Below are 72,089 nucleotides of genomic sequence, written 5' to 3'. Positions count from 1 at the left end.
GAAAAATTAAACCTTTTTTTTTTTTAATGGTTTTTTGGTTTTGTTTGTAAAACAAATTACACAGATATATAGCTATTGTTTGACGTAATAGCTGGTGGCAGAGTGGCAGCAGAAGGTAAATCTTTTCAAAATTCGAGTTAGGTCGAATTCGAATAGTAAATTATTCGAGGTCAGTCGAATATTCGAGTCGAATAATTTTTACTATTCGATTCGACCTCGGAATTCGAGCTCACTATTCGAGTCGGTATTGGCAGTGGGAAACACAGACAGACAGCAGAAGGGCAGTACACAGCAGCCCACTGTAGGTGTAAAATGTGTGGCTGCAGGCGACGTAATAGTCAAAGTGAACCAGGCTTTCTTAGTGAGCAGGAGCCAGGAGGTGGGAAAGGGTGGTAAGGCACATTAACGATGGTTCTTAGCCAGTTCATGTCCCCCTCTCGCCGACAACAGGGGCCAGGAACTCGCCTTCCACCCACGCCTGGTTCATCTTAAGAAACGTCAGTCTGTCCACAGACTTGTGAGACAGACGTGAGCGTTTCTCGGTGACCACACCACCAGCTGCACTGAAGCAGCGCTCGGACAGCACGCTGGAAGGGGGGCAGGACAGCACTTCCAGGGCGTACTGCGCCAGCTCGCTCCAGATCTCCAGGCGCTTGACCCAATACTCCATGGGATCAACAGGGGCATCGCTGTCAAGCCCGCTGTAGGACCCCATGTAGTCAGCCACCATGCGGGTCAGGCGCTGGCTGTGACCGGTGGAGGATGCTGCTGCATGCACCTCCTCTCTAGTCACTGCTGCCGGAGCCTCTACAGTCCTGTAGAGCTCATGGCTGAGAGACAGCAGGTCTGTGGGGCGCTTGCTGCTGGATGCAGGCACCTGCTGCTGCCTCTGTGCTGGCTGCTGGACAGTGGGGGTGGAAGGCTGGGGGAAGGCTTCCTCCAAGCGCTCAACAAGAGCCTGCTGCAAGCTCCTTATTTGTTGCGCTGGGTCTCCTCCTGCAGGCGGCAGGAACTGGCTCAACTTCCCCTTGAGGCGTGGGTCCAACATCATGCTGATCCAGATGTCCTCCCTCTGCTTCATCTGGATCACCCTGGGGTCTCTGCGCAGGCACGTCAGCATGTGCGCTGCCATTGGGAAGAGGCGGGCCACGTCTGCTGGCACATCGACGGCAGTGCTGCTGTCCTCATCCTCCTCCTCTGCCTCGTCAGCCTCATCCTCTCTCCACCCCCGCACCAACTCAGCTGCACTGTGCTGCTCCCCCTCATCAGCAGCAAGGTCAGGGACCTCCACCAAGTCCTCCTCTTCCTCCCCCTCAGAGGTGGACTGTGCAGCTGCTTGCCGCTCCTGCTGGTCCAAGGCTGCCGCTCCCTGTTCCAGCAAAGCATCGAGGGCCCTGTTCAGCAGACAAACCAGGGGCACCCACTCGCAGACCATAGCATGGTCCCTGCTCACCATGTTAGTGGCCTGCAGAAAGGGAGCCAGCACTAAGCACACCTGCTGCATGTGCCTCCAGTCATCATCGGGGACGATGGACGGGATGTTGCTGGTCTTGTCCCTTCTCTGAGCGGCGGAAACAGTGGCCAGGGCAAGGTACTGGTTGACAGCGTGCTTCTGTTCAACCAGACGCTCCAACATCGCCAGGGTGGAGTTCCAGCGAGTCGGAACGTCAAGGATCAGCCGATGGCGTGGCAGATCCAGCTCCTTTTGCACGTCTTCCAGGCTCGCACAGGCTGCAGCCGAGCGCCGGAAGTGACGCACAACGTTCCTTGCCGTTTCCAGCAGTTCGCCCATCCCCTGGTAGGTGCGCAAGAACTTCTGCACCACCAGGTTCAGCACGTGGGCAAGACAGGGGATGTGGGTCAGGTTTCCCCTGTCTATTGCGGCAACCAGATTGGCCCCATTGTCGGCCACCACCTCTCCGACTCTGAGGCCTCTGGGGGTCAGCCAAATCCTCTCCTGCTCCTGGAGTTTGGCCAACACATGGGTTGCCGTCAGCTTGGTCTTCCCAAGGCTGACCAAGTGCAGCAGCGCTTGGCAGTGGCGGGCCTTCACGCTGCTGCTGAGGCGGGGGGTTTGGCCAGGTGTGCCGGAGGATGGCAGAGGATCGGAGGAACCTGCTGCAGTTCCCCTGACCCTGCGGGGTGGCACCACCCACTGTGTTGCTGCTGCTGCTGTGCCCGCTGCTGCTCTCCCATCCTAACCCCATTCCACCAAGCTGACCCAGTGGACAGTGAAGGACAGGTAGCGGCCTGTCCCGAAGCGGCTGCTCCAGGAGTCCATGGTGACGTGGACCCTTTCACCAACCGCGTGCTCCAGCCCTCGCTCCACATTGGCCATCACAAAGCGGTGCTGTGCAGGAATGGCCTTGCGGGAGAAAAAGTGTCTGCTGGGGAGCTGCCAGTCTGGGGCTGCGCAAGCAAGCAGCGCACGAATGTCGCTCCCCTCCTGCACGAGCATGTACGGCAGGAGTTGGGAGCACATGGCCCGTGCCAGCAAGCCGTTCAGCTGCCGCACGCGACGGCTGCTGGGAGGCAGAGCCCTAACCACCCCCTGGAAGGACTCGCTCAAAAGGCTCTGGCGTGGCCTTTTGCTGGCACGGGAATCAGCAGACACAGCGGAGGAGGCCACTGAGGACTGGCTGCCAGAACAGGCCTCAGTGTCGGCGGCAGGAGTTGCAGAGGGGGGAGGAGCAGTGCGTTTCCGCACTCCTGCTGGTGCTGCTGGAGGAGCAGGAGGGCGGGTGGCTGCTGTTGCTGCTGCTGCTGAAGGCTGTGCAGTGATGGGTGTGGTGCCACTGCCAGCACCAGATGCCTTCAGCCTCTGGAACTCCTCATGCTGGTGGAAATGTTTCGCAGCAAGGTGGTTGATGAGCGAGCTGGTGCTGAACTTTAAGGGGTCTGCACCTCTGCTCAACTTCCGCTGACAGTGGTTGCAAGTGGCGTACTTGCTGTACACAGTGGGCATGGTGAAATATCGCCAGATTGGTGACAGAAACATCCCCCTACGGCATGGAAGCGCTGCTGCCTGTCTCCCTGTGGTGGTTGGGGGGGGGGGCTTGGGGGGCTTGGGTGCGGCTGGTGGTGGTACTGGCAGATGCTGCTGCTGCTGCTGCTGAGCCTGAGACACCAGCAGGCTGTGGGACCTGCCTACTGCTGCCAATGCTTGCAATGATGCGCCTCCTTGCAAGGCCCACAAGAGCATCCTCCTCCTCCTCCTCAGAGCTGCTGAGGACGACATCCCCTGGAGGTGGTGGCACCCAGTCTCTGTCTGTCACCGGGTCATCATCATCCTCCCCCTCCTGAAACATGTCCTGCTGGGATGATGACCCCCCAACCTCCTCTCCTGATGCATGGATGGGCTGCTTGACTGTCGCCACAGTCTTGCTGTCCAATCCCTCATCCCCCAAAGTGCCCATCAGCATCTCCTCCTCAAAATCGCCAACAACAGCAGACAATACCCTGATGGTGCCTGGGGTAAAAATACTGCTGAGTGACAGGTCGCCAACTTGTGACGGTGAACTGGCCTCCTCCCCAGACCCTGCTGGGCGGCTGCTGCGAACAGGGGTGGTGGTGGTGGTGGTGGTGAGGGTGGAGGCCTCGGATGCAGAGCTGATGGCGGGCTGCTCATCCTCCGTCATGAGTTGCACCACAGTGTCTGCATGCTTTTCCTCAATGGGACGTTTCCGACCCGGCTGGAGGAAAATCGGAGCAGGTGCTACACGCTGCTGCTGCTGTGTCTCTGCAGCGTGAGTTGCAGATGCTCCTGCTGGGCGGCGCCCAAGGCGTCCACGGCCAGTGGCTATGGGAGGAATGTTAGCCACTGAAGCTGCTGCTGCTGCTGCGGAACTGTGCATGGTGGCGCGGCCGCGGCCTGCCACAATGCTGCTCCCTCTCCTCCTGATTCCCTTGCTGCCCTTCCCCTTGCCCAAACCGCGCTGGCTGCCACTTCCAGACATCTTCAATGTTTTGGGCGTATAGACAAAAGTTTTTTAAAAGGGCGGGTGAAAAGTGGGGTACTTTAATGGAGTGGGTTGGTGGGTGAGGTGACTGAGTGAGTGTCCCTAGTACAGTAAGTAAGTAGTAACAGTCAGGAAGTACAACTAGCAGTTACAATAATCAGTAGTAATCACAAGTAAATTTAGTGTGTGTACACTACAGACAGTGAGTGCACGCACGCGCAAACACGCGCAGGAGCTAGCCTATGAACAGTGACTGAGTGAGTGTCCCTAGTACAGTAAGTAAGTAAGTAGTAACAGTCAGTAAGTACAACTAACTAATTACAATAATCAATCAGTTATCAGAAGGAAATAGAGTGTGTGTAGTGTGTGTACACAGACAGTGAGTGCACACACGCAGGAGCTAGTAGCCTATGAACAGTGACTGAGTGTCCTAGACTCCTAGTACAGTAAGAGTAAGTAGTAACAGTAAGTACAACTAACTAATTACAATAATCAATCAGTTATCAGAAGGAAATAGAGTGTGTGTAGTGTGTACACAGACAGTGAGTGCACACACGCAGGAGCTAGTAGCCTATGAACAGTGACTGAGTGTCCTAGACTCCTAGTACAGTAATTAGTAACAGTAAGTACAACTAACTAATTACAATAATCAATTACAATAATCAATCAGTTTTTCAGAAGGAAATAGAGTGTGTGTAGTGTGTACACAGAAAGTGAGTGCACACACGCAGGAGCTAGTAGCCTATGAACAGTGACTGAGTGTCCTAGACTCCTAGTACAGTAAGAGTAAGTAGTAACAGTAAGTACAAACAACTAACTAATTACAATAATGAATCAGTTATCAGAAGGAAATAGAGTGTGTGTAGTGTGTGTACACAGACAGTGAGTGCACACACGCAGGAGCTAGTAGACTATGAACAGTGACTGAGTGTCCTAGACTCCTAGTACAGTAAGAGTAAGTAGTAACAGTAAGTACAACTAACTAATTACAATAATCAATCAGTTATCAGAAGGAAATAGAGTGTGTGTAGTGTGTACACAGACAGTGAGTGCACACACGCAGGAGCTAGTAGCCTATGAACAGTGACTGAGTGTCCTAGACTCCTAGTACAGTAAGTAGTAACAGTAAGTACAACTAACTAATTACAATAATCAATCAGTTATCAGAAGGAAATAGAGTGTGTGTAGTGTGTACACAGACAGTGAGTGCACACACGCAGGAGCTAGTAGCCTATGAACAGTGACTGAGTGTCCTAGACTCCTAGTACAGTAAGAGTAAGTAGTAACAGTAAGTACAAACAACTAACTAATTACAATAATGAATCAGTTATCAGAAGGAAATAGAGTGTGTGTAGTGTGTGTACACAGACAGTGAGTGCACACACGCAGGAGCTAGTAGACTATGAACAGTGACTGAGTGTCCTAGACTCCTAGTACAGTAAGAGTAAGTAGTAACAGTAAGTACAACTAACTAATTACAATAAGCAATCAGTTATCAGAAGGAAATAGAGTGTGTGTAGTGTGTGTACACAGACAGTGAGTGCACACACGCAGGAGCTAGTAGCCTATGAACAGTGACTGAGTGTCCTAGACTCCTAGTACAGTAAGAGTAAGTAGTAACAGTAAGTACAAACAACTAACTAATTACAATAATCAATCAGTTATCAGAAGGAAATAGAGTGTGTGTAGTGTGTACACAGACAGTGAGTGCACACACGCAGGAGCTAGTAGCCTATGAACAGTGACTGAGTGTCCTAGACTCCTAGTACAGTAAGTAGTAACAGTAAGTACAACTAACTAATTACAATAATCAATCAGTTATCAGAAGGAAATAGAGTGTGTGTAGTGTGTACACAGACAGTGAGTGCACACACGCAGGAGCTAGTAGCCTATGAACAGTGACTGAGTGTCCTAGACTCCTAGTACAGTAAGAGTAAGTAGTAACAGTAAGTACAAACAACTAACTAATTACAAAAATTAATCAGTTATCAGAAGGAAATAGAGTGTGTGTAGTGTGTACACAGACAGTGAGTGCACACACGCAGGAGCTAGTAGCCTATGAACAGTGACAGAGTGTTCTAGACTCCTAGTACAGTAAGTAGTAACAGTAAGTACAACTAACTAATTACAATAATCAATTACAATAATCAATCAGTTATCAGAAGGAAATAGAGTGTGTGTAGTGTGTACACAGAAAGTGAGTGCACACACGCAGGAGCAGCTAGTAGCCTATGAACAGTGACAGTGAGTGTCCTAGTACAGTTACAGTATATAACTACAATACTAATACAATCAGTAGTAAAGGACAGCAGAAATACTGGTATAGAATAGAGAGAAATAAACAGAGGACAGGAGGACAGCTGCCCACACAGGCAAGGCCCTGAGGCCTAAAGCTGTAAGCCTGCAGCAGCTGGCCTGTCTCTATGTAACACAAAAGCTACTAACTAAAATACAATGTCTAACTAACTAACTAACTAACAACAATATAGGTGTGTATAGGAGGTGTATGTGAGCAAAAACGCTAGGTAAATGACCACAATAGAGCTCTTGCTAAGCCAAAGCACAAAGGAGCAACTCTCTCTCTGTACAAGTCTCAGGCAAGCACGGAGAAACGGAACATGGCGGCCGCTATTTATAGGGTAGGGGCTGGCCAGGGTCCCCCTCTGTGATTGGCTGCCGTCAGAGGGCCTGGGAGCCCTCTGATTGGCTCTAAGGACATCAATCTGGGCTATGACGCTATTCGAGCTCGGTACCGAGCTCGAATAGCGCCGTTTGCTCGAATAGCTCGAATAGTGAATGGGCTATTCGAGTGTACTCGAATAGCCCATTCGAATAGCTACAGCTATTCGGAGCTCGAATACCGAGCTCGAATAGCTGGAAAAGAGCTCGAATATTCGAGCTACTCGAATATTCGAGCTCTACTGAGCACCACTGGGCGCGGGACCCACCGCGCTGCTTTCCAAGCAAGCGGCCGCCTCCCCGCGTCCAACCACACTGTCATTAACATTGTCATGCGCGCAATCTGCCGCATCCAACGCGGACTCCACCGCTCTGCCCATGCGGCATGCGGCGGTTTCTCCGCGTTGTGCCGCCATGTTGGACGTGGATACAGCCGCCTCACTCTGAGTACTTGCGGCGGCTTTTCTGCGTTTCCTCACAGTACCCCCCCCTGAGGAGTGGACTCCGGACAGCTCCTACCAGGCTTCTCAGGATGCAACGCGTGGAACTCCCTTCTTAATTTGTCCGCATGCATGCGACACTCAGGTACCAATGTTCTCTCCTCAATACCATACCGTTTCCAGTGAACCAGATATTGTACTGAGTTCTGTACTATACGTGAGTCTAAAATCTTCTCTACTTCGTACTCAGGTTGGTCATCTACCATCACGGGAGGAGGGGGAGTGGGCAAACATGGACTGCTGGCTTAAGCAGGGACACATGAAAAGATCTTACGCCACGCATGCTGGCAGGAAGATCAATGGCATAAGTAACATTGTTGATCTTTCTAGTTACTGAAAACGGACCACAAACCTGGGGCCCAACTTGGCTGAGGGCTGTTTCAGGGTCAAATGCCGTGTGGACACCCAGACTAAGTCTCCTGGTTGGAACTTCCACTCTAAGGAACGTCTTTTATCAGCTTGACCTTTTTGACTTTGAAACGCCTTCTCCAAATTATTTTTTACGATCCACCAAATGTCTTTAAACGACCTTTGCCAGGCCTCCAGAGCTGAAAACCGAGTGGAGGCGACTGGCAATGGGGAGAATTTAGGCATTCTCCCAGTCACTACCTGAAACGGAGAAAATACCGAGGAAGAACTTTTCAAATTATTGTGCGCAAATTCTGCGAAGGGCAAGAACTTGACCCAATCATTTTGCGCTTCTGCCACGTAACACCTCAAAAACTGTTCTAAAGATTGATTGACTCTCTCAGTCTGACCATTGGTCTGTGGGTGGTAGCCTGACGAAAATGACAGTTCCATGCCCATTTGGTGACAAAATGCCCTCCAAAATCTCGAGACAAATTGGACTCCCCGATCTGACACTATGTTTTCTGGAATGCCGTGCAATCGGAAAACGTGGGTGATGAACAAATCGGCCAACTCCTGGGCCGAGGGGAGTCCTTTCAAGGGCACAAAATGGGCCATTTTACTGAAGCGGTCGACTACCACCCAAATGACCGACATGCCCTCAGACCTGGGAAGCTCACCCACAAAATCCATGGACAAGTGGGTCCACGGCTCACTCGGGGTGGGCAAGGGCTGCAACGTTCCCACAGGTGCCAGCCGGGAGGGCTTACTTTTCGCACACACCGCACACTCTCTAACATACTCCTTGCAGTCTGTTGCCAGAGACGGCCACCAAGCACACCTGGCAACAAGATCCTGTGTTCTGGAGGCCCCAGGGTGTCCTGCGTTTTTGTGTGAGTGGAACATCTGCAAAATCTGAAGACGGAATGGTAGTGGTATAAACATAACCCCCTCGGGCTTCCCCTCCAGGACGTCCTGCTGAAAGGGACTTAAAGTCTCTGTCCAGTCTTTCCAAGTCTCAGTTGTTGCTAGCACCAATCTCTGTGGGACAATGGTCTCTGGGACAGAGGGCTGTGCTGTCTCCGGCTCAAAGCATCTGGACAGGGCATCTGCCTTAATGTTTTTGCTACCCGGAGTGTACGTAATTATAAATCTGAACCTCGAGAAGAACAATGACCATCGAGCCTGACGGGGGCTTAATCTTTTAGCTCCCTCGATGTATTCCAAATTTTTGTGATCAGTGTAAACTGTAATCGTATGTTCTGCTCCTTCCAACCAATGACGCCATTCTTCAAAGGCCAATTTAATGGCCAGAAGCTCCCTGTTGCCTATATCGTAGTTTCTCTCTGCCGGAGAGAACCTATGAGAAAAATAGGCACATGGGTGCAATATACCCTGCAACCCTTTCCGCTGAGACAGCACAGCCCCTACCCCGACCTCCGAGGCGTCCACCTCAACAATAAAGGGATAGGCGGTGTCAACGTGTCTTAGGATGGGTGCAGAGCAAAACAAATCTTTCAAAGTGGAGAATGCATGCAGAGCTTCTGGAGACCAGTGGGTGGTATCTGCCCCTTTTTTAGTGAGACTGGTAAGGGGTGCAATGACAGTGGAGTACCCCTTTATGAACCTTCTATAGTAATTAGCAAAGCCTAAAAATCTCTGAAGAGATTTCAACCCTACAGGTTGAGGCCATTCCAGAACAGCAGAGACCTTGGCAGGATCCATAGACAGGCCCGAGGTGGAAATTATGTACCCCAAAAAGGTGGCCGATGTTACCTCGAAGATGCACTTCTCCAATTTAGCGTAAAGCATGTTCTGCCTTAGTTTGTCTAACACAAACTTAACATGAGTCCTATGCTCAGAGAGGTTGTTTGAGAAAATAAGTATATCATCCAGATATACTAGGACAAATTTGCCCAACACCTCTCTGAATACCTCATTAATTAGTTCGTGGAAGACGGCCGGGGCGTTACACAGCCCGAAGGGCATCACTAGGTACTCGTAATGCCCGTCGGGCGTGTTAAAGGCCGTCTTCCATTCATCGCCCTTTCTGATTCGCACCAGGTTGTATGCCCCCCCGGCAAATCCAATTTCGAGAAGATCTTAGCGTTGGTGACCTGCGTCAATAAATCGTCTATCAAAGGTAATGGATAGCGATTCTTTACTGTAATCTTATTCAGACCTCGGTAATCAATACACGGCCGTAGGCCTCCGTCTTTCTTCTTAACAAAAAATAAACCTGCACCCGCAGGCGACCGGGAAGGGCGAATGAACCCCTTGGCTAAATTTTCACGAATGTACTCCTGCATGGCCACTTTCTCTGGCCCAGATAAATTGTAGAGATGGCCCCTAGGGGGCATACAACCAGATCGGAGATCAATGGGGCAATCAAAAGGGCAATGTGGAGGTAACTTATCAGCAGCCTTGGGACAAAACACATCAGAGTACTCGGAATATTGTACTGGTACCCCCTCCAAATGAATCCTGGTCTGGCCCAGTGTCACCCTCCCTAAACACTGCTGAAAACAATGCTCTGACCAACTTGTTAGTTGACCAGTCGCCCAATTAATCTGTGGGGAGTGAAGGTGCAGCCATGGCATGCCAAGGATGACTGTGGAGGTTGTCATGTGTAATACAAAAAACTGTAGTTTCTCCCTATGTAGCACCCCTAAAGTGACTTCCACCTCTGGTGTTTGAGACAGAGGATGATTACTTTGCAGGGGGGAATCATCTACTGCTGTAACCTGAATGGGTGGTTTTACCGGGGTGAGCAGAATACCTAATTTCTTAGCAAATTCGGGGGCGTGGCTTGACGCTGACTGAAGATGGCTGCCTGATTCCTCTTCTCTCGCTCCCTGTCCGCTAAAGCAACCAAACGAGAGTTCTCTGGTCGGCCCTCGTAGATATGCCGGGCACCCGAAGGCAACAGAATACTTCAGCTACCCCCAAAACAACTTTGGCTCATCAGGGGAAGACGGTTCCCGAGATATTTAAATCTCAGAAGGCGAGCAACCAGGCCTCCAAGATGGCGACGACGGGCGATGGAAGTAGCACCCCTTCCTCTTCTCCACCCGAAAGTTCCAAGGCAAAAGGAGGACAACAAAGAACCGCCACCCTAGCAGATATGCAGCGCATTGCGGAGGATATTAAAAACTCACTGTTTTCCGCCATCTCGGAGGTCAGAGCAGATGTAGCTGCCATTGGATCCAGACTGCAATCCCTGGAAGCTGTAAACTCCAAGCAAATGACGCAGATAAAATCTCTCCGTAGTACTTCGGACGAACATGATTCAAGACTCCTGGAACATGCTAGACACCTAGAAGACTTAGACAACAGGGGTCGTAGGTGCAATATTCGTGTAAAAGGAGTTCCAGAGACGGTGAGCACTGACGATATTAAAGGTGCGCTAACTAACATTTTTAATAAGCTGCTGAACAGAACCCTGGACACGGAAATAGCATTTGTTCGTGCACACCGGGCACTGCGCCCACGCAACACAGACACGGAAAAGGCGAGAGACATAATATGCTGCTTGGATTCATTTCCACTGAAGGAAGACATAATGCGCGCTGCGCGCTCCCAAGATGAGATCCTTTTCAATGGGGTGCCCATCCAATTGTTCCAGGACTTATCCGCAATTACCCTGGCTAAGCGCCGCATGCTGAAACCCCTCCTGCAAGCTCTAAGAGATAAGGGCCTGACATATCGGTGGCGCTTCCCCTTCTCATTATCGGTAACGGATGGGGGAAAAGTATATACCCTGCGTTCGGCAGCAGGCACGAAGGACTTCTGCAAAGACCTTGGCTTACCCATACTGGATATACCAAACTGGGACCATGCTTCACCGTTCCAAAACCCAAGCTCCTCAGGTCAAATCTACGATCGCAAATCGAAAAGCAATAGAGAGATCGTGCCTCACAGATCCAGGAGCAGAGAATCATCGAGACAGGCTACTCCAGAACGATCGCAACGCGATTCAGAGTCCTCTGCTGAAGACGAATGACTATCTATCCCTTTTTACAGTTTCAGCAACTACTCGCCTCAATAGAGTGGTAAATATTCTGAGGAACTTTTGCTGTTTCTTATTTGACTTTACTTTTCTGGTGTTCTTCTGTTCCTGCATTCAGGCTAGTGCCTGAATCTGATTGCATCACTCTGGAGGTTTATACAATCGCTCCGTGAGCTGATTTTTTCTGGGACTTATACACGTATGTGTGTATGTGTATGTACATGATTATGCTCTCTCATGCCATTTTCTGTTTTTCTAGAAGGAGGAAGCTATTGTTCTCTGGGTTTGGGTGTGCTTGGTGATTGGGGTGGGGGGGGGGGGACTGGGGTCACAGCGATTGGTTGATTTGATGCCTCCCTCAAAATGTGAATATTGGATAAAAGATATATTTTCCGCATTCAATATATCCATAGGTGTATAATTACGATATCATTATATAGAGAGTTAGGAGGGTGCGCTATGTTAACTAGATTGTATGTTTGCTGAGATAGACGCCAGCCAGTACTCCAATACATAACTATGCCTTGGTTGTTCCCCTCTCTCCCCCCTTCTCCTTCCTTATGCATACTTCTACCTTGCTTCTCCTTCTCTAGCTGTCGATTATCCCTTCTTGATACCCTATACTTTTTGCTGTTGCCCCTCTCCCTCCCTTCCAATTCCGCTTACTGGCGACGCCTAATCTTCTGGGTAGTAGGATGGGATTTTATAAGGCTATTATACATTTGCATTATATTCCAGGTAATGCGAGCATGTTAAGTATAAGTCCTTGTATGTATATATGCACAGATATTTAGATTTAGCATCACGGTTGGTTGTAGCGATGCTCAGATCTACCCTAGCACAACGATGAAAATCTAAGATAATGTTCATGCTGAGTAGTATCCCCGCTGAACTTAGTTTAATGTAATAAGGATGGTGAGTACCTTACTATTCTGTTCCTATACCTACTCTTGGATAAATAAACAGTAGGTTGGACAACCGTAGGGGCCCAAGCTCAAATACTAACTCCTCCCTCCTTAGAGGGCCGACCAGAATCACTAGAATTCTATTTAATAGCGGTCATAGCGGTTTCCCCATGTTGTTGGATATTCCTATTATCACTTTACTTAATCACTTGGTAGACTATTTTGGTGGTCTTCGGTCACGTTATCCAACTCCCCCGCACAGTGTGTTGATCCATACACTGAACTTATATTACCCACAAAGGTTGTGTGCACGCCCATCCAAGGCGTGCTCACGTGGGTCAGTCTTAATCCTTTACACCATTAATTATTGTAGCAGGCTATATGATCCGGAGGCACATCTTTCACGCTGGGAATTTTTTCCTTTTTCTTCTTTCTTCTGTACTCCCTATTATTATACTATACAGCCGCTCTCTCCCATTTGACTTCCTCCCTTTGCATAATTGTCTCGTTATCCTGGTCAGCATGAATTCAGGGGCTCACAATTACTCTGATCGAAGTGCATCCCAGTTAGCATGGAAAGTGATTTCCTTTAACATAAATGGCTTAAACACACCTGAAAAAAGAACTACGGTTTTTAACTTCCTACGCAAAGAAAAAGTTCATATTGCTCTGCTACAAGAGACCCACTTCCGTACTGGCCATTTGCCTACTAGATTTGATCAAAATTATCCTCTAGCTTTTCATGCCACAGCTCCCTCCTCTAAGACTAAAGGAGTCTCTATTTTTCTCAGTCGAGATATACCGTTCAAACTGGAGGAATGTGAACAGGACCCAGAGGGTCGCTACCTGTTTATCAATGGGAAAATTGCAGATAAGGAGGTTACGATTGCTAATGTCTATGTCCCTAATAAAAAACAGCCTTCCTTCATAGCAGCCATGCTGACCAGGTTAGAGAAATTTGCCAAAGGCTTACTCATAGTGGGAGGAGATTTCAATGTGTCACTGAATCCCATTCAAGATTGCTCAAATGGTTCTTCTGTGCTCTCTTATAGAGCATTACGATATATCAAAACTAAACTACAAAACATGTCCCTTATGGACCCATGGAGAATATCTCACACCCTTGAAAAGGACTACACATATTTCTCCGCTATTCACAACAAATATTCCAGAATAGATTACCTTTTTGTTACCCAGCGTGACTTGCCCTGTGTCAGAGAGTCTTCGATAGGTTCTATATCCATTTCAGACCATGCTCCTGTATTTATCTCCCTTACGGTCCCTGTCAGAACGCCCACTTCATGGACATGGAAGTTGAACCCTAACCTTCTAGCAGATAAAGACAGAAGTCACATGATATCGGATGCCCTAGATGACTATTTTCGTTTGAACGACGATACGGAAGCTTCAAACATTACTATCTGGGAAGCGCATAAGACAGTAATAAGGGGTCACCTTATTAGAATGGGTTCCAAATTGAAGAAAGACAGAGAGGAGGGAGTGGTGAAACTCTCAACAGTAATTAAAAATTTAGAGCGAGCTCATAAGCAGTCCTTGGCAGCTGATAATTTACTAGAACTAAACAATGCCAGAACCGCGCTTGACCGGTTACTTTACTCAGATGCTAGACGGAAACTGATGTGTTCCAAAAAAATCTTTTATGAACATGGCAATAAGAGTGGGAAGTATTTAGCGCGAGCCCTACGTAAACAGTCCTCCCACTCTAATATACACTCTCTGATTAATAAACATTCCAAGAAGCTGTATAGAACTGAGGAAATTGCAGAGGAATTTCGGAGTTACTATGAGTCACTCTACAATTTACAAGATCAGACATCTGATCAGAACCCGTTGCCCTCCAGGGCCAACAGGATTGCCGATTTCCTAGCTAAACACGCACCCTCACTCCATTTGGAGCAATCAGACCGTGAAGATCTTGAATCCCCAATCCAGGAAGATGAATTCCTGGCAGCAGTCAAAGCAATGAAATCTGGCAAAGCACCTGGCCCTGACGGGTATACAAGTCAATACTATAAGATGTTCTCAAATAAATTGGCACCAGCGTTTATAAAAGCATTCAATTCAGTAGCACCTGACACTATACCCTCTAGTCAGTTTCTGGAGGCGCATATTGCGATAATTCCGAAGCCGGGCAAGGATCCTCAGTTCTGTACAAATTATCGACCTATATCCCTGTTGAATCTGGACGCGAAAATTTTGGCCAAAATTTTGGCTAATCGCCTACTTCCATTCATTCCAGACTATGTGAACCAAGACCAGGCCGGTTTTATACCTGGCCGAGAAGCTAAGGACAATGTCATGCGGGCAGTAGATATTATGGCCTATGCAAGGAAAAAAGGAATAAAAGCTTTCCTCCTTTCAACTGACGCTGAAAAGGCGTTTGACAGGGTGGCCTGGGACTTTATACGGGCCGTCCTGTCAAGCCTGGGATTGGGAGATTCTATGTGTAAGTGGATAGGCCTTCTATACACCAATCCCACCGCTAGAATTAAGGTCAACGGGTTCCTTTCGGATAGGCTTTGCATTACCAACGGAACCAGACAGGGGTGCCCACTGTCCCCCCTAATATACATACTTACCCTTGAGCCATTTCTCAATGCTATCAGATCAGACCAAAGCATTCAGGGAGTGATTGTAGGCCGCACTCATCATGTGGTAGCTGCTTTTGCAGACGATTTATTATTCTTCCTGCGCAATCCGCTAACCACTCTCCCAAACTTAATACAAAAATTTAAAGATTTTGGCAACCTCTCTAATTTAAAGATTAATTTCCACAAATCCCAAGCTTTAAATATTACTCTAGATTCGAATACTGTTCACTTATGCAAAACCAATTTTGCTTTTCAGTGGGCATCTGACTCTATCAGATATCTGGGTATCAACATTACGGGCGACCTCAAGGGGCTGTTTGCAGCGAACTTTCAAAAGATTGGCCTAACCCTACACTCTGATTTACAAAAATGGGGGACACAAAATCACATCTCATGGTTCGGAAGAATGGCCTCAATTAAAATGAATGTCTTGCCTAGAATTTTATATATCAGCCAGTGCATTCCAATAGAATTGCCACCCAATTTTTTGAAATCGCTCCAGACACAAATTAATAAATTTATATGGGGGAACAAGCCTCCTCGAATAAGCAGATCCACTTTATCTATCCCCCAAATGTTGGGGGGTACGGGTCTCCCAGACCTCCAGAAGTACCATATGGCAGCCCAGTTGTGTAGAGTGGTGGAATGGGCTTCCCCAACCACCTCAAAACTATGGGTAGAGATAGAACAAGTGACGGCAGAATGTAAAGTGGCAACCTTAGGTTGGGTAGATTACCCTCAGGCTAAACAATGTGCATGGAATAACCCCTTGATGGTCGCATCTGTGAAATGTATGAGACGTCATCTGCGTAATATGGGACTTACACGCAACCCAGGCCCCCTGACCCCCTTATGCTGTAACCCTGCCTTCACACCAGCAGGAGATATCCCCTTTATCTCTACCTGGGAGGAAGGCGATGTCCCGCGAGTAAGGGACTTTCTGGCACGGGGCCAGGTCATGCTCTACCAAGAGATGTCCTCAATAAGAGAAAACATTCCCTTATCTAAATGGCAGTACTTTCAGATAAGACATTTTTTGCAATCCTTGCTTAAAAATTCTACCTGGACATCTGACTTGACCGACTTTGAGAAATTATTGATATGTACTGAGCCACATAGACATCTGGTCTCACAGATATACCAAATGCTTGTGTCTACAATGATCCCATCTAAAATTAAATTTCAGGAGGCTTGGGAGAGGGATTTGGGGATGGAGTTAGACGAGGAGCAGTGGCAGAAAATTTTCTTATTCAATCACAAAGGCTCACTGAATGTTAATATTCAGGAAATGGGCTTCAAGATCTTATCAAGATGGTACAAAACACCCCAGATACTACATAAGATTTTTCCTACCCTTCCGGATACATACTGGAGATGTGGCTCACCTGGAAGTGACGTCCTACACGTGTTTTGGGCTTGCCCTAAGATTGTCCCATTTTGGACTGAAATACATCGCTTGATAGAAAAAATATCATGCGATAAGATTGCCTTTGCTCCTGGTCGTCTCCTACTCCATGACACCCCTGACTCAATAAAAATGTACAAAAAATCTATTGTTATTCATCTGATCAATGCGGCTAGGGCTATGATTCCCCTCCATTGGAAATCTCCTCTCACTCCCTCAGTTAGATCATGGCTGAAAAAAGTAGACAACATAGAGACCATGGAACACATGATTCTCCTGTCACAAGACAAAGCGGAACGATACACTTTGACTTGGTCCTCCTGGAACGAGTTCCAATGCACGGAGGAATACAAAAGGCATATGTGCAAGGATTAAACTTGATACTTACCTTTCTCTTCTCCCTGTACTTTTCCTATACTCTTCTTCCCGGCGTGATAGATGGCAGATGATGTTCATTTTGCAAAGCTTAGCTCCGGATACTTAGCCATAGGTATTCAGGACTATTCTGAGGTGATCTTTTTGAATAAGCATCTTTAACTATTGTCTTGAAGGACTACACAGTATTGTTCTCTGAATACTATGATTATACCATAAGATATAAACTTTATACCCTGCTATAATAAGTGTTGTTCTGAATGTTAAAAGTTATATTAAGCTACGGTTGTACTTATTGTATGTAAATCTATGTCATGCATATACTACAGATCTGTACTATTAAGTTTTTCAATAAACGTTAATTGCAAAAAAAAAAAAAAAAAAAAAGAAAAATAATTTCTTAGCAAATTCGAAATCCATAAAATTAGCTGCAGAGCCTGAATTAATAAAGGCATCAGAAACCTCAGTTTTATCTTCCCATGTAACAGTACAGGGAAGAAGTAACTGTTTATCCTCTAGGGGTAAAAGTCGCACGCCCAGGGTGTTACCCCCCACAACTCCTAGGCGTAAGCGTTTCCCGACTTGTTAGGACAATTCCGTACTCTATGACCCCCCCTCTGCGCAGTAAAGACACAGCTGCTCAGACATCCTACGTCTCCGCTCCACTTGGGATAGTTTCGACCGGCCAATTTGCATTGGTTCGGGTGGAGGCGAGACGGGAGGAGGTGGAGTTACTGGAGGCGCAGCGTAGGACACCATTCTTACACGGTTACTACCCTGGGTCTGCCTCTGATAGCGCAGCCTGCGGTCGACTCAAATGGCCGATGAAATGGCCTCATCGACTGTTTTAGGTTCAGGCTGACTTAACATCAGATCAGAGACCTCATCTGACAACCCCGATAGGAAACAATCCAAGAGGGCATAGGTGTCCCACCTGGCTGAAACTGACCACCTCCTAAATTCTGCTGCATAATCCTTGACCGGACCCTTGCCTTGACGCAAAAGCTTGAGCTTTCGCTCAGAAGTTGAAGCAAGGTCTGGGTCGTCGTAAATTACTGCCATAGCTTTAAAAAATTCATCCACTGAGGTCAGGGCTAGATCTTCGGTGGGCAAACTATACGCCCATGTCTGAGAATCGCCTGATAACAAAGTCTTAATAAATGTGACCCTTTGGGCCACAGTTCCTGAAAATTGAGGTCTCAACTCAAAGTAAGATATCACTCTACTTGTAAAATTTCGGAAGTCAGATCTGTGACCAGAAAATGTCTCAGGTACAGGCAAACGTATGTCAGAGCTAGGAGAGGATCGCACCTCATTCACTGCCGTCTGGAGGGTTTGTAAAAAACCAGACAAGACGTCAATCATAGTCTTGTGACTACCCAGCACTTGGTTGATGTTGTCCACCGAAGTGGCAAGTGCACCCAGACGGTCAGAGTGTGCGTCCATTTGTATTTTGGTCTGGCGTTCTGTAACAATCGGTGTAACACAGAGAGGGTCTGATTACTGGTGATCTGCAGTATCACCGAGAATGCAGAATATACCCGATTATTGATGATCTGCAGTATCACCGATAATCAGATATATCTTCTAACCTCTGGACACCTGAGAGATGAGAGTGTTTGGTGTAACAGTAATACTTTGAGGACTGTACCTCAGAAGTAGGTACAGAAGCAGTAAGGAATACTGCACAGAAGCAGGGATGCTCAGATACCCCTTTTTATTATTCGAGTTAGGTCGAATTCGAATAGTAAATTATTCGAATTAGGTCGAATATTCGAGTCGCATATTTTTTACTATTCGATTCGACCTCGGTATTCGAGCTCACTATTCGAGTCGGTATTCAAGCTCATTATTCGAGCTGACTATTTGAATTGGCCTTAAATAGCTTCCAACACTTGTTTTGGGGGTGAATGATGCAAGAAACATCCTTTTTTCCAAGTAACAACAGCAAGTGAGTATGTGGGGATGTTCCTTTAAAAAAAAAAAAAAAAGGTGGAAAGAGAAGGCGTGTCCAAAATTCTGTTCAGTACTGTATATACTTCTTCTTTATCTTCTATATCTTCTTCTTCTTTTTCTTCTTCTTCTTCTTCTATATCTTCTTCTATACCTTCTTCCTCTTCTTCTTCTTCTTCTTATTCTATATCTTCTTCTTCTTCTTCTTCTTCCTTATCATCATCTTCTTCTTCTTCTATTTCTTCTATATCTTCTTCTTCTTCTTCTTCTTCTATATCTTCTTCTCCTTCTTCTTCTTATTCTTTATCTTCTTCTTCTTCTTCATCATCTTCTTCTTCTTCTTCTTCATCATCATCTTCTTCTTCTTCTTATATATCTTCTTCTTCTATTTCTTATATATCTTCTTCTTCTTCTTCTTCTTCTTCTTCTTCTTCTTCTTCTTCTATATCTTCTTCTTCTTCTTCTTCTATATCTTCTTCTTCTTCTTCTTCTTCTTCTTCTTCTTCTTCTTCTTCTTCTTCTTCTTCTTCTTCTTCTTCTTCTTCTTCTTCTTCTTCTTCTTCTTCTTCTTCTTCTTCTTCTTCTTCTTCTTCTTCTTCTTCTTCTTCTTCTATCTCTTCTTCTTCTACTTCTTCTTTTTCTTCTATATCTTCTTCTTCTTCTATATCTTCTTTTTCTATATCTTCTTCTTCTTCTTCTTTTTCTATATCTTCTTATTATTATTATTTTTCTATATCTTCTTCTTTTTCTATATCTTCTTCTTCTATATCTTCTTCTTCTTCTTCTTCTTCACTTCTTTCTCTTCTATATCTTTCTTCTTTTTTTAAAGAAATGCAGCTATTTTTGAGCGTAATAAATAGCTGGTGGCGCATGGTGGAAGCGCCATTGTATGTGCTCCCTGGCAGTGGAAACACACAGACAGCAGGAGGTAAATTCAGCAGCAGGAGGAGGAGGAGGAGGATGAGTGTGTGGCAGCAGGCAGTCAATGAGGCAGGCAGCGAGACATAATAGGCTTTGGTACCTAGCGGTGGTACCAGGCCATAAATACACAGCATGAGGTTACAGACAGCGGTCGTGAAGCCCACATCATGTCCAATACACAACTGGGACAACACAGTTTTCAACCCAGACACCTCTAAAAATAATATCACAAAGTATTAAAAAGTATATATATATATATTTTTTTTAAAAGAAATGCAGCTATTTTTGAGCGTAATAAATAGCTGGTGGCGCATGGTGGAAGCGCCATTGTATGTGCTCCCTGGCAGTGGAAACACACAGACAGCAGGAGGTAAATTCAGCAGCAGGAGGAGGAGGAGGATGAGTGTGTGGCAGCAGGCAGTCAATGAGGCAGGCAGCGAGACATAATAGGCTGTGGTACCTAGCGGTGGTACTAGGCCGTAAATACACAGCATGAGGTTCCAGACAGCGGTCATGAAGCCCACATCATGTCCAATACACAACTGGGACAACACAGTTTTCAACCCAGACACCTCTAAAAATAATATCACAAAGTATTAAAAAGTATATATTTTTTTTTAAAGAAATGCAGCTATTTTTGAGTGTATTAATTAGCTGGTGGCGCATGGTGGAAGCGCCATTGTATGTGCTCCCTGGCAGTGGAAACACACAGACAGCAGGAGGTAAATTCAGCAGCAGGAGGAGGAGGAGGAGGATGAGTGTGTGGCAGCAGGCAGTCAATGAGGCAGGCAGCGAGACATAATAGGCAGTGGTACCTAGCGGTGGTACCAGGCCGTAAATACACAGCATGAGGTTCCAGACAGCGGTCGTGAAGCCCACATCATGTCCAATACACAACTGGGACAACACAGTTTTCAACCCGGACACCTCTAAAAATAATATCACAAAGTATTAAAAAGTATATATTTTTTTTAAAGAAATGCAGCTATTTTTGAGCGTAATAAATAGCTGGTGGCGCATGGTGGAAGCGCCATTGTATGTGCTCCCTGGCAGTGGAAACACACAGACAGCAGGAGGTAAATTCAGCAGCAGGAGGAGGAGGAGGAGGAGGAGGATGAGTGTGTGGCAGCAGGCAGTCAATGAGGCAGGCAGCAAGACATAATAGCCCTGGTACCTAGCGGTGATACCAGGGCTGTAAATAAACACAACAGGAGGTCCCAGACAGCGGTCGTGCAGCCCACATCGTGTCCAATACACAACTGGGACAACCCAGTTTTCAACCCGGGCACCTCAGAAAAATTAAACCTTTTTTTATTGTTTTTTTTTTTTTTTTACAGCAAATCACACAGATATAGCTATTGTTGGACGTAATAGCTGGTGGCAGAGTGGCAGCAGAAGGTAAATCTGTGTACCCTGGAAGTGGGAAACACAGACAGACAGCAGCAGCAGGAGGAATGGAGGAGTAGTGTGAGTGTGGCAGCAGGCAGGCAGCGTGACATAATAGCCCTGGTACCTAGCGGTGATACCAGGGCTGTAAATAAAAACAACAGGAGGTCCCAGACAGCGGTCGTGCAGCCCACATTGTGTCCAATACACAACTGGGACAACACAGTTTTCAACCCGGGCACATCAGAAAAATTAAACCTTTTTTTTTTTATTGTTTTTTTTTTTTTACAGCAAGTCACACAGATATAGCTATTGTTGGACGTAATAGCTGGTGGCAGAGTGGCAGCAGATGGTAATTCTGTGTACCCTGGTAGTGGAAAACACAGACATACAGCAGAAGGGCAGTACACAGCAGCCCACTGTACTTGTAAAATGTGTGGCTACACAAGCGACGTAATAGTCAAACTGAATCAGGCTGGCTTAGTGAGCAGGAGCCAGGAGGTGGTAAAGGGTGGTAAGGCATATTAACGATGGTTCCGGCAGCCACCTCATGTCCCCCTCTCGCCGACAACAGGGGCCAGGAACTCGCCTTCCACCCACGCCTGGTTCATCTTGAGAAACGTCAGTCTGTCCACAGACTTGTGAGACAGATGTGAGCGTTTCTCTGTGACCACGCCACCAGCTGCACTGAAGCAGCACTCGGACAGCACGCTGGAAGGGGAACAGGACAGCACTTCCAGAGCGTACTGCGCCAGCTCGCTCCAGATCTCCAGGTGCTTGACCCAATACTCCATGGGATCAACAGGGGCATCGCTGTCAAGCCCGCTGTAGGACCCCATGTAGTCAGCCACCATGCGGGTTTAGGCGCTGGCTGTGACCAGAGGAGGATGCTGCTGCATGCACCTCCTCTCTAGTCACTGCTGCCGGAGCCTCTACAGTCCTGTAGAGCTCGTTGCTGAGAGACAGCAGGTCTGTGGTGCGCTTGCTGCTGGATGCAGGCACCTGCTGCTGCCTCTGTGCTGGCTGGACAGGGTGGGTGGAAGGCTGGGGGAAGGCTTCCTCCAAGCGCTCAACAAGGGCCTGCTGCAAGCTCCTTATTTGTTGCGCTGGGTCTCCTCCTGCAGGAGGCAGGAACTGGCTCAACTTCCCCTTGAGGCGCGGGTCCAACATCATGCTGATCCAGATGTCCTCCCTCTGCTTCATCTGGATCACCCTGGGGTCCCTGCGCAGGCACGTCAGCATGTGCGCTGCCATTGGGAAGAGGCGGGCCACGTGTGCTGGCACATCGACGGCAGTGCTGTCCTCATCCTCCTCCTCTGCCGCCTCATCCTCTCTCCACCCCCGCACTAACTCAGCTGCACTGTGCTGATCCCCCTCATCAGCAGCAAGGTCAGGGACCTCCACCAAGTCCTCCTCCTCCTCCCCCTCAGAGGTGGACTGTGCAGCTGCATGCCGCTCCTGCTGGGCCAAGGCTGTCGCTCCCTGTTCCAGGAAAGAATCGAGGGCCCTGTTCAGCAGAGAAACCAGGGGCACCCACTCGCACACCATAGCATGGTCCCTGCTCACCATGTTGGTGGCCTGCAGAAAGGGAGCCAGCACTAAGCACACCTGCTGCATGTGCCCCCAGTCGTCATCGGGGAGGATGGACGGGATGTTGCTGGTCTTGTCCCTTTTCTGAGCGGCGGACACAGTGGCCAGGGCAAGGTACTGGTTGACAGCGTGCTTCTGTTCAACCAGACGCTCCAACATCGCCAGGGTGGAGTTCCAGCGAGTTGGAACGTCAAGGATCAGCCGATGGCGTGGAAGCTCCAGCTCCTTTTGCACGTCTTCCAGGCTCGCAGAGGCTGCAGGCGAGCGCCGGAAGTGACGCACAACATTCCTTGCCGTTTCCAGCAGTTTGCCCATCCCCTGGTAAGTGCGCAAGAACTTCTGCACCACCAGGTTCAGCACGTGGGCAAGACAGGGATGTGGGTCATGTTTCCCCTGTCGATTGCGGCAACCAGATTGGCCCCATTGTCGGCCACCACCTCTCCAACTCTGAGGCCTCTGGGGGTCAGCCAAATCCTCTCCTGCTCCTGGAGTTTGGCCAACACATGGGTTGCCATCAGTTTGGTCTTCCCAAGGCTGACCAACTGCAGCATCGCTTGGCAGTGGCGTGGCTTCACGCTGCTGCTGAGGCGGGGGGTTTGGCCAGGTGTGGCGGAGGATGGCAGAGGATCGGAAGGAACCTGCTGCAGTTCCCCTGACCCTGCGGGGTGGCACCACCCACTGTGTTGCTGCTGCTGTGCCCGCTGCTGCTCTCCCATCCTCACCCCCTTCCACCAAGCTGACCCAGTGGACAGTGAAGGACAGGTAGCGGCCTGTCCCGAAGCAGCTGCTCCAGGAGTCCATGGTGACGTGGATCCTTTCACCAACCGCGTGCTCCAGCCCTCGCTCCACATTGGTCATCACAAAGCGGTGCAGTGCAGGCATGACCTGGCGGGCAAAGAAGTGTCTGCTGGGGAGCTGCCAGTCTGGGGCTGCACAAGCAAGCAGCACACGCATGTCGCTCCCCTCCTGCACGAGCGTGTACAGCAGGAGTTGGGAGCACATGGCCCGTGCCAGCAAGCCGTTCAACTGCCGCACGTGACGGCTGCTGGGAGGCAGAGCCCTAACCACCCCCTGGAAGGACTCACTCAAAAGGCTCTGGCGTCGCCTTTTGCTAGCACGGGAATCAGCGGAGACAGCAGAGGAGGCCACTGAGGACTGGCTGCCAGAACAGGCCTCAGTGTCGGCGGCAGGAGTTGCAGAGGGGGGAGGAGCAGTGCGTTTACGCACTCCTGCTGGTGGTGCTGGAGGAGCAGGAGGGCGGGTGGCTACTGTTGCTGCTGCTACTGCTGAAGGCTGTGCAGTGGTGGGTGTGGTGCCACTGCCAGCGCCAGATGCCTTCAGCCTCTTGAACTCCTCATGCTGGTGGTAATGTTTAGCAGCAAGATGGTTCAGAAGAGAGCTGGTGCTGAACTTTAAGGGGTCTGCACCTCTGCTCAGCTTCCTCTGACAGTGGTTGCAAGTGGCGTACTTGCTGTCAACTGTGGGCATGGTGAAAAATTGCCAGATTGGTGACGTGAAATAACCCCTACGGACTGGAGCCGCTGCTGCCTGTCTCCCTGTGGTGGTTGGGGGGGGGGGGGGGGGGGCTTGGGTGCGGCTGATGATGGTACTGGCAGATGCTGCTGCTGCTGAGCCTGAGACACCAGCAGGCTGTGGGACCTGCCTACTGCTGCCAATGCTTGCAATGATGCACCTCCTTGCAAGGCCCACAAGCGCATCCTCCTCCTCCTCCTCAGAGCTGCTGATGATGACATCCCCAGGAGCTGGTGGCACCCAGTCTTTGTCCGTCACCCTGTCATCATCATCATCATCCTCCCCCTCCTGAAACATGTCCTGCTGGGATGATGACCCCCCAAACTCCTCTCCTGATGCATGGATGGGCTGCTTGACTGTCGCCACAGTCTTGCTGTCCAATCCCTCCTCCCCCAAAGTTCCCATCAGCATCTCCTCCTCAAAATCGCCAACAACAGCAGACAATTCCCTCATGATGCCTGGGGTCAAAATACTGCTGAATGACAGGTCCCCGACTTGTGACAGTGAACTAGCCTCCTCCCCAGGCCCTGCTGGGCGGCTGCTGCGAACAGGGGTGGTGGTGGTGGTGGTGGTGAGGGTGGAGGCCTCGGATGCAGAGCTGATGGCGGGCTGCTTATCCTCCGTCATCAGTTGCATCACAGTGGCTGCATCCTTTTCCTCAATGGGACGTTTCCAACCCGGCTGGAGGAAAATAGGAGCAGGTACTACACGCTGCTGCTGCTTTGTCTCTGCAGCGTGAGTTGCAGATGGTCCTGCTGGGCGCCCAAGGCGTCCACGGCCAGTGGCTATAGGCGGAATGTTACCCACTGACGCAGCTGCTGCGGAACTGTGCATGGTGGCGCGGCTTGCCACAATGCTGCTCCCTCTCCTCCTGATTCCCTTGCTGCCCTTCCCCTTGCCCAAACCGCGCTGGCTGCCACTTCCAGACATCTTAGATGTTTTTGGCGTAAACAAAAACGTTTTTTAAAAGGGCGGGTGAAAAAGTGGGGTACTTTAATGGAGTGGGTTGGTGGGTGAGGTGACACTAATCACTAAGTGATTAGATCGCTAAGTGATTACTAGTACAGTACAAATACAAAATACAATAATCAGTAATCAGTAAGTGTGAACAGTGAACAGTGAGTGTGTCCCCTAGTACACTAGTACAACTAGAAAATACAATAATCAGTTGTAATCAGATTCAGTAGAAGGAAATAGAGTGTGTGTACACTACAGACAGTGCACGCACACACACACGCAGGAGCTAGCCTATGAACAGTGAGTGTCCCTAGTACAGTACAACTAGAAAATACAATAATCAGTAGTAATAATCAGATGATTCAGTAGAAGGAAATAGAGTGTGTGTACTGTACACTACAGACAGTGCACGCACACACACACGCAGGAGCTATGAACAGTGACAGTGAGTGTCCCTAGTACAGTACAACTACAAAATACAATAATCACTCAGTAGTAAAGGACAAGACAGGGTAGAATACACAGCAGAACACACTGGTATAGATGAGAAATAAACTAACAGAGGACAAGAGGACAGCTGCCCACACAGGCAAGGCCCTGAGGCCTAAAGCTGTAAGCTTGCCTGCAGCAGCAACTGTCTCTATGTAACACACAAGCTACTAACTAAAATACAATCTCTATCTAGATAACAACAATATAGGTGTGTATAGCAGGTGTATGTGAGCAAAAACGCTAGGTGATTGACCACAATAGAGCACTTGCTAAGCCAAAGCACAAAGGAGCAGATCTCTCTCTGTACAAGTCTCAAGCAAGGACGGAAAAACCGAACATGGCTGCCGCTATTTATAGGGTAGGGGTGGCCAGGGTCCCCCTTTGTGATTGGCTGCCGTCAGAGGGCCTGGGAGCCCTCTGATTGGCTCTAAGGACATAAATCTGGGCTATGACGCTATTCGAGCTCGGTATTCGAGCTCGAATACCGCTGTTTACTCGAATAGCACGAATAGTGAATGGGATATTCGAGTTCACTCGAATAGCCCATTCGAAAAGCTGTAGCTATTTGAACTCGAATACCGAGCTCGAATAGCTGAAAAAGAGCTCGGAAATTCGAGCTACTCGAATATTCGAGCTCTGCTGAGCATCCCTGCACAGAAGTATGTTCCTTCCGTTAGCCTAGACTCTCCAAGGGGAGGAGCTAGGCTGAGAGTAGGAAGGACAGAGAGTGAGTGACACCAGTGAGGGTGTCACTAACAGGTCTGGGAACTGCCTCTAACAGTAAGGCCAGTTCTCGAGGTCGGGCAAGCCAGGTCGTTAACACACAGACAGATAAGGTACAGATTCAGGAGACAGATACGTAATCCAATGGACAGGCAGAGTTTGGCAACGAAGTATCAGAATAGCAAGGTACAGAATCAGGAGGCAGATACAGAGTCCAGGAACGAGCAGAGTTTGGCAACAGGATATCAGAATAGCAAGATACAGAATCAGAGATCAGAGGAATGGTCAGGCAGGCAGAAGGTCATAACAAATAATACAATACAATATTCCTAAGCTAAGGTGTGAGCTCCGTGATCATCAACAATTTGGAAACTGATCTAGAACACAGATACAGACAAGGTCTGAGTGCTACCACGTAGTGATCACAACGCCAGACACCAGAGAAATGACCAGCACCCAGTATATATATATACTATAGCGCTCTCCAGCGCCACCCCTAAGTGCTGGACCAATGAGAACTGCTGAAAATTTCAGGTGACCAGCTTGGTCAGCTGACTCTCCTCTGGCTGTCATATAAGCTCTGCCTCTCAGCGCGCGTGCGCGTCCTTCTGAACCTGTGTGGACTATCAGTCCCAGCCACACCAGACATGTTTTGCAATGTATCTGCTGACTCGGGCGCGGGACCCGCCGTGCTGCTCTCCAAGCAAGCGGCGGCCTCCCCGCGTCCAACCACACTGTCATTAACATTGTCATGTGCGCAATCTGCCGCATCCAACGCGGACTCCACCGCTCTGCCCATGCGGCATGCGGCGGTTTCTCCACGTTGTGCCGCCATGTTGGACGCGGAAACAGCCGCCTCACTCTGAGTACTTGCCGCGGCTTTTCCGCGTTTCCTCACATGGTGTTTCAAAAATAACAAAAAAAAAACCCATATTACCTGATACAGTTAGTCCAAGGGCTCACAACGTGATGCTTTTCGACGTTCTCCACCACTCTGTACCCAATTTAGAGACATACGAAAATAAAGTGTTGCAAAATAAAATGGTTGCGATCCCAGAAGTATTTCCAGGTGATTGCATGTCCTCACGTCTTAGCTCGCTCTCCTTCAGGGCTGAGATGTTGTCAGCCTCAGGAGAAACGATAAAGGAAGTGGAGACAGGGTATGAATGAGGCTAGAATGGGCGTGCGAGCGGAAAGCCCTTCCAGCTAAGGATGCCCCTTATATTTACAGAGTACCGACAAGCAGCTTTTGGGCATTTCTGGGGAACTGGAGCAGAGGAACTGGGGGATACTGACTGGCATTGAGGGGAACAGAGAGGTAGGCAATCAGCTAGGGAACGTGCATCTGTGCCCCATTTCATTGCTAAATCAGCCTCAGGTACACTTTAATACAACTGCAATTTTGTGCTGTACCAGAGTATTCTGGAGACTCAGGGAGAATTTTCCAGGTGGCCACACACATCATACAATTTTTTAAATATCTGTTTAATTCAAGAATAGCAATCAATTTTTCTGACTGATTGTAACAATTAAGAAAATCTGACCAATGTACCACACACCTATGTTCAATTTTTCCCCAAGCATGAATAAAATAATTGAAAGCTCACAAAAAATTTGATTGGAATTGTACATCAAGTAATTGACAATCCACCACACACCGTACAATTCTTGATAAAGTTGGTCTGAAATTTTCAACATGTCCAATGTCCCAAAAAAAACAACAACAAAAAAAACAGAAAATGCGATCGGATTTATCATACGAAAACAAAGAAAAGCTCTCTATTTTTTAGAACAACCGATCGTAATTAGCAAATTGGGAAAAACATGGATCTTTTAATTGTATGGTGTGTGGCCACCTTTACACCCTTAGGCCAACTTTGTTGTGGCTCCCCTTCCATGCACAGTAGCCACCATCCCATTCCAGTAGCCACTTTTCCTTATCTAACATCCATATACAGCTTTCTTGCTCAGCAGCTTCCCTCTTCCATGTGTTGCCCCCTGTTTTCTGACTCCCTTTTGCTTTTGTAGGTTCCTCTTTAACATGCAGAAAGCTTTCTACTATATCCAGCCACTCCCTTGGTTAGAAAGTTCCCAAGACCCAAGCCTTTGTGGCCTTTGCAGAAATCTGTCCCTTTTGTCATGTGATAGCTGAGATTACAAATGGACAGACCTTTTGAACAATACCCATCCCCTTAAACCGTTTTCAATACAGTGTATTTTACATGAATACTGCAACATTATGTTGTACATAAGACAAAATTAAGGCATTTATTAGCAATGGTGCTCGGATACCCCTTTTCAAAATCCGGGTTGACCCGGATCCGAGTACCCAGATATCCGGATCCAGACCAGATATCCGGATCCGAACTGGTGGGTATCCGAATAGAATCGGGTATCCGACCCTACTATCCGGGGTATCCGGGCAAATTCGGATATCCGGGTAGAAAACCTGGAAGTGGCCCTTTAAATTGCTTTAAAAACAGTTTTGAGGGTAAAAGAGGCATGTAGCATCATTATTTTTTAAAGGGGAACAATAATTGATGATGTGGGGACTTAAAATCCCTCAAAAAACAAAAAAAAAAAAAAAATGGATGTCAATTAACATCAGGCCTAGGTTTCAGACAGTGGTCATGCAGCTCACATTGTGTCCAAAGTCCAAAATGCAAAGTGCCACGTGCAAAGTTCCACGTGCAAACACGTGCAAAGTGCCACGTGCAAAGTGCCATGTGCAAAGTGCCACGTGCAAACATGTGCAAAGTGCAAAGTACAACGTGCAAAAACATGCAAAGTGCAAAGTGCCACGTGCAAAGTGCCAAACGCAAAGTGCCACATGCAAAGTTCCACGTGAAAAGTGCAAAGTGCCACGTGCAAACACGTGCAAAGTGCAAAGTGCCACGTGCAAAGTGCAAAGTTTTACATGCAAACACGTGCAAAGTGCTAAGTGCTACGGGCAAACACATGCAAAGTGCTAACACGTGCCACGGGCAAACACGTGCAAAGTGTCCTGTGCCACATGAGAAAAGTGCCATGTGCAAAGTGCCACGTGCAAAGTTGCACTTTGCACGTGGCACTTTGCACGTGTTTGCACATGGCATGTGGCACGTTGCACGTATTTGCACTTTGCAAACACGTGCAAAGTGCCTTGCGCAAAGTGCAAAGGGCCACGTGCAAACACGTGCAAAGTGCAAAGTGCCAAGTGCAAAGTGCAAACATGTACAAAGTGCCACGTGCAAAGTGCACTTTGCTCGTGGCACTTTGCACTTTGCACGTGGTACGTGTCACTTTGCACGTATTTGCACTTTGCACATGGCACTTTGCACTTTGCACGTGTTTGCAAGTGGCACTTTGCACTTTGCACGTGTTTGCACATGGCACTTTGCACTTTGCATGTGGCACTTTGCACTTTGCACGTGTTTACACGTGTTTGCACTTTGCATGTGGCACTTTGCACGTGTTTTCAAGTGGCACTTTGCACTTTACACATGGCACTTTGCACTTTGCACGTGGAACTTTGCACGTGTTTGCACGTGGCACTTTGCACGTGACACTTTGCACTTTGCACGTGGCACTTTGCACTTGGCACTTTGCACGTGGCACTTTGCATGTGTTTGCACATTGCACTTTGCACTTTGAATGTGTTTGCACGTGGCAGGCAGCATTTGGCCTGGTGTGTGCACAGCACACACACAGACACATAGCAGCTGCAGCAGCACTGCAGCACACACTCTAACTGTCACACTATGACATCAATCAAGGTAATTAACGATTTAACTATAGTGTAGTGATAGTCAAGGGGTTAATCACTGAACAGCTTATCACTGTGTACAGCCCTTGGCCCAGCAGCACTGCAGCACACACTCTAACTGTCACACTATGAGACATCAATCAAGCTAATTAACGATTTAACTATAGAGTAGTGAAGGGGTTAATCAATGAACAGCTTTAGGTTTATAACTGTGTACAGCCTTTTGTAGGCCACCGTCACTGGAGCATGTCTCTCAGTGTGCATTCAGCAAGCCAGGACGATCTGTCTCATCATGGCAGCCCTCCTTATTATACAGGGGGGCTGGCCAGTGTTTCTTTCTGTGATTGGGTGCCAGAGCTTAGGCTGGGAGGCCTCTGATTGGCTCAATGAGGTCAGGTGGTGCCGGCCAGGAATCCCCTCTGTGATTGGTTGCTAGGGCTTCTGCTGGGAGCCCTCTGATTGGCTCCAGGACGTCATCACCTTAGTTACAATATTTCGGATCCGGATATCCCCGGATATCCCTGGATATCTGGATTATGCACCCAACTATCCTCAGATAGCTATCTGGATTTGCCCAGCTATCTGGAATCCAAATCCGGTCCGAATAGGCCCAAAAAGTTCGGATATTTGGGTTGCCCGGATATCCGGAATCCAGATGAGCACCCCTGTTTATTAGTAATGAAAAAAAATATTTATAATACACTTGTCCTTCACCTTGGAGCATTTTAATACAGAATGTATGCACTTCTAAAGTTTGTGGTTTCTAGTTTTGTACTTTGTACACATCTATATATATAATAGAGTAAGTGCCTCAACCTTCAAGCAAGAAGAAGAAGTAGCGCCCTGCCCCCAGGGCCGGTCCAAGCAAGAAGAAGGGGCTGGTCCAAGGAAGAAGAAGAAGTAGTGTCATATCAAACCAAGGGCAAAGAGGGATAATTTGCATATTCAGTAGCAGTGCATTGTGGGTAACCACAAATGTTCACTTATAGCTGAATTATTGCAGATTTGCTTCTGTTTTAAGAAGGAAAATTACACCAAGATTTGCTTTTTTTAGTAGGAGGGCTTTTTGGTCTCTTTTTTTTATCCTCCTATACATTCTTAGTAGTTTGGGTCACCCTGAGCTACTTGGTTAGTCTGTTGTACTGGTCCAAGCCCTATCTCATACAGCCTTTTCAATTCCTGCTATGTACTGATGAGGACCAAATGTCTGAAATAGGCTGGCACATATGGGTTTGATATGACTGTGTAAAACTTAAAGCTATAGGCATGCTTGACTTACCACGGGTGAAAAGGAATAATTTGCATATTTAGTAGTGGTGCATTGTGGTAGCCAAAAATGTTCACTTATAGCTGAATTATTGCAGATTTTCTTCTGTTTTAAGAAGGCAAATTACACCAAGCTTTGATTATTTTAGTATAAGGTCTTTTTGGTCCCTTTTATCCCCCTATACATTCCAAGTGGTTTGGGTTACCCTGAGATGCTTGGTTACTCTGTTGTACAGGTCCAAGCCCTATCTCATACAGCCATATCAATCCTTGCCATGTATAGATGAGGATCAAGTCTGAACCAGGCTGTCACATGTGGGTTTGATATGGCTGTGTGAAATTTAAAGCTATGTGCTTGCTATACACCAGCGGTTCTGGATGCTTGCTTGACTTACTAAGGGTGAAAAGGAATTATTTGCATATTTAGTAGCAGTGCATTGTGGGTAACCACAAATGTTCACTTATAGCTGAATTATTGCATATTTCCTTCTGTTTTAGGAAGGCAAATTACACCAAGCTTTGCTTTTTTTAGTAGGAGGTCTTTTTGGTCCCTTTTAGCCCCCTATACATTCCGAGTGGTTTGGGTCACCCTGAGCTGCTTGGTTACTCTGTTGTACTGGTCCAAGCCCTATCTCATACAGCCATATTAATCTCTGCCATGTACTGATGAGGACCAAAAGTCTGAAACAGGCTGTCTACATGTGGGTTTGATATGACTGTGTAACATTTAAAGCTATGTGCTTGCTATACGCCAGCAGCTCTGGATGCTTGCTTGACTTACCAAGGGGGAAAAGGGGTAATTTGCATATTTTGTAGCAGTGCATTGTGGGTAACCACAAATATTCACTTATAGCTGAATTATTGCAGATTTCCTTCTGTTTTAAAAAGGCAAATTACACCAATACAGTGTGCGGCATTGCAGGAAGTGACGACAGTGGAACGCACGATGGAACACGGAAGAGGTGAGTCATCCTCGCCCGCTGCCCCTTACTAATAGTGGCGGCTGCTACTGTGCTTAAGCTGGAGGGGGAGTGCACATGGGGGACCCAGGTGAGGGGGGGGGGGATTCCTGCTGAGCTTAAAGAGAACCCGAGGTGTGTTTAAAGAATGTTATCTGCATACAGAGGCTGGATCTGCCTATACAGCCCAGCCTCTGTTGCTATCCCAAACCCCCCTAAGGTCCCCCTGCACTCTGCAATCCCCCATAAATCACAGCCTTGCTGTGAGGCTGTGTTTACATCTGTAGTGTCAGTCTCGGCTGCTCCCCCACCTCCTGCAGAGCTCCGGTCCTTGCCCCTGTCCCTTCCCTCCAATCAGCAGGGAGGGAAGGGATGCAGGCGGGGACCGGAGTTCTGCAGGAGGCGGGGAGAGCAGTAGACTGACACTATAGAGATAAACACAGCCAGCTCTGACAAGCTGTTTGTCAGCAGCGTGGCTGTGATTTATGGAGGGATTGCAGAGTGCAGGGGGACCTTAGGGGGGTTTGGGATAGCAACAGAGGCTGGGCTGTATAGGCAGATCCAGCCTCTGTATGCAGATAACATTCTTCAAACCCACCTCGGGTTCTCTTTAAGCTGGAGGTAGAGCACACATGGGGGACACAGTTGAGTGGGGGGTCCAAACCCCCTCCCCGCCGCTGTGCCCAATACCCCCTTCCTGCCCTCTACCCTCTTATGCGGCGTATGCTACGCCGCGGGTCGGCTAGTAGGGCTTAATTCACTAACTGGCAATAAGTGTTATTGCCGGAGTAAAAAAGAGTTTTCCAGCGCTAAGCCAGTTAGTGTGCCTTATCTGAGGTTAGTGTGCCTTATCTGAGTTAGTGTGCCTTATCTGAGTTAGTGTGCCTTAAAGAGAACCAGAGATGAAGCACCCTCATGTATTTTATTACATTTATCCGTGGGAACATGACAGTAAACACCTACCCTGCTTTTAGTTTCATTGTTATCTGCTTAATTAGTCTATTAGCAACTGTGATAAGAATCCACCGACAATTCAGTCGAGGTTTGACCTGGAATCATTATAGCTGAGTCACTCTTCTGTGAAGTCCTTTCAAGCCCAAGCCTTCCCCCTCCTGGCTTAGATCTTCTGCTTTGCATACTGAGAGCTGTGATGATATGGGAGGGGGCTGCTCCTGAGAGAGAAGCTCTGTGGCTGTAATATGATCCCTGTGTGCTCTGTGTGCACTAGATTCTCATAGGAATGAAAATGCAGTTATTATCAGTGACACTTCCTACAGGCAGATCATACCAATATGAAAGCACATAGATGAAAGGCTGCATTTAGCCTAGATAGCAGCCTAGTTTCATATAGCCTAGACAGCACATCCAGAACACCTCATAACCTGGAAGCAGAAGTGATATGAGCCGGCGGCCATATTTGATTTTTCCTGGAGCAATAATGGATAAAAAACACTAAAAAAGGCACACCAGAGCGGCAAAATTATCAGGTAGAGCATTTATTCTTTACAAGCTATCAACTGATATGTTTATTTTGTGTGAAACGTTCATCTCTGGTTCCCTTTAAGCAGCTTTGTGCACACTAAAAGATGGACAAAGCTACATCGCAAGCTGCAGATAAGGCACACTAACCTCAGATAAGGCACACTAACCTCAGATAAGGTTAGCACTGTAGTTTGTGCCCACTAAGTGATAAGGCACACTAATCGACTTAGTGCTGGTTAGTGAATCAAGCCCATAAAGTATTACTGTACTTTGCTTTCTTGGGTACAAGTTTTCTTTCTTTTCTTCTTAAAATCACTTTGAAAATTTCACTTCAACATGAGTATGAGGAAACTCCTATTATGCAACATAACAGGACAGTGGGTGAAATATGCAGATCATTTCAGGAATTCATGTAGACCTGTTCATTTTCAGTACATCTACATTTTACAGTCAAACAATCCAACTTGCAGCTGTTTCAGGCTGTTTGGGCTTTATCAGTACAAGTTATGTACTGGATTTGTGTTTATGCACAGGGCTTGTAAACTTAATCTTACAGATGATCCTTTACATTTAGGAGAACTACAGACACCAGATTTTGTTTTTTGTAGTGAACATAGAGGAAACCTAAATGCTCTCTACTAAAAAAGCTATGCCAAATTCAACTTTGCTTTCCTTTCTGACAAACAGGACGCACCACATACTGTCCATTCCATACCTTCCACTGATGAAGACGAAAACAGTCTGAAACAGCTTTCTGAAGATATGACTGACTGTACTGTGTAAGAAGCTACATTAGCATATGCCAAGAAATCATTGGGCTTGATTCACAAAGCCATAATAACTGTTATCACAGCTGTGAAAAAGTGCTTTGCGTGCGTTTTAGCGCGAAAATCGGTTATCGCACGGAAAAATATGTGTTTGTGCAGTAGCGCGAACTTCCGCACGTTAACGCGTGAAAAATTAGCGTTATCGCATGAACGCAAATTTTTGCACGCGATAACTGTTTTCACGCTAAATTTTGCGCAAAGCACTTTTCACAGCGTGATAACAGTTATCACTGCTTTGTGAATTAAGCCCCTAGTGTTGGATCAGAATATTCAGTATATTCATACTTGGACAACAACTCATCAAAACTAACCTATCATGATTTTCATGCATTTTCCTTTCATTGACTCACTTTACTTACTTTGTCCAAATTACTCTCAAATTACTCTCTTACTTGACTCTCTTGGAGCTATTGTTCAATAAACTTTGTTTTTGTTCTATCTTTCAAACACATGGGAGCCATGTCTATTTTCATTAAAAAACGACAAAACCAAAAATCTATTCAAATTAGTTGCTCTTCATGAGTTAAATAAGAATAAACTCTTGGAAACAGGCTGTTAACACAACTCTGCCCTTGTAACAGTTGACTTATGCGAACAGATATGAAAAGGTATGGGCCCCATGGATAAAACGCATGGATAATAACCCATCACCAGAGTAATAATTTGAAATAGAGAGGGGCAGAAGGCAAGAGATTTTTTCCCTTTTCCTTTTACACTTCATTGTTTGCATTTCTTTTCTGGTTTTTCTCTTTGACGGTGTGGTCATTGAATAGGCTTCTATGAAGGCCGTAATGACTGCTCGATATATTACTGCTGCAAATACAATATACTATGGTCAGTTGTACATGTTATATACAGATATGCCTGCTGTAAGCGACAATGACTGTACATCTATTTCTGTTGTACTCTTGTTCAGTTATGTATAAGTTGTATGATATGTAACATAAATCTCAGTATAGTTATATGTTAATAAGTCGATGAGAAATTGGTGCAGGAAGGAGGGGTTTGGGTTCAGCAGTTGGCTACAGGTTCTACAGTAGGGATGGGCTGCACCTAAATGGGATGTGCGCAGCTGCATTAGGGAAAAAGGTGGTCCCAAATTCTGGGAGGAGGAAAGAGGGTAAAATCTCAATGTGTGAACAAGAATAAACAGTGGAAGCCTAGCTTTATATGGTATGAAATGGGGTTGGGGACAGTGTAAAAAGTAAGAAGGTATTTAAACCTTCATGTAGCCCATTACTGTAAATGTAACCCAACTTGGAAAATGTGGTGGTAAACATATTAGGTGTATGGTAAGAAATAATTACAGGTACAACATGCCACAAGCCTTGAGAAAGGATAACCTTGTGAGGATTAAAAAAAAAAAACACAATTGTCGGACTGTTTGCGCATTGGCACAATAAAGAGTGTGCTGTAACTTGTGAAATTGATGTTCTGACAAACTTTGTTTCTTGTATGCTCCGGTGGTGTTCCCTATAATGCACTGTCAAGAACCCAGGATCCCTCAAATGGTGTGCCTACTCCAAGTTGGATTGTAATACATGATGACAGGGATGCCACGTGCAGGATGTCTCGTGTCCCCTCTGAACCACTCAGCACAGTATGTGACTTTAACCAATGTCTCCTTTGCATTTGGTTTTCAGCTCCAAAATGACAGCATTGACCAGTAACAGGAAGCAGGTGTTATGCAACAAGTTGGTTATGAGAAGTCTGTAATGGTAGACGGTGGTCTGACCTCGGGATGCATCCCATGACCAGTGACTAGAAGAACAATACTCCACCAATCAGAATTCTACAACTTTAATCTATATGGCTGATACAAAAAATATAAAAGCTGCTCTTTCTTCTGATTTTACTGCGCAGTAACCATACAAGTGACAACACTCTGCAGTCACCATGAGGGTCGTCCTGCTATTTGCTGCTATCTTCTTCTTTTTTATCCATACATGTAAGTACATTTTTGCATGCATGATTTCTATATTGAAGGTAATTTTAGCAATGAGGAGAAAAACTCAGATAAGCTGATTTATGCTTTTTGCATGCATTATAATTAAAAAGGAAGGCTGGGCCCATGCATTCAGACTGATGCTGTATTATAACCATACAGTATGTGCCTCAGCAGTAAGTGATGCATCAGATCAGGCTACTATTTTCTAATCTTCAGTTGTACAGTTTTGTTAAGCCTGTGTTGCATGCTTTTCTGCTCACCACAGTTAGAGTGAGGAGTCGTTATCTGAGTAACAGGAGTCTTTCTGTCAGCTTAAATCAGTCTGGCCATTACTCTCTGACCTTTTTTTTATAAGCAAGGCATTTCCACCCATGGAAATGCCAATCATTGGATATTGTTTCTTTTTTCACACCATTTTGACTACATTCTAGTGTAGGGGTGGGAAAACTTTTTGAGTCGCGGGCCACAAGGCAATCATAAATTTGACAGGGGGGCCAGACCAGTGTAGGTAGCCAACGTATTCCCTTCCTGCTTTGAAAGGCAAGGGGGCTCACAGTTCAGGTAGCCGATGAGCTTCCCTACTAGTCTGTATAGGTAGACAGGTGTGCCCCCATTGCCCTCTTCAGCATTATATATAGTAAACCAAGTGTGTCCCCAGTATTAGCATCCCCTCCTCAGTATAGGTACAACTATAACAACAACAGGACATTCGTAAAATGCTTTTCTACCGTAGGATGCAAAGCGCATAAGCTTGTCCAAGGTAACTATATATTGATCTTTTACATGGGAAAAGTTGTGGGATAACGAATTCCAGACTAAACAGGTGGCTTTTAAGTTTTGATTTAAATGCCCTCAGGGTTAGAGCAGTCTTGATTGGGTGTGGCAAGGCATTCCAAAGGGTAGGGGCAGCATGACAGAAGGCTCTAGCTCCAAAAGTTTTTTTTTTGTTTAACTCTGGTGATGTTATTAGATCCTGTTGACCTGAGGTTGTGGGGGATGTGACACAGTTGTGCCCCAGACAGTATTAACAACCCCCTCCTCAGTAAAGATAGCCAGATGAGCCTCAGTATTAGCAGTCCCCTCACCAGTTTAAAAAGCCAGGAGTTCCCCAGTATTAACAACCCCTCTACCGAGTTTAATTAGCCAGGTGTGCCCCAGTATTAGCAGCCCCCCTGCCCAGTTTAATTAGCCAGGTGTGCCCCCCGTATAGCAGCTCTACTTTCCAGTTTAAATAGCCATGTGTGTCCCCAGTATAGCAGTTCCCTCCCCAGTTTAAGAAGCTGGTTTTATCCCAGTTTAGCAGCCCCCTCCTCAATTTAACTAGCCAGATGTGCCCTCTGTGCAGCAACCCCTTCTCCCTAGTTTAATTAGGCAGGTGTGCCCTCAGTGTTATTAGTCCCCGCCCCAGTTTAATTAACCGGGTGTACTGGGGTAAACCCGATTACTCAAACTGTAGAGGGGGCTGCTATACTGGGGGAACCCCCAGTATAGCAGCCCCCTCTACAGTTTGAGTAATCGGGTTTACCCCAGTATAGCAGCCCCCCCAGAGGCGGCCTTGGGGGGAGCAAGTGGGGCCCCACCCCTGAAGAGGCCCCACAGTCATGCCCACTGCGCTTGCACTGACAGCCCCGTTCTTCCTGGTGAGCTCATGCTCAGGTGCTGACCCAGCGGCCCACGAGTCCTTGATTGCATGCTCACAAACGAGAGCGCCCTGTGCATTGACATCATTATTTAAGTCATGCACATAACACTCCCGGCCATGTGTGTGCAAAATACCCAGCACCGACCACTGGCTCTCTTCTCCAACCAACCTCTCACAGGACTCAGTAGCATCATATTTTGGAATTTGCTAAACAGGTAAAGACACTACAATACCACCAACAGAATCAGAGTCAGCCAGCAAAGTCAGGCCATTAAACATAACACATATCACCCTGTCCCCTGGTGGTGGTGTAGAAAGGGCATGGGGGGCTCCCCAGCTCCCCATTCAGCCTAGCACCCATCCCCAACCAGTCTGGTACACACTCCTGGCTCCCCAGCCTCCCAAGCTCTTCAGCCAGCCTCTACCTATCCTTAGCTCCCCAGCCAGCCTGGTACCCATCCGTAGAACCCCAGCTAGCCTAGTACCCATTCATAGCTCCCCAGCCAGCTTACTGTAGTACCCATCTCCAGTTTATTGGTTAGCTTTGTGGCCTTTAACAAACTTAATTGTTTTCAAACAATAATAAGGCGTACTGCATTAGAAGTTGACAAGCCCGTGAGCATGGTGGTATGTTAGATGGCCTACACTTATGGCTCTAGGCCCTGCATATGACACTCGCCCCAGGCCTTACGTACTCTAAGGCCGCCTGTGCCCCCCCACTTAAGGACCGGGCTCACTTTCAGATATCTGTGCTGAGTGGGCTCTCCAGCCCACAGCACAGATCGTGATTGACCCCTACTAGGGAGATGTCCTGCAGGGGGGGTTTGATCGCCGCCAGCTATTATGGTTCAGCTGGGTGGGCTTCTCAAAGCCCCCCTCCGCATCAATTTCCACCCTCACTCTAATTTCCTCCCTCTCCCTCTGTCTGTGGGCTGCGCAGGACGGATATCCGTCCTGCGCCGTGTAGGATAGGCTTCAGCCTATCAGAATGCGGCGATCCCCGGCCACTCAGAGGCCGGGGATCGCCGCTCTCCTTTACGGCGCTGCTGCGCAGCAGCGCCGTATGATGTAAACAGCGGAAATTTCTTCCCAGCATGTTTACATTACGTGTGCAAGCCGCGATCCGCGGCTCGCACACTGTTCACGGAGACACCCTCCGTGAACTGGCATGGAAAGTTTCCTTGCTATACCACTAAAGACCAGCCGCCGCCTATCAGCGTTAGCTGGTCGTTAAGTGGATAAATAGTCAGGTGTGCCCCAGTATGACAGTCCCCTCCCCAGTTTAATTAGCAAGGTGTGCCCCAGTATAGCAATCTCTTTCCCAGTTTGATTGTCCAGGTGTGCACCCAATATAGCAGTCTCTGCCCCAGTTTGATTAGCCAGGTGTGCAACCAGTAGAACAGCCTCCTCCCCAGTTTAATTAGCCAGGTGAGCCCCTAAAATAGCAGTCTCCTCGCAAATTTAATTAGCCAAGTGAGCCCCCAGTATAGCGGCCCCCTCCCTAGTTTGATTAGCAAGGTGCACCCCCAGTATAGCAGTCTCCTCCCCAGTTTGATTAACCAGGTGTGCCCCCAGTATAGCAGTCTCCTCCCCATTTTGATTAGCCAGGTGTGGCCCAAGTATATGCAGACCCCTCCTTCTATACAGGGCTGGGATTCTGCGCCTTATGCTTCTCTTCCTCCCTCCTTACAGAGTGTGAGTGGAGTGCATGACAGGCTCACCTGTCTCAGATCTCCATGACGATCTCCATGGCCACAGTGGTGTCAAGTGACCCACTGGCACAAGCACATTTACATACTAAAAAGATACCTACAGTGGGTGGCCTGTGATATCAGCTATATCAGCATTTACAGCTTTTTTTGCTTTTATTTTATTTTATATATATATATATATATATATATATATATATATATATATATATATATATATATATATATATATATATATATATATATATATATATATATATATATATATATATACTAGCTGGTCGCCCGGCGTTGCCCGGGTATGTAATTGGCTAGTGTTAGCTCTGCCCACTTTTTCTAATCCTAACACACAATTACTCAAGGATGACCTAGTTGGTGAACTTTGCAGTCTTTGGCATCAATAATTGGCATTGAAATGAAATAAATCTAATTGGCTGTGGCTCCACTCCTTTGAAAATCAATAGGTGAATTTTGATTAGCTTTTGTAGGCTCCACCCACTTTTCTGAATATTAATCCCAGTCACCAACTGTGCAAAGTTTAAGAACCCTGCCATTGACAGTGTAAGAAAAACAAAAGTTTGCTTTCTTAAAACAGAAAGAATTTGCAATAATTCAGGTTGGAGTGAGCTTAAAATGTCGCCCAGTGCATCACTGTTGAATATATGCAAATTAATCATTGTTACCCTTAAAAGCTAAACACACCTCCAGAACTGCTGGAATGCAATGATGTGTCATTTTGTTAATTTGTACAGAGCCATAATAATGCAACATGCATACAGACTGTTTTGGATTGTTTGATCCTCATCAGTGCATGGCATGGATTAATTTGGCTCTATGCAGTAGGGCTTGTAACACCGAGAGGTACAGACTAACCAGCTAGCTCATGGTGACCCAGAACTCATTGCAGTGTGTAAGGGACTACAATGGTCCTAAAAGCCCCTTTACTAAGATGTTAAGAAAAACAAAAGTTTGCTTTCTTAAAACAGAAAGAATTTGCGATAATTCAGGTTGGAGTGAGCTTGAGATGTCTCCCAGGGCATCACTGCTGAATATATGCAAATTATCCATTGTGCCCTTAGAAGCTAAACACACCTCCAGTGTAACAGTGTAAGAATGGCTGCAGTTTACATTTTCCAGTGAAATTTGTATTTGTCTCCGCCCCCTTTTTGGTTATGGGAATAAAAAGCATCCTATACTTTATTCCAGGTAATGTACTATGTGTGTGCCAAATTTCAGTTTACATTCTAGCAGTGAAATTTGTATCTTTCTCCACCCACTGATGTCCTAATGTTTCCCGGGTATGTATTTGGCTGCTGTTGGCTGTGGCCACTTTTTCTAACCCTAACACACAATTGTCAATAGTCAATGACCAAGTTTGTGAGATTTGGGGTCTTTGGCATGAATAATTTTCATTGAAATGAAACACATCTGATTCGCTGTTTGTGGCCCCACCCCTTTTTCAAATATTTAACCCCAGTCACCCAATGATCAACTGTACCAGGTTTGAGGCTTGTGCCATTAACAGTGCAAAAATGGCAGCAATTAAATATTTGCCTTAAAAATCAATAGGTGAATTGTGATTGTTTTGTGTAGGCTCCACCCACTTTTCTGAATATTAATCCCAGTCACCCAGTGACCAACTGTGCAAAGTTTTAGAACCCTACAATTAATAGTGTAAGAATGGCTGCAGTTTACATTTTCCCAGTGAAAGTTGTGTTTGTCTCTGCCCACTGATGACTTGACATTGCCCGATTATGTATTTGGCTGGTGTTGGCTGCGCCCACTTTTCCTAACCCTAACTCTAACACACAATTACTCAATTACTCAATGACTAAGTTTGTGAGCTTTGCGGGCTTTGGCATCAATAACCTTCATTAAAATGAAACAAATTCAGATTAGCTGTTTGGGGCTCCACCCCCTTTTATAAATTTAAACCCCAGTCACGCAATGATCAACCGTACCAGGTTTGAGTCTAGTGCCATTAACAGTGCAAGAATGGCAGCAATGAATTATTCCCCTGAAAATCAATAGGCTCCACCCACTTTTATGAATATTAATCCCAGTCACCCAGTAACCAACTGTGCAAAGTTTGAGAACTCTACCTTTAACAGTGTAAGAATGGCTGCTGTTTACATTTCCCAGTAAAATTTGTATTTGTCTCCGCCCACTTATGACCATGCGTTGCCCGCTTATGTATTTGGCTGGTGTTGGCTGTGCCCACTTTCCTAACCCTAACACACAATTAATCAATTACCCAATTACCAAGTTTGTGAGCTTTGCGGTGTTTGGCAACAATAATTTGCATTGGAATGAAACAAATCTGATTGTCTATTTGTGGCTCCATCCCCTTTCTGAAATTGAACCCCAGTCACCCAATGTTCAACTATACCAGGTTTGAGGCTTGTGCCATTAACAGTGCAAGCATGGCAGAAATATTCCCCTTGAAAATCGACCAACTGTGCAAAGTTTGAGAACCCTACCATTAAAATAACAGTGTAAGAAAAACAAAAGTTTGCTTTCTTAACACAGAAAGAATTTGCCATAATTCAGGTTGGAGTGAGCTTGAGATGTCTCCCAGTGCATCACTGCTGAATATATGCAAATTAACCATTGTCACCCTTAGAAGCTAAACACACTTCCAGAACCGCTGGAATGCAATGATGTGTCATCTTGTTAATTTGTACAGAGCCATAATAATCCAACATGCATACAGACTGTTTTGGATTGTTTGATCCTCATCAGTGCATGGCATGGATTAATTTGGCTCTATGCAGTAGGGCTTCTAACACCGAGAGGTACAGACTAACCAGCAAGCTCATGGTGACCCAGAACTCATTAGAGTGTGTAAGGGACTACAATAGTCCTAAAAGCCCCCTTACTAAGATGTTAAAGGGAAGGTTCAGGGACAGTTGAAAAAAAATAAGAATCCGAATCCACTTACCTGGGGCTTCCTCTAGCCCATGGCAGGCAGGAGGTGCCCTCGGCGCCGCTCCGCAGGCTCCCGGTGGTCTCCGGTGGCCGACCCGACCTGGCCAGGCCGGTGGCCAGGTCGGGCCTCTTCTGCGCTCCATTGTGCGTTCCACGCCGGCGCGCTGACGTCATCGGACGTCCTCCGGGCTGTACTGCGCAGGCTCAGAACTACTGAGCCTGCGCAGTACAGCCCGGAGGACGTCCGATGACGTCAGCGCGCCGGCGTGGAACGCACAATGGAGCGCAGAAGAGGCCCGACCTGGCCGCCGGCCTGGCCAGGTCGGGTCGGCCACCGGAGACCACCGGGAGCCTGCGGAGCGGCGCCGAGGGCACCTCCTGCCTGCCACGGGCTGGAGGAAGCCCCAGGTAAGTGGATTCGGATTTTTATTTTTTTTCAACTGTCCCTGAACCTTCCCTTTAAGAAAAACAAAAGTTTGCTTTCTGAAAACAGAAAGAATTTGCGATAATTCAGGTTGGAGTGAGCTTGAGATGTCTCCCAGTGCATCACTGCTGAATATATGAAAATTAACCATTCTACTCTTAGAAGCTAAACACACCTCCAGTGTAACAGTGTAAGAATGTCTGCAGTTTACATTTTCCAGTGAAATTTGTATTTGTCTCTTTTTGGTTATGGGAATAAAAAGTATCCTATACTTTATTCCAGGTAATGTACTATGTGTGTGCCAAATTTCATTCAAATCCGTTCAGCCGTTTTTGCGTGATCGAGTAACAAACATCCAAACATCCAAACATCCGAACTTTCCCATTTATTATATTAGAAGGATAGTGGTGTGAAAAACTATTTGCCCCCTTCTTGATTTCTTATTCTTTTGCATGTTTGTCACACTTAAATGTTTCTGCTCATCAAAAACCATTAACTATTAGTCAAAGATAACATCATTGAACACAAAATGCAGTTTTAAATGATGGTTTTTATTATTTAGTGTGGAAAATAACTCAAAACCTACATGGCCCTGTGTGAAAAAGAAATTGCCCCCTGAACCTAATAACTGGTTGGGCCACCCTTAGCAGCAATAACTGCAATCAAGCGTTTGCGATAACTTGCAACGAGTCTTTTACAGCGCTCTGGAGGAATTTTGGCCCACTCATCTTTGCAGAATTGTTGTAATTCAGCTTTATTTGAGGGTTTTCTAGCATGAACCGCCTTTTTAAGGTCATGCCACAACATCTCAATAGGATTCAGGTCAGGACTTTGACTAGGCCACTCCAAAGTCTTCATTTTGTTTTTGTTCAGCCATTCAGAGGTGGATTTGCTGGTTTGTTTTGGGTCATTGTCCTGCTGCAGCACCCAAGATCGCTTCAGCTTGAGTTGACGAACAGATGGCCGGACATTCTCCTTCAGGATTTTTTGGTAGACAGTAGAATTCATGGTTCCATCTATCACAGCAAGCCTTCCAGGTCCTGAAGCAGCAAAACAACCCCAGACCATCACACTACCACCACCATATTTTACTCTTGGTATGATGTTCTTTTGCTGAAATGCTGTGTTACTTCTATGCCAGATGTAACGGGACACGCACCTTCCAAAAAGTTCAACTTTTGTCTCGTCGGTCCACAAGGTATTTTCCCAAAAGTCTTGGCAATCATTGAGATGTTTTTTTAGCAAAATCGAGACGAGCCTTAATGTTCTTTTTGCTTAAAAGTGGTTTGCGCCTTGGATATCTGCCATGCAGGCCGTTTTTGCCCAGTCTCTTTCTTATGGTGGAGTCGTGAACATTGACCTTAATTGAGGCAAGTGAGGCCTGCAGTTCTTTAGATGTTGTCCTGTGGTCTTTTGTGGCCTCTCGGATGAGTTTTCTCTGCGCTCTTGGGGTAATATTGGTCAGCCGGCCACTCCTGGGAAGGGTTATCACTGTTCCATGTTTTTGCCATTTGTGGATTATGGCTCTCACTGTGGTTCGCTGGAGTCCCAACCCTTTAGAAATGGCTTTACAACCTTTACCAGACTGATAGATCTCAATTACAGTACTTTTGTTCTCATTTGTTCCTGAATTTCTTTGGATCTTGGCATGATGTCTTGCTTTTGAGATGCTTTTGGTTTACTTCTGTGTGTCAGCTTCTATTTAAGTGATTTCTTGATTGAAACAGGTGTGGCAGTAATCAGGCATGGGAGTGACTACAGAAATTGAACTCAGGTGTGATAAACCACAGTTAAGTTATTTTTTTTACAAAGGGGGCAATCACTTTTTTACACAGGGCCATGTAGATTTGGAGTTTTTTTTCTCACTAAATAATAAAAGCCACCACTTAAAACTGCATTTTGTGTTCAATTATGTTATCTTTGACTAATAGTTAATGGTTTTTGATGAGCAGAAACATTTAAGTGTGACAAACATGCAAAAGAATAAGAAATCAGGAAGGGGGCAAATAGTTTTTCACACCACTGTATATATATATACTAGTTTTTTTTTAAACACCTTGGTACCAACATGCACATACCCTTCAGGACCAGACTACCCTTTTAGCAGCCTTCACACTTATCCCATTCCCTGCCATGCTTTTCTATGGTTTTTCATATTTGCAATTCTGAATTTAGCGATTTTCTGATTCTTCATCGGTTTAAATTAATTTTTATGTGCTTTTTTTGATTCCTCTGCCTAACACTAACATCCCTTCTTCTCTGCCTAAGGCCCGGTTCACATTGCATTTTAAAGCCAAACAGATCCGGGAAAGTGGCTCCGGTCTCCACTTCACCGGACCCGGATGGCTTAGTGCACACTGGCAAATGGATTTGTGAAAACTGATCTGATCACCGAGCGATTCGATCGTTTTTTACTCCGTTTGCCAGGTGAGGGAGGGTGCAGAAACCGGGTGTGTAAGGGAGGGTGCAGCAACCGGGTGTGGTGAGCGAGGGGGCAGCATCCGGGCAGGTGGGTGAACGAGGGTTAAAACATACCAGTTCATCTTAGGAAGACGGCGATAGAGAGGGTTTCAGGTTTCCTGTTTATTAATGTGACTAAACGACGCGCCATGTGAGGCGAAAGAAGGCAGAAGCCTGAGACCCTCTCTACCGCCGGCTTCCTAAGACGAATTGGTATGTTATAACCCTCACTCACCCTCCAACCCTGCTGCTGCACCCTCCCTCACCCACCCAAAGGCCTGGTTCACATCCATACATCCCGAAGTCCAAGCACCCCCGTGTATTTTGCCCCTTAACAGTCCACACACTGAAGAAGAAACGTTTTGTGCTACCATTGCCCCCAATGCAGTGCTTAAACCTTCCGTTTCCGGTCCACTGGGCTCAGCGGTCTAGAAAAATAGGTCCTGCAGCATTTTTTCGGTCCGTTAAGCTGAACTTAGGCAACAGATCCGTTCAAGCAGATGGGTGCGAACAGATCCATAGGTTAACATTGGATCCGTTCGCATCCGTTCCGTTTGTACTCCTCCACCTAACATTAACCTCACCTCTATTGAGCCTAACACGAACATCCCCTTTCCTCTGCCTAACACTAACCTCTGCCTCTGCCTAACACTAACCTCCGCTCTCCAATGCAGATGAGAGGTTGGTGTTAGGCATGAAAAAAGGGAGATTTGTATTAGGCAGAGGAGAAGGGAGGTAAGTGTTAAGCATCAGAGAGTTTACTGTTAGGCATTGGAGAGGGGAGGTTAATGTTAGGCATTGGAGACAGTCAGAGAGGAGAGGTTATCATTAGTCATTGAAGAGGAGATATTAGTGTTAAGCATGCGAGAGAGAAGGTAAGTGTTAGGCATCAGAGAGGAGATGTTAGTGTTAGGCATTAAGAGGAGAGGTTAATGTTAGGCACTGGGGAGGGGAGGTTAGTGGTGGGCATTGAAGAGGGGAGGTTAGTGTTAGACAGAGGAGATGGGAGGTTAGTGTTAGGAACAGGAGAGGAAAGGTTAATGTTAGGCAAAGGAGAGGGGAGGTTAGTGTTATGCATCCAGGAGGAGAGATTAGTGTTAGGCATTGGAGAAGGAAGGTTACTGTTAGGCAAAGGAGAGAGAAGGTTAGTTAGGCAAAGGAAAGAGGAGTTTTGTGTTAAGCAGTGAGGGGGGGGTAGTTAGTGTTAGGCATCGTATCGGAGAGGGTAGGTTAAAGTTAGGCAGAAGAAAAGAGGAGGTTAGTGTTAAGCATTGGAAAGGGGAGGTTACTGTTAGGCAGAGATGAGTGGAGGTTAGTGTTAGGCAGAGGAGAGTGGAGGTTAGTGTTAGGCAGAAAAGAGTGGAGGTTAGATTTAGACAGGGCAATTTCTAGGCTAAATTTCTTCCAAGGCGAAGGTGTAAAAATAGCAAATTAATATCGAGCTACCTATACTGGGGGCACCAATACCTGGCTACCTATACTGGGGCACCTATATCTAACTTATACAAAGGGTACATGTGAAGACTGGAGTACTGCAGCTATGGAGATCAGGACACCGAAGAGAAAGATAGAAGTATCACGTGTGCCTTGTCCCAGCCAGGAGGGTGAGTTAATCGCTCCCTCTGCGCCCAATGCTCCTCCCTCATGAACTGAGCCCTGGGTGGTAACCTGACTCGCAGAAATGGGCCTGGCTGGCATTAGGCATCAGAGAAGAGAGGTTACTGTTAGGCATCAATCAGGGGACATTAGTGTTAGGCAGAGAAGAGGTTAGTGTACCTATAACCTTATTCTCTGTTAAGAACTGCAGAAAAAGTCTAACTGCATAATAATAATTAATCTTTCTCCTCCATCAGACTTTCTCCCCCATCAGAACCATGATAGTCATTCACTGAACTAACCTGCTATGCTTTAGTCTTGTAGTTTCCAATGGTATACAGTATAAGTGAGGCCTATAGCTACATACTCCCCAGAGACATATTTTAGAAATTTCCTTATACTTAATTGTATGTTTCAGATGAGTGCATGAAAATCGTTGGAGGATGGGAGGCCATACCTCATTCCAGACCATACATGGCATTTATAAGAAGTAGAAATTCAGTGTGTGATGGGACTTTGATTGACATGAGCTGGGTGCTGACTGCCGCTCACTGTCATATGTGAGTATTTAAACCATCAATGTTTTACAACATTTAGGTGCTGTTTTATAAAAGTGCACAGAATTATGAGTTGTCACCACTGAGTCTATACCTGCCACATTTATTCTTTAAGAAAGAATATGGTTGACTAGTTAGTAAACAGACAGCGGAACATTTATAGAAAGGTGGTCGGAGAGAGCAGTAGTGAACAGACAGCGGAAAATTCAGAGAGAGGTGGTGGGAGAGAGAGCAGTAGTGAACAGACAGTTGGCAGCCAGAGTGGGGTGGTGGGAGAGAGCAGTAGTGAACAGACAGTTGGTAGCAGAGAGTGGCGGTGGGAGAAAGCTGTAGTGAACAGACGGTGGAACATTCAGAGATAGGTGGGAGAGAGCAGTAGTGAACAGACAGTTGGTAGCCAGAGAGGGGTGGCGGGAGAGAGCAGTAGTGAACAGACAGTTGGTAGCCAGAGAGGGGTGGCGGGAGAGAGCAGTAGTGAACAGACAGTTGGTAGCCAGAGAGGGGTGGCGGGAGAGAGCAGTAGTGAACAGACAGTGGAACATTCAGAGATAGGTGGGAGAGAGAGCAGTAGTGAACAGACAGTTGGTAGCCAGAGAGAGGTGGCGGGAGAGAGAGCAGTAGTGAACAGACAGTGGAACATTCAGAGATAGGTGGGAGAGAGCAGTAGTGAACAGACAGTTGGCAGCCAGAGAGAGGTGGTGGGAGGGAGAGCAGTAGTGAACAGACAGTGGAACATTCGGAGATAGGTGGGAGAGAGAGCAGTAGTGAACAGACAGGTGGCAGCCAGAGAGGGGTGGTTGGAGAAAGCTGTAGTGAACAGACAGCGGACATTCAGAGATAGGTGGGAGAGAGCAGTAGTGAACAGATAGTGGAACATCCAGAGAGTGGCGGTGGCCAGGGGCGTAATCAGGGGTGTGGCAGGGGCGTGGTTTAAGTGTCCCTCTTTCTCATCTCAAAAAGTTGGGAGGTATGTAGTTTATTAAAGATCATCATTCTTAACATTCTAATTATTTCACTTCCCCTGATCTACTGCACTGTAAGAGGCATAACTACCTCACTGCACTGTAAGTGGCAGCCCCTGACTAGTGGCCAATTGCTGTATAGGACTATTGCAAACACTCTTGTGGCCTGGTTCCACCAATGGATATTTACGCCTACACAAGATGTACAATCTGTACAATCATCAAAGCCAGAGACTGCTCCGTCAGAGAGCAGCAGTAGAATGCACATTTCTTAACCATATAATTTTTAATTCAGTATCCGACTCCCTTTTGTAAGGGAAGTAAAACATAGGGCCCCCGCTTCAGAAAAAAGCGTAAAGGTAAGGTCCCTATGCCAGTTCTGTTTTACTATTTCTAGTTGAGAAGGAGAATGATTTGGGATAGTGTAGTATAAAAATGATATGAGACAACACTCTAGGGGCCTAGTTGAACACCATAACTCAAACTATGAAGGAGTATAACCATGCCTAGATGGGACTATAGACTTCCAAAAATGTAAGATTTGGGTTACTTGGAAGTCTAGAGAGTGAGGAAGGTCAAATTTAGAAAACACCTCTTACTTACTAAGCAATCTATTCCCATAAATATAATAATGAAGCTGAGAACCTTGTTTGTCAGTCGTCCAAGAGAAATCATACTTCCCTCAGGGGAAAAGTCAGGATTCCCTATCAACTTTGTAAAGGAGATGAACGATAGCTTCTCCACATAGATAAGGTCAAAAACATAGTTAGGAATAAGTCATTATAGGTAGACAAACCTCGTAAGGAGGACCATGTCAGGGCTTGAAAGGAGTAAGGGTGATGGTTTTAGAGATTCCCATAAAGCGGAGTGTGTCCCAGCATAAACTGGTACAACTTGGGCGACCTGAGCCGCTTTAAAATAATAAATTTAGATAGGCCACTACTGGATCTAAGTTTGAACATCAAAGAGCGAAGGATGCAATGGCATTTCTCAGTCAAAGAACTTACCCTGTAAACGGCTTAAGTTGGCAAAATCTGAGGTCTGACACTGAGCCAAATGAATCCAATAGTGTAAATCAATTGGGTAACGTAAGATAAGGATTAATAGATGTGAGGGCCAAATCACCGGCAAACAAAGATAACCTATATTAAGCCTGGTAAACACATCCAATTTTGATTGGCTAATTACTGATCAAGTTTACCACACCATGTAATATGAGGGCCAACAGATTTCGAATACTATGAACAGCATGTGTAGATAAACTCTCATACTGCATGGAAGTGGCAAACTTGGTCGTTGATTGGTCAATCAAAATTGGATGTGTATACTAAGCTTTAGTGGGTGTACGTATGTACAAGTGGCCAGTGAGTTGGGAGCAGGGCAAGCCGAATGACAGTTCTCCCTGCTGCCGCTAAACTCTCGGGTGGGGTGTGTGTGTGTAAAATACTACTACCTTTGGAGGAAGGTATAATTCTGGGTCTGGGGATCACTGGATCCCCGAATTACCCTTACGTGAGATGCGCATCATAGCATTGCTGCTATGACGGCGCCCATCTTTGTCGCTCGGCGCTGAGGGCTGTATGCCAAAGTTACCTGCTTCATGTAGTGAATCCCAAAGGAATATCCCTTGATATGCAGAGTGATGGATTGCAATTGACAATTGACGGGGGTTCCATGGATAGAGCATACATTGCTGGGGAAAGAGGCATTCCCTAACTAGTTCTCCTGGCAACTGAGATGAAGGTAGGGTTACAGATAGCAATTTTAACCTATTTTGGTTCCTGGACGTAGTTTCTACGTCCAGGAACCATGCGCGCTCCCGTGGCCGATCGTGCGCGTGCACGCGCACTCCCGGCCACGGATTCGGTAGCCAAGGAATCAATGTATCGGGCTATGGAGCCCGATCACTGATTCCTCTCCCCCGCTGAAAAAGCGACAGCTTCTCTCGGAAGCTGTGCTTTTTCTGGCTGTCTCCTTCCCGATGCGTCACTCTAAGCGCGTGCTACGCTTAGAGTGACGTCATGTAAACAAACTCATGGCCGCCATCTTGTGGCCAAAAAGTAATACTACACCTGAAAAAAAAAAAGAATTAACACACATTTACATTATAAATCTATTGTTTACCCCCCACCCTCCCAAAAGTACCCAAATAAAATGTTTACTATAAAAAAAAAAACCATTACAATAAAAAAAAAAAAAAACATATAAATATTTACTTAAGGGTCTAAACTTTTTAAATATCAATGTAAAGATGAAATATTTCTATATTTTTTTTATTTTAAACTTGTAAATAGTGATAGATGCAAAATGGAAAAAATGCACCTTTATTTCCAAATAAAATATTGTCACCATACATTGTGATAGGGACATAATTTTAACGGTGTAATAACCGGGACATATGGGAAAATACAATACGTGAGTTTTAATTATGGAGGCATGTATTATTTTAAAACTATAATGGCTGAAAACTGAGAAATAATGCATTTTTCCATTTTTTCTTATTCTTCCTGTTAAAATGCATTTACAGTAAAGTGGCTCTTAGCAAAATGTACCCCCCAAAGAAAGCCTAATTGGTGGCGGAAAAAACAAGATATAGATCAGTGCATTGTGATAAGTAGTGATAAAGTTATAGGCTAATGAATGGGAGGTGAACATTTATCACGTGAAAACGACGGAACCTGAATGGGTTAAACTAGGAAGGACTGATTCTTTTCAACCAAACTATTATGTCAAGGCTTTTAGAAGCCTACTATTAAATGATTCACATTCAGTCAAAACCAGCTAAAATGACTAGTAATTTCTGTGCAGTCGTACAACCTGTGCAATATCCAACAGGCATACATTTGCTAGTCCTTTAGAAATGAATATTGTGAAAATAAGCTATTTTATTCATGAACAAATTTCATTTAAGTTATATACAGTAAAGTACAACTGATTATTACAGAATGTTGTTTTACATCTGGACAGCTCTTTTAAAGGCATTTATTTACATTAATTTATTTTTAAGTGACCGTTTCACAGAAATCAAATTGGGGCTCCACTCGCTGAGCAGAGAAGACCAATATGTACAGGATTTCACAGTCAAAAGGTGGCTTAGATACCCCTACTATGATCAAGACACGCTTGATCATGACCTCCAGCTCGTGCAGGTATGTACATTTAATGGACAACTATCGCGGAAATAGTAGGCAGTTAAAATCTGACAGAACCGACAGGTTTTGGGACAGTCCATCTCCTCTTTGGGGCTTCTCAGAGTTTTCTTTGTTTTCAACAGCATTTCCTGAACAGCAGTTTAACTGCCAAAACAGTACGATACCAGCCAGCCTCCCTACTCATTTGAAGACTATGTTGTCAGTTAGACTTTGCAACTGCTGTTCAGGAAATGCTTTTGAAAACAAAGAAAACCCTGGGAATCCCCCTTGAGGAGATGGACTGGCCCTAAACCTGTTGGTTCTGACAGATTTTAACTGCCTACTTTTTTCGTGATAGTGGTCCTGTAAAATATTCTTTCAGCTATCTTGTTAATAACAGAAAAAGAAAACTAAAATTATTCAGTGGGTTTAGAAGTGTGTTGTTTGGGTAAAAGATTCAGGACTTGTGCCCTTAATCCATTGTCCCTGTGCCACATTTGTCATTTCCTATTGTGTCCATCACAGTGCCCCGGAAGGTGAGTGCACGTGCAGCTTTCCAGTCTCCATGGTGCCGCAGACACCTTATTGGCTGGCAGCATCACCATGGTGGGCGCAGAGCAGTGCAGTAGCCACATAGGATCCTTCTCTCTCCTTCCCCATCCTCTTCATGTCTCTAGATCAGATAAGTCAAGCCCCCTGATAATAAAGATCTGGGCACTGCGGGTCAGGCAGCATTGCTATTTTCTGTCCACAGTGCTTATCTTGGTGGGAGGCGGGCTTGAAGACAGGGTTTTCTGTGACTGCTTGTAGGTCTGCCCCTGCATGCATGCAGCTATGAACGTGTGGATTAAACCAGGACTTCCACCAGCTAGCCTGCCATGAGAACAGAAGCAGTCAGCCATTTTGCAAGCCTTTACAAGTCATTAGTACAGCAGATATACCCCTTCCTGCAAGCCAGTCAGCCTGCCAGTTAGCCATCAGAAGCCCCCCAGTTAGAGTGTTAGCTAGCCAGTAGAAATCCCCCACCCAGCCTGCCTGCAAGCCAAGTCACACAGCTAAGCAATGAGCCAGACAGCCAACTAGTGCAGCATAGCTAACATAACGAGGGCTTCATTAATCTGACGGGCACTCCACTGAACCCACCCTGAGCCCCGGCAGGTCCAGTGGCTTCAAAGGACGAGATTCCTGCACTTTGATGGGCTCAATAGGCTGATTGAACTGACAGTCAACCTATTGGGCCAATCAAAGGGCAGGACTCTTGGTCAGGGCAGGTTTAGTGAAGCACCCATTAAGTTCATAGAGTGCTCGTTAAAGTAATGGATCGCTCGTTATGTTAGCAGCGCACACTATGCTGCACTACTGCAGCATACCATGCACTGAAGAGTTTTATCTCGTGCTGCTGTCATTAAGCTGCGCAGCTTTAGCAGTGCAGCTTAACCCTTTGGGGACCGCTGGTAGTAAATCCTACACTGCACTTATAGCTATCTATGCCTGATGCAGTGTAGAATTTATGCTAGGTACACACCATACAATTTTCTGTTAGATTCTTCTGTTAGATTTACCTACAACATGGAAAAAAGCTATTTGGCAGGTAGATCTAAGAGGAAATCTAACAGAAAATTGTATGGTGTGTACCTAGCATCCTGCTTGTAGCTCTCCTGACACAATCATGTGCTCCCGAGAGGGGAGATTAAGCTTTCAAATGACAGCTGAGCTGACATCTCCCATCAGTGATCAGGAACCATCGCGATTGGCTCCTGATCACATGATCATTACGATCGCCGGCGGATCGTAGTGACCACTATTAAAGCAGCGGCGGTGGGGCGGGGGAAGAAGAGGATCCATTCACCTTCCTGACGTTCCCCCGCTCGCTCTGACTTAAGCGTCAGGTCCCGGCTTGATGAAGTCATCAGGTCTCGACCCAGAACTGAGAGTCAGTACAAGCAGGGTTGCCGGCCAGAGCGGATGGGGGCTAGAGCTGCTCATCACAGGACCCAGGAAAGTGAGTAAAGGCTGTTGGTTACACTGGGGACACCTGGCTACATGGGGGGACACCAAGCCTTGCTATCTACACCTGGGATCTGGCTGCCTGACCCCCCCAAACGCGCCCCCCGCATGTAAAATGGCCTGGTCCTTAAGGGGGTGTAGGTATCCAGTCCCAAAATGGTTAATGAATTAACCCCAATGTTTTCTGCATTTCTTATGTGATGTAATGTTTGCTTATGCGTTTTTTATGTGGTGCAATGTCTGCAGCATTTTATGTGTGGTGTAATGTTTGCAGCTTTTTTGTGCGATACAATGTTTTCTGCATTTTATATACTATATACTTACATACCGGGCCGGCCAGGGGCGGCACCCGCCCGTCCGTGGGTGCGGGGAGCCGGCCCGCTGAGCTGGAGGGGTAGCTGGCAGGACGGGGGTATTGGGCCAGCGGCGGGAAGGGGGGTCGGACCCCCCCTCCCTTGCCTGGGTCCCCCGTCCTCCGCTCCCCTCCAGCCTAAATAGAAGCAGCCGTATGTGTAAGAGGCACGGGCGGGGAGACACTCACCTCCTCCTCGCTCCAGCGTGCGCTCCACTGACATCACTTCCTGCAGGACGCTGCAGGAAGTGACGTCAGTGGAGCGCACGCTGGGAAGAGGTGAGTGTCCTCCCCGCCCGTGCCTCTTACACATACGGCTGCTTCTATTTAGGCTGGAGGGGAGCGGAGGACGGGGGACCCAGGCGAGGGAGGGGGGGGGTCCGACCCCCCTCCCCGCCGCTGGCCCAATACCCCCGTCCTGCCAGCTACCCCTCCAGCTCGGCGGCCCCCCAGAGCGGCCCCCCCCAGGGGGGGGGGGGAGGGGCGGCGGTGACAATTTTTTAAAAATTTTCCTCAGGCGGCAAAAAGTCTAGGGCCGGCCCTGCTTACATAGTTATTTAGGTTGAAGTAAAGAAATGCATCTATCGAGTTACAGATATCTTTATATAAGGTTCAACACTAGCCTTCCCTTTCACATATCCCAGTTGATCCAGAGGAAGGTGAAAATCCCTTCCAAGGCCTGGTCCAATTAGCCCCAAAAGGAGAAAAAAAACTCCTTCCCGACTCCAGATGGCAATCACATAAAAACCCTTGATCAGCACCACCAAGAATTATCCCATAATTCTAGCCATGGAGTCCTTTCAATGCAAGGAAAGCATCTAAGCCGCCATCCCCCCTCCCCCCAATGCAGATATAAAATGTGCCATAACTACTTCCTGTGACAATACATTCCACATTTTAAACATTCTTACTGTAAGGAACCCTTTCCTAAATAAATTACTAAAACTTTTACCTCCATGCACAGATCACGTACCCTAGTCCTTTTGCACAAGCCTAGGGACAAAAAGCTCACCTGCCAAGCATTTCTATTACCCTCTGATATATTTATGAATGTTAATCAGATCTCCTCTTTTCTCCAGACTAAACAAGCCCAGTTTATCTAATCTTTCCTCATAAGTGAGACCTTCCATCCCTATAATTAATTTTGCAGCTTGTCTCTGCACCTGCTCTAAAACAGCAATGTTCCACCTGTAATGGGTTGCCCAGAAATCCATATTCCATATTCCAGATGCAGACTTACTAGAGAGCTAAACAGGGGCAATATTATGCTAGCATCTCAAGTTTTTATTTCCCTTTTAATGCAACACAAAAGTTTATTTGCTTTCACCGCAGCTGCTTGGCATTAACCTATTTTGGTTCCTGGACGTAGTTTCTACGTCCAGGAACCATGCGCGCTGCGGCGCGCTCCCGTCGCCGATCGTGCGCGTGCACGCGCACTCCCGGCCGCGGATTCGGTAGCCAAGGAATCAATGTATCGGGCTATGGAGCCCGATCACGGATTCCTCTCCCCCGCTGAAAAAGCGACAGCTTCTCTCGGAAGCTGTGCTTTTTCTGGCCGTCTCCTTCCCGATGCGTCACTCTAAGCGCGTGCTACGCTTAGAGTGACGTCATGTAAACAAACTCATGGCCGCCATCTTGTGGCCAAAAAGTAATACTACACCTGAAAAAAAAAAAAGAAAGAATTAACACACATTTACATTATAAATCTATGGTTTACCTCCCACCCTCCCAAAAGTGCCCAAATAAAATGTTTAGTACAACAACAAAAAAAACCATTACAATTAAAAAAAAAACAACATGTAAATATTTACCTAAGGGTCTAAACTTTTTAAATATCAATGTAAAGATGAAATATTTCTATATTTTTTTTATTTTAAACTTGTTAATAGTGATAGATGCAAAATGGAAAAAATGCACCTTTATTTCCAAATAAAATATTGTCGCCATACATTGTGATAGGGACATAATTTTAACGGTGTAATAACCGGGACATATGGGCATATACAATTCGTGAGTTTTAATTATGGAGGCATGTATTATTTTAAAACTATAATGGCTGAAAACTGAGAAATAATTAATTTTTCCATTTTTTTCTTATTCTTCCTGTTAAAATGCGTTTACAGCAAAGTGGCTCTTAGCAAAATGTACCCCCCAAAGAAAGCCTAATTGGTGGCGGAAAAAACAAGATATAGATCAGTGCATTGTGATAAGTAGTGATAAAGTTATAGGCTAATGAATGGGAGGTGAACATTTCTCTCGTGAAAACCACGGAACCTGAATGGGTTAAAGAGAAACTCCGACCAAAAATTGAACTTTATCCCAATCAGTAGCTGATACCCCCTTTTACATGAGAAATCTATTCCTTTTCACAAACAGACCATCAGGGGGTGCTGTATGACTGATATTGTGGTGAAACCCCTCCCACAAGAAACTCTGAGTACCGAGGTACTTCTGGCAGTTTCCGGTCTGTGAACCCTGTTACATTGTGGGACATAGCTGTTTAAAGCAGTTACCAACTGCCAAAACAGCAAGCAGCAGCTACATCACTTGCCAGCAGTAAAAATGTCACCATGTAATAAATGTGAGAATATAAATCAGGGATTTAAAATATTTTACAATGGGCAAACACTGATTAAATCACTTATACATAATTATTGTAAAAATGAAGCACTTTTTTATTACATTATTTTCACTGGAGTTCCTCTTTAAGTATGATTACTTAACTTTTGTCATCAAGTACTCTTATGTCCCTCTCCAAGTGTTATGGCCCCACCTATATGTTATTTTGTATGGTGCTAGACCTTTGGTACAGCCAAAATGCATGACTTTAACATTGAATTTCATCTGCCATTAATTTGCCCATATAGCCATCCTATCCAGATCCTTCTGCAATGCTTTTATCTTAGCTGTAGGGATAGTGTGGTTCCTGCATGATTGATCAAGATGAATGAATTTGCATGAGAATTTGCATGCAAGTGTGCAGAGGGCTTACTCATTTTTCCAACCTTTGCACTAGACTGTTGTGGGGAACAGTATTTAACGCCTTTGCAAAGTCCAAGTATATCACATCTACAGCATTCCTGATATCCAAAATAGTATTCATTATCTCATAAAAGCTGAGCGTGTTAATCAAACAAGCCCTTTATGCCCTTCTTGAACAATGGAAAAGCCTTGCCTGTATGCCAGTCTATTGGAACTATCGAACTTGAAAGAGAGTCACAAAAAATAAGATAAAGGGGTTTATAGATATAGCATCTCTAGATTATAAGCTCGTAAGGGCAGGGACCTTCTCCTAGTGTTTCTTATATTGCTGTAATTTACCATATGATCATGTACTACTATACAGTATTTTTGAACCATAAGACTCACTCTTTTTCCCCCAAAAGTGGAGAAAAAAGTCACTGCATCCTATAGTCCAAATGCAGGGAGTTCCTGACTTGTGAACGCCTGCCAATACAAACCTCCAACCCACCGCAATGTTGTGGACTCGCTGTACTGTGCCCATGCAGAGGAAGACACAGGGGGACAAACGAAGGACACACGGGACACAAAGGTGCATAGAGGAGGACACAAAGGGGCATAGAGGAGGACACAAGGAGGACAGAGGAAGACACAGGGAGACACAAGAGATACAAGGGGGCATGAGGTACAAAGGGGCATAATCCACAAGATACCAGTTCACCATGGATGCACCAGGTTTAGTATATATTTTTTCCCCTAGTTGTTGTCCTCTAAAGCTAGGTGTGTCTTATAGTCAGGAGCGTCTTATAGTCCGAAAAATACGGCAACTACACATTAACTATGTATGTATTTGTACTTGTACTACTGATTGTCATGACTGTACAGTATCTTGAACTTCTACATGTGTTCCCCAATATTTGTTTTGTACTATGTACAGCGATACGGAAGATGTTGGCGCTTTAGTGATAAAAAATAATAATAATAACAATAATAATAATAATCCTATATAATAAAACCCCTGTGCCTGTGCATCCTCCTGTGTCCCTGTGTCCGTGCATTTGGGCAAGCGTGCATGCATGGCACGCAGGCGGACGTTGAACAACTCAGGACGACGGGGCAGAGGGCGGCCATGTGCGTGCACTCGGCAGTGTGCGTGTGTTTCAGCATGCACACCATGGCCATGCACGCTGACTGTTCTGAGATGCGAATGTTGTGGTGGCGGTGGTGGACAGTGAGGGACTTAGTGAAAGGGGAGGTCCTCCTATTTCTGTCTTCAGAGCAGCTGCTACGTTCTCCGCTCCATCCCCCACCGGAGACGTGGACCCAGAACTGCTGACACATCAAGGACCCAAAACAGGCTGTCTACAGCACTGCCTGACTGCTCCATGTCACCATGGCAACCAAGGTCACTATAGAAAGCAAGGCTGAGGGACAGAGCGGCCACTATAGAGACCAGAGCCACCAACAACAGGAAAACGCCGCTCAGTGGAGGGTGAGCTGCTGACTGTGCATGCGTTGCAGCATGAGGACTTGTGCGCATGTGTGTAGGTGTGAGTGTGCTTTGCGGCTATGTGCGATCTTGAGCGCTGACTGTGCTGGCATTGCAGTATGCATGTGCGCACGTGTCGGGTGTGCATGCATGCACGTGGCAGCCGTGCAATCGTTTGAGCATTGACTGTGCGGGCATAGCATTGTGCATGAGTGTGCATGTTGGGGGCGTATGCATGCGTGCATTTTGCGGCCGTGTTTGAGCTTGAGTGCTGACCTGTGGGCTTTGCAGCGTGTGGCTGTTTGCGCAAGTGTTGGGTGTGTACACGTGCGTGTGCACTTGAGCATTGACCATGCAGCTGTTGCATCATGCCGGTGTGTGCACGCATGATGGGTGTGTACACATGCGACTTAGGCCCATTTCCTTTGAGTTACACTGTTGCATTACAGTTGGCTCTACCCACATCCTGTCATAGACATGTCCATTATTTGCTGCATGCAGCTACCTTTGTCCTTGGTGCACCAGGGGGCCCCAGATATTTCAGGATACATGTAAAGCCTCTGGTTTAGATGCTTACCTCACCCATACTCTTCAATTGCTTTCCTGAGGCTGGCAATTTTTGGAGTGAGAAAAGATATATTAATTTGCCTGAGGAATCTTAAAGCTGGCATGAAGGTAACACAGATATCAGGGAGAACAATTTCAGGGCTGCTCACATAATCTTCTGCTTCCACATCAGGAAAATCGTCTGATAAGAATTAGATCTACATGGTGACTAGTATGTAGTTGTTGGCATAAGTTCTTTGGTGCTCCATACCATTTAATGGAGTGACTGAGGTCCTGCATTAAAACCTGACAGCTCTAGCAGGAGACTGCACTCAGGGTTTGATCACAGTGCAGACAGGTGGTTAATCGTGGCAATTAACTGATGCAGGTTTGTCTTGGAAGTGCCAAATTGCCTGCTATTCCCCATTCCCCTTTCCCCCACCAAGATTAAGCAAGGTGTGGTGTTCATTCATCTGGCCTGTAGATGGCACTGGTATTCTTGTTTAATGCATAAGTGTCAGGAACCATGCAAAACCTTCTCCTGCTTGCTGGTGATAGTATTTGCATGGACTGCCAGGACTTTCATTCTGTCACCAGCAGAGGGCTCTGTGGACATTGAGCAGCCCTGATTTTCTGATATTCAGCAGATGCATCCTGTTTATCACATGGACTATTTAAGGACTGCCTCCTGCTCCAGCCAATGCCAGAACTTTGTGCTTCCAGGCCTGACCTTCTGGATATCCTGGTTCCTGTTCCTTGTCCTGAACCTTGTATTTGTTTCCCTGTTGCCAAACCCTGTTTGTTCTGTCTGAGACCTTGCTTTGGCCTTATCCTTGGTACTGTACTGTATCTGATTACCGGTTACCGACCATGCTTTCCTGTTAATTCTGATATTAAAGGAATTCTATCGATACCAAAGTGTTCTAAAATGACAATGTACAAATAATGTCTAAGTAACTGTGTAAACATTTTCCTACTTTTCATGTTAAATATCAGAGGCAAAAGCTGTAATTTATTGAGGGTAGGATTTAGTTATATTGGGACAAATCAATTGCAGAAGGGGTGTCTGCTTCAATGCACAGCCAGAGTTGCATATCAGACTACAGAAAGCAAATATCAAACATATCAAATTCTGAAAGCAAAAACAATATGAAAAAGCTGTGACAATTAGTTACATTTCCTCTGCTCTCTTCAGACACTTCAGTCAGAAACAGAGCTCCCAACAGCTGCAGCTCCTGTGTCCTGTCTCTCTCTGTTACACACAGAGCTACACATAGGGCTTGATTCACAAAGCGGTGATAACCCAGTTAAAGACTTTAGGCGTGATAACCATTTTTATCATGCCTAAACTCAGTTTAGGCATGATAAGTTTAGGCATGATAAGTTTAGGCATGATAAGTTTAGGTGTGATAAGTTTAGGCATGCTAAGTGTAGATAAGTTTATTACGCGCGCAAAGTCCCGCACGCAAAGCAGCGCCATTAAACTCTATGCAAAGTGCACCAGACTTTGCTAGCGCATAACTTTTGATCAGCTGTGCACTGCGGTGCTAACCCAGTTGGTGCTTAAACTTATCACGCCTAAAAACTTATCACACCTAAACTTATCATGCCTAAACTTATCACACCTAAACTTATCACACCTAAACTTATGATGCCTAAACAGAGTTTAGGCGTGATAAAGGGCTTTTCACCACGGTGATAACTGTTAGCACCGCTTTGTGAATCAGGCCCATAGAGTTAACTGATCAAGTGTGAGGGGAATTTCCCCTCTCCTCATGGCTCAGTCAGCCGTCAGTTTTGGCATCAGTAAACTTTGAATGTATTTTGCTAACAGTAAACAAAGAAGTTGCTACTAAAATGTATACACCAGTACTTAGCAGCACTTCCCAAACAATTCCTGTGTCAATTGAAAAAAATATGTGAATCGATAGTATTCCTTTAAGCCTGATCCTTTTGCTACTGTATTTGATTGTATATATTTGTATGTTGTTTATGTCTGTATATATTATTGTGTACTTAGATTTATAGATAGTCAGGGTGTTGTATATACAGTGGTGTGAAAAACTATTTGCCCCCTTCCTGATTTCTTATTCTTTTGCATGTTTGTCACACTTAAATGTTTCTGCTCATCAAAAACCGTTAACTATTAGTCAAAGATAACATAATTGAACACAAAATGCAGTTTTAAATGATGGTTTTTATTATTTAGTAAGAAAAAAAACCTCAAAACCTACATGGAGCTGTGTGAAAAAGAAATTGCCCCCTGAACCTAATAACTGGTTGGGCCACCCTTAGCAGCAATAATTGCAATCAAGCGTTTGCGATAACTTGCGACAAGTCTTTTACAGCGCTCTGGAGGAATTTTGGCCCACTCATCTTTGCAGAATTGTTGTAATTCAGCTTTATTTGAGGGTTTTCTAGCATGAACCGCCTTTTTAAGTTCATGCCACAACATCTCAATAGGATTCAGGTCAGGACTTTGACTAGGCCACTCCAAAGTCTTCATTTTGTTTTTCTTCAGCCATTCAGAGGTGGATTTGCTGGTGTGTTTTGGGTCATTGTCCTGCTGCAGCACCCAAGATCGCGTCAGCGTGAGTTGACAAACAGATGGCTGGACATTCTCCTTCAGGATTTTTTGGTAGACAGTAGAATTCATGGTTTCATCTATCACAGCATGCCTTCCAGGTCCTGAAGCAGCAAAACAACCCCAGACCATCACACTACCACCACCATATTTTACTGTTGGTATGATGTTCTTTTGCTGAAATGCTGTGTTACTTCTACGCCAGATGTAACGGGACACGCACCTTCCAAAAACTTAAACTTTTTGTCTGGTCGGTCCATAAGGTATTTTCCCAAAAGTCTTGGCAATCATTGAGATGTTTTTTTAAGCAAAATTGAAACGAGCCTTGATGTTCTTTTTGCTTAAAAGTGGTTTACACCTTGGATATCTGCCATGCAGGCCGTTTTTGCCCAGTCTCTTTCTTATGGTGGAGTCGTGAACACTGACCTTAATTGAGGCAAGTGAGGCCTGCAGTTCTTTAGATGTTGTCCTGGGGTCTTTTGTGGCCTCTCGGATGAGTTTTTTCTCTGCGCTCTTGGGGTAATATTGGTCAGCCGGCCACTCCTGGGAAGGTTCATCACTGTTCCATGTTTTTGCCATTTGTGGATTATGGCCCTCACTGTGGTTCGCTGGAGTCCCAAAGCTTTAGAAATGGCTTTATAACCTTTACCAGACTGATAGATCTCAATTACAGTACTTTTGTTCTCATTTGTTCCTGAATTTCTTTGGATCTTGGCATGATGTCTAGCTTTTGAGGTGCTTTTGGTCTACTTCTCTGTGTCAGATAGCTCCTATTTAAGTGATTTCTTGATTGAAACAGGTGTGTCAGTAATCGGGCCTGGGGGTGACTACAGAAATTGAACTCAGGTGTGATAAACCACAGTTAAGTTATTTTTTAACAAGGGGGGCAATTTCTTTTTCACACAGGGCCATGTAGATTTGGAGTTTTTTTTTCTCACTAAATAATAAAAACCATCATTTAAAACTGCATTTTGTGTTCAATTATGTTATCTTTGACTAATAGTTAACGGTTTTTGATGAGCAGAAACATTTAAGTGTGACAAACATGCAAAAGAATAAGAAATCAGGAAGGGGGCAAATAGTTTTTCACACCGCTGTATTTGCCACTGTTTTCCTGTGTTGTCTGTATATAGCGTGCTGTGGATATGGTTGCATTTTATTTGCATTTCACGTTTGTATGCATGCTTGCATTATATTGCATGGCAACACAATCTTATTTTCTGGTCTTAGTGTCTGTATTACAGTAAACTGTGGTCAAACCCTTTTTCTCCATTCAGGTTTGTGACAATAAGATTATTTATACTGTTGTGGCTCATTAGTTCCTGTTCTGCCTGGCTAGGAACATGGGTAGAAGACACTGTTTATGTAGGGAGTTCCTTTTAATCAGCAAAAGGGGAAGATGGTGAAGAACTGGTACAAGAGCTCCTAGAGAGTATAAGGGGAGATTGGGGGTGGGGGTGCTTTGAGTTTGGAGGGGGGTGGAAGAAGAAGGCAAAACTTTCCCCTATCTAGGAGGAGGCAAACTTGCCCAAACATGGGAATAACTATAGCCCCATGACTCCTGTGACCACCTAAGGGAGCCATTACTCTCTCTCCTCTTAATGCAAGCAGCACAGCGTGCACATACTTATGCCGCTGCGGTTCCACTCCCTCCTCTTTACTCTGTGATGCATCAGCGTCAGCGTGCACCAGCATTCCACTGTGTCCCCAATGTCACGTGATATAGGAGCCTTGGAGGAATGCTGGTGGACACTGCCGCACTGCATAGGGAAGAGGAGGAAGCAGAGTGAAGGCAATGCAAGTGCATGCACACTGCGCTTCTCTCATTAACCCCCTTGGCGGTATGATTCTTTCCAGATTTTAGGGACTAAAAGCGGTACAAATTTTTTGCATCCTTTAAGACTCTAAAACCTGAAAATAATCCTGCTGCTAGGGAGTTCTGCAGCAGCCCAGCACTCACTCACCTTCCTGGGATCCAGCGCTGCAGTTTTCCCTCCATCCTCCGGGTGGAGCTATAACCCTATAGTGAGATTGCCGGCTGTCGTGTGAGATCATGACCACAAACGGCGATCTCACCAGGGGGAAGCAGAGCCTCAGAGGAGAGGAAGAAGAATGGCGGCCCCCGGGAGATGAATGATAAATGCCCGCTCTGCGCATTTCTCTGCATAGACCTCCGGCAGCTCGAGTTCAGCTCAGGTTTACTGCTCCTGGCACGTTTTTCCTACCCCGAGCTGTACTCGAGATTACTGCTAAGGTGGTTAAGGAGGGATTGGGAATCACAGATACACGCCACACAGCGTGTGTGGTGTAAGTTTCTTTTAGCATGGGGCCCCACAATGTTTTTGAACGCACCCTACTTATGCCCCTGGCCCCAACCCCAACCTGCGGGCTTTCAAACACTAATAAATTGCATTGCACTGACCTAGACTGATAATTCAGAATGATTTTTCTTGTTGCCTGAGACAAGCCCTTAAAATTTCAAAACTTGTTTTTTTTCAGCTCAGTGGTAGCGCAAAGTTTACTGCAGCTGTGAAGCCTCTGGACTTGCCAACAATATTCAGTGATGTGGATCCTGATACTATTTGTGCAACAGCAGGATGGGGCAAAACCAATAATAATGATACCCGCCTATCAGACAAGCTAATGGAAGTCTATTTGCCAGCAATAAGTAGACTGAAATGTGCCCAAATGTGGCCTCCTAATGTTATTACTGATAATATGATGTGCACTCTATTTGCCCAAGGAGGAAAAGATACTTGCAATGTAAGTATACAATACATATCAGTTTCTATTCACATTTGCCTAAAACAATGCAGTATCATGTTAGATTGAGGTATGGAGCATGGAGCAGATCTGCCAATATGAAACAAATGTTGATTCAGGTAATACATTAAACAGTTAAACCGCCAAGAGGTGAGGCGTTCAATGTTAAAAGCAGTGGATGATCATGCACACCCCTGTGCATGCATGCCATTGTGCCGATTCTTGCAAGGGACCATGTGGTCCCTGAACCAATCGGTGCTGTTTTCACTTCAATAATCAGTATTTCAATTGTCAGAGTTCTCTGAACTCCCCCGGTACCCCCTCTTGAAAATAATAGTGATGCCGCAGCAGATCGTACTTTTGATACATTTTTGCCTCGGATTGATCAAAATTATGATCGATGTGGGTGGTTGATAATCACCAGATTTGATCATAGTGAAATAATTTGTCAGTAAAAATGAATGCATGTATTGACAGCTATAGGCTAGGGTTACTAATAACAAGATTGGGGTGATTATAAGGGGGGGGGGTGGAAACAAGGTAGAGAGTGACAAGGAACATTTATATTGTGCTTTTCTCCAGGCGGACTCAAAGTGCTAAGGCTCGCTCAGTAGGCAATAGCAGTTTTAGGGAGTCTTGCCCAAGGTCTCCTACTGAATAGGTGCTAGTTTACTGAGAAGGAAGAGCAGAGAGTTGCTGAGATTTGCACCCAGGTTGCCTGTGCCAAAGGCAGAGCTCTTAACCATTACACTATCCAGAGATGGGGAGAAAAGCACTTTTATTTAGCTTTCCTTTGATAAGAAGACAGCCAGCACTAGGGGAAGGGGGGAAAGGAAGGTTAATGAGGGAGTACAGAAGAGTGGAGAGATACTGAGAATAGCCTGAGATGGAGCAGAGAGCTTATCTGTATTGCAGCCACATCACACAGAGGTGACTTGCCTGTAATGTGACTCCTGTCCCTGCCAATCTCTCACACAAGTCTGCAGCAGCCCTTCTGGAGTCTAGGGACTGTCAAACTTTCCAACCTGTGTAAGGGCTCAAACCCACTAGTAGCGTTTTCTAAGCACTAGTGATTTAAAAAAGTTCTTGCTAATGCAATGCCATGGGGGATTTTTATAAAATCACATTGCTCAAGTGGGATCACACCCATAGCATTACATTAGCAAGAGCTTTTTAAGTCACAAAGCGCTCAGAAAAGCGATCCTAGTGGGTTCCAGGCCTAATGCCTTATCTAGCTGCCCACATGCAGTCTTAACGATGGTTAGAGACCAGCCAGAGTTTTTTTCAATGGACCCTGCAGGAGGCAAGCCTTTGTTCTGCATCATGCTGTGTACATTTACCAGACAGCTCAGCTTTTAATTGCTAATTGTACTTTTATTTCCCTCAGCCAGCCTAGTGCTTTACATTGCCTAATAAAAGAATCAGAATGCACCAGGCACTGTACCGACCCTAAATTATTAAATGTGAGGCAGCCTGGAGAAAATCTCACTTTTCCAGTCATTGTGTTTCTTTTGGTTCATGTATTAGCATAATCATAAACCCCCCAAAAAGGCAAATACTGCAACAATAACCTTAAACTCTAAAATGCAGCTATTATGACTATCAACTAATAAATGCAGTGGTCATTACCCCACAAAAAAAATAAATAAAAAAAAACATTATGCCCCATATGAAATGCAGTAAACATTACATTACTTGTGAAATGCAGAAAGCATTACACCCCATATGAAATGCAACAAACATTACTCCCCAAATGAAATGCAGCAAACGTCATGCTACATAAGAACATGCAGTACACATTGGGCTTGATTCACAAAGCGGTGCTTAGTCTTAGCGCTGCTTTGAATAGCCACTTTGTGCCCCATAAGTAGCTTTGCGGGCACTAATAGCCCGCAACGCTATTTTGCGCACAGGACCCCACACAGTGCGCGCAGTGCGGCAGCCTAAGTTTAGTGCGCGATGCGACGATAAAGTCACACCCGCTGCCCTTTAACCAGTGCACCCGGTGTGACGAAAACGGTGCATCGGGTGGCCGCCGCTTTGGTGCCACCCGATGCGCCGTTTTCGTTGCACCGGGTGCGCCGGTTAAAGGGCAGCGAGTGCGACGTTATCGTTGCATCGTGCACTAAACTTAGGCTGCCGCGCTGCACGCACTGTGTGGGGTCCTATGGGCGCAAACCACCTAACACTGTGGTTTGTGCCCACTATCTATTTGGGCTCACTAGCCGGCTTAGCGCCGGTTAGTGAATCAAGCCCATTATGTCTCATATGAATTGCAGCATATGTATAGAAAGATATAGATGGAGCAGCTACTGATGTCTGTTGACAATATTGTAGACACTTACAACCACAAACACTGGTTCACATGACAGTTGGGGGCCCTGGACTCACCCACAGGCCGGGATCCCGAAACCACCATGTGATACTGTAATGAATAGCGGAGATGCCGCCGCGTGGGCAACCGGCATGGTGGCTAATAGCTATCTCCGTGTTCCAGCCAGTGGCTTCTGCCGCGCAGCAACATGCGGCTGGTTCGCCTGGTCCTTCCAGTGCACACAGATTGAGAGCTAAGCGTGCGCCAGGCGACAGGACCTTTATGCTGGCAGAAGGGGAGTCAGCTGATCATGCTGATCAGCTGACTCTAGCTATGCTCCGGATTGGCTGAGTGACTGGGGTGGCGCTGTGGAGCACTCTGGGTATATATAGGACTTGCCTGTCAGTTGCAAATTGTCTGCTGTTGTGAATGCTTACGTGTGAGCACTCAGACCCCAGTCAGATCTTACAGTGTGTTAGAACCAGCCGGAGCTGGGAATTCACACTTAGTCAGATTCCGTTGATAGCCTTAAAGTATTACTGTTTATTTGTTAGACTAGTTCCCAGGTGTTGAAACCAAGGACTTCACACCTAGATTAGGATTGCTATAGTTATTTGTTACCTGTTATGATCTTTGGCTTTCCTGACCTCTCTCCTGCTTGCTGATTCGGTACCTCCGCCTATCTGATACCTGTTGCCGACCTTGCCTGTACCCGGATACCGAATCAGTCTTCCGTCTCTGTACCTTATCTGTCCGTGTGTTGCCGACTTTGCTTGTCTGACCTTTCTGGCTGTCACCTAACCCTTGGGTGGTCAGCCTTACTGTACTATCCGTTACACTTGCTCTTCAGGTGTGCATCAGCTGCAAGCACAGGCTTATGGTCACCTGCTCCTCAGGGAATCATTTTGCAGCTCAGCCAGTGGTCTCTACCTCTTAGGAGTCCACTGGCTGCAGTACAGTCTGATTCCCTGCTCCTCAGGGAATCCTTGGCTGCAGTACAGTCTGATTCCCTGCTCCTCAGGGAGTCCCGGGCTGCAGTCCGATCATATCTCTCATTACACCAGTTATCACTTTTGCAGGGAGAAAACTTCTCTGATTACTGTTGCACCAAACACAATATCACGTTGGGTGTCCTGTGCCTAGCTATACTAGTATTATTGGTGATTCTGCAGATCACCACATAATCAGGTATAGCATCTGTATTATTGGTGATACTGCACCAATAATCAGAAAAATCTGTGTTGCTGACACCAATCGTTACAGATACCTAGAGGGAGATACAGGTGAGCTCTGGAACTCTCACCACCAGGGGAATTACCCCCACTGCCTCTAAACTGAATGCTGACTGCAAAACACAGGAAAAGCAAATGCACATTCCCTGCTCTAGCAATTTCCTACCTTTATTTGGTCAGCAGGTGCTTGTCAGCCAATCAAGTGTACAGTTATACACCCTTTGCCTGCCATACCAAATCTAGCAGGAACTGCATAAATTAGGCAACATTCAGGTGGGAGGCTTTGGTCGGACGTAATCATGCAGGCAATGTTCCCACAAGGGTCCCCTCCCTAACCACTCACCTATCAACCGCATCATGGAAGCTGCAAAAAAGAAATTTAAAACCACAAACACTGGTTCACATGACAGTCGGGGGACTACTTTTTTCCTTTTTATTGATTTAGGTATACTTTAATGACCACTGTAACAGTGTTCATTATTAGGGACTAGTGACCTAAGCCTGTTTAAAAACGGGCTTTAGGTCTGTCGCCGCGTGCATGCACCCACCCACTGCGCACACACACCCATCCCGCCAGCTGTGAGCACACACAAGCCCGCTCGCTCTGCCTGCCTCCTGGCCCCTGCATCCTGCCCCAACGGCTGTGTCAGTGCAGGACATGCGCAGTAGCGCAAAAGCACTGACACACGGACATGGGACGCAGGGACACTTGTACTTTATTAGGTAGGATGAGCGAAATCTAGTTTGGCAAGATTCAAAATTGGACCACCCAATCCCTACGTCTGGGCTACAGAAGAAGGGGTTAACTCGCCTGTGTTGTGGACTCTGACCTGCGTGTTGCATGCCCCATTCCATATTTCTGATACTTCCGTCTTCATAGATGGAAGCCGTAATTATGGAGCCCTCCGTACTTTTACCTCAGAAGTATGGAATGTGGCATGCAACACACAGGTCAGAGGCTGGGATACAGGTGAGTTAAACCTCTCTGCCGTAGCCCAGACTTAGGGATCGAGTGGTCCAGTTTTGGATGTTGACAATCGACGACAAGCTGTGCACAAGCGCAGTAGCGGGCAGCAATATTTACAATCTGTGCTCCTGCGCAGGTGCAGTACTAGCTTTACGATTGGCTCAGGCGGAAATGGCTGTGCCCGATCGGGTCTACTCTACTGCGCTGGCATGAGTCTCCTGCACCTGCGCAGTAGGGCGGACTCGATCAGGCTCTGGTATTTCCGGCAGAGCCCGGCTGGAAAGCTGATCCTGCGCAGGAGCGGAGATGGTAAATAATGACACACATGGAGTTCTGTGGGTTGCCAGCGCTGCATCCCTGGGGTAAAGAGGATGGGAGAAGCCTTATTAGGATCCAGAGGCTTCCCCCTCCCAAGGTAAGTACCCTCCAGGGGCAGTTTTTTTTTTTAATTACAAATTTCCTTTAAATAATCAAGTGCAAACAAACGTTTGGCCAGTCATAGTAACAATCATCAATAATATAGATTTGATTTCTGTTTTTTGCCTTAGGGGGACTCTGGAGGACCTTTGATATGCCAGGGAGAGATGCGAGGTATAATATCTTTTGGTCCTGACATATGTGGAGATCCTCACCGACCAGCAGTTTATACTTTCCTCACTAAAGCTCATGTCATCTGGATTAAAGAAGAAATAACGAAGGAAACAGAATGAGCAGTTTTTGCCAACTGTTTGATTTTCATTGCTTAATTGCTGCCAGCAATAAAATGTAATCAGTTTCATATGAAGAGGAGGAGGAAACACAGTTAGAATGCAGTAATAATTCAAAGAAATAAATAAATACACTGAATGAAGACCTCCTATTTGATGACAATAAGTCTTTTTTCTCCACCATCTATTTTTGGTAGGAGGAAAAAATGGCGCCAGTGGACCAAAAGGTCATCGCCATAGACTCTAATGCAATTATCGTTAATACAGCGACAAAGCAGAAAAAAGGGCGCCTGAAAAATATCGTTAACAACATTAGAACATTACAGTTTTTTAAGTATGTTATCGTTTTAGAAGCTTGCAACATTATAGCTTTTGTCATATTATTTTGTTTGTATGTACAGATTTTACATTATCAAATATATCGTTTCTATGTGTGAAAGGGTGTTTCTGCAAAGGGAGTGGTTACGGTTAGGCACCACCTGGGCAGCGGTTAGTTTTAGGCAACACCAGGGGGGGGGGGTGTTAGGGTTAGGCACCAACAGGGGGTGAGGGTGGTTACGGTTATGCACCACTGGGGGGTTAGGGTTAGGCACCACCAGGGGAGTGTTTAGTTTTAGGTACCACCAGGGGAGGGTTCTGTGTGAGAGTAGGGTTGGGTTAAGCTGTACTGTTTAATTACGTAACGATATTTAACGTTGATATCTGTTCAACATTATCTCATTTTGTTATCCACCTGCGCCATTTCATTATCCAACCGGGGCCCTTTTTTTCTGGTGCCCTTTTTTCATGCATGCCTATTTTTAATTCAGCTGTTATTTTGTGCCTTGCTTTTACTTACATATTGTACAAAGAGATAAAGTATTTTATTCATTTTAGTTGCCTTGTGCCTGTGCTTGTTCTTTTTTTTGTTACAGAAAAATAACTTAATCATTCAGAAAGCAAGAGATCTATGAGGCCAAGCCAGTATTCTATTGATGAACAGTAAGGGGAAGGCGGGCATCTTTAACAAGCGGACCCCCGTATGCCACCATAAACCCCCATGGTGTCTATGGCCCCCACCGCCTCTTGGGTGGAGGAGGTGGGAAGAGCCCCTTGTTCATGAATTGGACAAGTGCTCTGGGTGAGAGGGTTGGCTGCTTCTCTCTTCCAGGGCATCCCTATACCATGGACCATGCGGGCTGCTATAGCTCAGGGTGCGGAGCCCCACAGGGTCCAGCCTCCACACTATTTCAGCCTGCATGGGTGACAAGGGGTTAAGGAGGCTCGATCGAGGGGACCCCACATTGTCCATTTTCATGAAATGTATATACAAAACTCAGAACTTGGAATGAAGTACTGTGTACCACAACAACATGTCATTTTACCCAGTTTAAAAAACATTTTTCCTATAAAGCTTTAAAATCGATTTTCTCAAAATCACTATCTGCATGGAATTTGTACGTTCTCCCTGTGTCTGTGTGGGTTTCCCCCAGGTCCTCTGGTTTCCCCCCACGTCCCAAAAACATGCAGATAAGTTAATTGGCTTCCCCCTATATTGGCCCTAGACTATGATACCTACACTACATGATACATGCATAGACATATGACTCTGGTAGAGATTAGATTGTGAGCTCCTCTGAGGGACAGTTAGGTCATGGGAACACATTTGATCACAAATTTTACAATTCCACATCTGAGGTTCCCTACAGGCTTGTTTCTGTTTAACCAAGTTTGACTATTTGAGGATATATACTCACTGTTCACTAGGTAATTAGCGAGAGTTGGAGCTTTCCTGAAAGTAATTCTTGGGGGAGCTGTAAAGCAAGATCCTAAGGCAGTGTCTTTTGCTATTAAAGACCACTTCTCATACATAACTTTTATGATTTGTTCTGCCATAGTTGTATAATCAAAAAAGAAATTATGTCTATCCCTGTCTACACAACAATGAATTTAGGGCATTCGAATTTGCCTGCTCAGGCGAATACATGGTGGATTCGATCCCCCCCCCCCTATACATCGTCATTGAGCTAAACTTTGACCCCTTACCACACAGTCAGCAGACACATGGCAGCCAACCAGCTAGCACCCCCTCCTAGACCGCCCACCCCCTATAAAGACACCAGGCATCTTGGACTCATTCTGTGGCATCAAAGTTAGTTAAAGCAGGGAGAGAGCTTCTGGAGTAGGGAAAGCGTTAGCTAGGTC

At 46.0% G+C, this 72,089-nt stretch overlaps 2 protein-coding genes across 2 annotated transcripts; both read left to right on the top strand.

Annotated features, from left to right (window-relative positions):
* Positions 1-18,874: 18,874 nt before the first annotated feature.
* LOC137558682 (corneodesmosin-like) lies at positions 18,875-19,336 on the top strand (the record flags this gene model as incomplete). The annotated part of the gene is made up of 1 exon (XM_068271760.1): positions 18,875-19,336. A coding segment is annotated over one exon (462 nt), but the record flags the coding sequence as incomplete, so codon positions are not given.
* A 17,133-nt stretch (positions 19,337-36,469) lies between these two features.
* On the top strand, positions 36,470-70,050 carry LOC137558650 (granzyme A-like). Its single transcript, XM_068271758.1, has 5 exons — positions 36,470-36,574; positions 47,752-47,893; positions 51,860-52,001; positions 64,422-64,685; positions 69,747-70,050. The coding sequence occupies exons 1-5, from the start codon at positions 36,523-36,525 to the stop codon at positions 69,906-69,908; spliced, it is 762 nt and encodes a 253-aa protein (XP_068127859.1). The 5' UTR covers positions 36,470-36,522; the 3' UTR covers positions 69,909-70,050.
* Positions 70,051-72,089: the final 2,039 nt, after the last annotated feature.

This window comes from Hyperolius riggenbachi, chromosome 1, assembly GCF_040937935.1.
Source record: "Hyperolius riggenbachi isolate aHypRig1 chromosome 1, aHypRig1.pri, whole genome shotgun sequence".
In the NCBI taxonomy this organism is placed as follows: Eukaryota; Metazoa; Chordata; class Amphibia; order Anura; family Hyperoliidae; genus Hyperolius; species Hyperolius riggenbachi.
This window is presented reverse-complemented; position numbering and strand designations above follow the sequence as displayed.

Bases quoted from the DNA above. Each gene is read 5' to 3' on its own strand.
- LOC137558650 (XM_068271758.1), top strand. From the start codon at position 36,523: ATGAGGGTCGTCCTGCTATTTGCTGCTATCTTCTTCTTTTTTATCCAT. The intron at 47,894-51,859 runs GTGAGTATTTAA...TTTATTTTTAAG, and splicing joins ACTGCCGCTCACTGTCATAT to TGACCGTTTCACAGAAATCA. The intron at 64,686-69,746 runs GTAAGTATACAA...TTTTTGCCTTAG, and splicing joins GAGGAAAAGATACTTGCAAT to GGGGACTCTGGAGGACCTTT.